This window comes from Toxorhynchites rutilus, chromosome 2 (genome assembly GCF_029784135.1).
Source record: "Toxorhynchites rutilus septentrionalis strain SRP chromosome 2, ASM2978413v1, whole genome shotgun sequence".
Taxonomy (NCBI): Eukaryota; Metazoa; Arthropoda; class Insecta; order Diptera; family Culicidae; genus Toxorhynchites; species Toxorhynchites rutilus.
In genome coordinates, this window is record NC_073745.1 from 192,225,574 (window position 1) to 192,286,521 (window position 60,948).

Sequence of the window (60,948 nt, forward strand, 5' to 3'; positions counted from 1 at the left end):
TATGAGGTTTGATTATTAGACCCAAAACATATTATTTAGGACCACAACTTCATCAATATAACAGGTTAGGCTCAACATATAACGCTTCGAAGTTGGTGGACTTAGAGAGTTTCTCAAAAAAACCAGAAATCAGTGGTTTTGAAGTGATTCAATTCAATTTTATGTACTTTTAATGTTCATAATGCTCATACCAAGTAAGAATGAGGCTGTTTTCAAGTTATTAAGGGAGGGAGGAGTAAGGGGGATTAGATAAGTATTATTTGTTTGATTATTAACACATAAGGAATACAAAAATACGATATGGTGGGAGATCGAGGATATTTTAAAATACTTTTTGCGTTACGTAATACATATATGAGAAGTACATAGTACTACGGAACATTGCCTATCAATCAGCATAGTGTTCTTTGTGCACTTCAACCAGCGTTGCCAATGTTCCAGTTTAAACCGGATTCTTCCAGTTTTTTTTCCTCGATCCAGTCAAACAGTTAAATCCTGAAATCATCTAGTTTTTTCAAATATTGTCCAGTTTTATCCAGTTTTTTTTATGGTTGCTTCATTTTACCAAGTTTTTGTAAAATAAATTCACGATACATAAAAATTATCCCTCCCTCACCCTTCCTATTTCTTAACCGATTCTGTTTTTTGATATTTTTAGTTCGATCAATCCAATGTGTATTTACCTTGGATCGATCGTTCATGTCTCACACGCTCTCAGTGTTATTTTTCTCCTGCTTATACTACGGTTAGCGCGCAGTGCGTGTGGTGTCTACCCAAGCAACAACGTGCTACAATGTCTTTGAGTTTATATAAATAGTATATGTTCTAGGTCCTCCAAAACATTCATAAGCTGAGACCAATTGACCGACTATTTCAACCACGACTGGTGCAATGTTCATAACTTACCCAAAATAGTTCATAGAGCCCACGTGATATGCTGGCTTTCAGTTTATATAATATAAACATCAGCTGTTATAGGTCCTCCAAATCATTCTAAAGTTCAGAAAATCAATCAGGGTGTTCCATTTGTGTTTGTGTTCCATTTACTTTACTTGATATTAATATGAAAACCGAGTAATCATCCTTCCATTTACATCCGTTTACATAGGTACCATTCGACGAAATGGAAATCCGACTATCTTCGAACAACATGCGGGAAAGATTATTAAATACAAACATGCGGGGAAAGTAAACTGAATAGGAAAACCTGTACAATTAGTTGGACCGGCTATATATTATATTATTTATCGCATATTTTTGAATCGAAATACAATGGCAACGATGGAAAGTTAACCGTGGGAAACCTGAGAAGGTAACCCAGAGAACTCCTCTGAAATCAATCGTCTCGGCTATATCTTCTGTTTTTCATAGCGTAAACACTTTATAGAACTCCATTCGCGACGGCGGAGAGTTATCTTTCTTCCGGTAAATGTCATAGATAATAACTTACAATCGTTCTCCTTAGGGGCTTGGATCCTCTACTCTGGTTCTCAATAGATTCAAGTTTTTTTTCGGATATGCTACTAAAGGAATCCATCATTCGCCGGCGGAGTTTTTTTAGCAGTGAAGCAGTGAAGATGGTAAAAAAACACAAACACAAAAAAAACAAATGTCTAAACTCGAGAAGGGAAAGAACAGAAGATTAGCTAAGTTTTTAAGCAGTGATCTATAACCAGAAACCGTGTACGTCAATTAATCACATTGTCGAGCAAAAAGTAGGAGATTCTTCAAGTTTTTTCCAAATAAAACCGTATTTTGTAGAGATTCTAGGAGAACAGATCCTCAAACAATGTTTCACAGTAATGTTCGAGTGGTGGGAAACGTTATTTTGATCTGTTCGAATGGTTTATTTTGCTATTTTCTGAACTACATATAAATACTATATGAAGCTTCGAAAGAGATTATATTTCTCAAGCATTGGAATAAGCAATAAATCAAAGCAGAACTTCTTAAAATAAAACGATATCACATGATCCAGTTTTCTTTCAGTTATTTTTAAGAGCAAACTTCCTGTTTTTTGAAAAATATTATTGGCAACCCTGATTTCAACAGTTCTTAATTGAGGGCTAACTATACCTTTCCGAAGCACCCAATCATGCATTGTATGGCAGGGCAAGCACAACGATTCGATTTTTGCTCCAGGACTGTCGAACGAATATCCAACACGAAAAAGACGTCAGGCAGTGGAGAGATTCGAACCATTCCTTTCCTTTTTTTGAATGATTTTTGCCCTTTTTAAAACTTCCGCTTTGTGTTCCGCTGTCCGTCGAACACCACACTTACATTTCGGGATCGTGTACGGGTCGCAATCCGTATCAGATGACATTCCGATTTGATTAAGTTGCGCATGCTTCTTACGACATCGGTAAACAATGAATAGAATTGTATATCTATCGCAGTGCCGCCCATGGTGATATTTGGAAACGTGGACTTATGTGGTTTCTCAAACGAACGAATATATGCAAACCCGATTTGAGGTGGTTCGTAGAACTTTTTTTGAAATTTTGATAGTCGATGTAGGTACCCTCAAGGACTCAAAAACTGCAAAAAAATCAATTTTGACAAAAATGGCATTTATGGGGTTTCTCAAACAAACGATTCAATTTTGTTTTGTGTGGGATCGAATAATTCAATTTACTTTAAAGTAATCAGTCACTGAAACTGTGCATTTTTGATAGTGTGACCAATTTGTATGTTTGTTGAAAATTAAATTAAACGCCTCTAAACCCCAAACATTAGTGGCGTTGAATTTGAGGCATGATTAACAAATATGTTGATGCACCGCAGAAGGTTTCAAGAAAGTTCACGAAGCAGTTCATCTCTTAATAAAGGGGTGGTTTTAGATACAATTGATTGAACAAATACTGAACAAATACTACATGAGTTGAGTCCCGGGATTTTTCAACAGATCTTCTTCTTCTTGAATGGCGTTAACGTTCCCCGTGGAACTTTTGCCGTCTCAATGTATGCATTAACTAGCGTCATTTATTAATACTTAGTTGAGATTTCTTAAGACAGATGGCACCACTAAAATTAACAAGATTCATTTCGAGAGATTTATCTGTCACTAGCTTATGTTTTGACGTTTCGTTTATTTGTTTCCAAACTACAGTTATTTAAGTGACCTACCTACCTAATCATTGGTATATAAACTGAAAAAAGAGGAATATTGTATTTTGATCAAACATTATTTTTCGGTGAGAAAACAACAATAAATGCAGTGGTTGACCAAATGTTATTCCACTTCTGCTCCTTCGAGAACAACAGTTTATCGGTGGTTTGGTAAATTTATTTGGGCCGTACAAGCACCGCAGATGCACTTCGCTCTGGAAGGCTAAAAGTGGCTACGAATCCAGAAGTCATGAAACAAGTGCATCGTTTTGAACGGTCGTAAAGTGAAGTTACGTGAGTTAGCTGAGGCCGTAGGGATTTCAAAAGAACGAGTGGAATACATTTTACACGATATTTTGGACATTAGAAACCTACCTCATGATGGGTTTGGCTACCCCAACATCCGGTTTGGCGTTGTTGAAGCGTAATCAAGTGGACTTCTTTCGACGTTCTGTAACAATGGATGAAACGTGGATCCATTACCACATTCCTGAGTCCAATAGGCAGTCCGCAGAGTGACACTGAGGCATATTTCGAAGACTTAGACGTTTCGTACTACAGAAAGGGAATCGAAATGTTGGAAACTCGCTATACCAAGTGTATTGCCCTCGAAGCAAACTGTGTTGAGTAATAAATACAACTTTTCCTAAAAAACGATTTGTTTTCATTAAAAATCCCAGGACTTTTCAGTCTATGTAGTATATTGGAAAATAGTAGTGTAGGTGCAATACGAAATGTATACACTTGTGTATAGTTTATCTTGTTTTATATCCGACTCGATACACGGAAAACCCACTTCGACGAGATCACCGATCGACCTTTCGGTTTCTGCACAAGCGTCCAGGTGTTATTCCGCTTGAGCGAATTCAGCTCGTCCTCTTCGGCATCTTCAGCACTGCCGCCTTCAGCTTCTTCAGCATCGTTTTCTTGCCCTGCGGGTCTTTCATCCTCTACGAAGCTCTTGAACTCGCTGTCAGATGTCTCTTCTACCGCAACCTCGAGTTCACCGTCACCATCCGCAACTTCTTCTTTGGTTTCAGAAACTCAAACAAATCGATCCGGCCTACCAACTTTCGACGAATCTTTGCCTTCAACAAAAACCACGTCATGCGCTACCACGATCTGCTGCTTCGCCGGGTTTCATACTCTGTATCCGTTGTTGCTGTACCCCAAAAAGATGCCGCTCCAAGTTTCCAGATCCAGCTTCCGTTTCAATTCATCCGGGACATGAACGAAGACTTTAAAGACTTTAAACACTCGTACATTGGATACATTCGACTTCCGGGATTCCCAACGCTCAAACGGAGTTTGCTTCGTATCTATTGCGTTCGTAGGACTACGATTTGTGAGATAGGCTGTCGTCAGCACAGCCTGCTCCCGAAACCGCTTGTCAATGTTTGGCCTTCCAACATCGCTCTCACCTTCTCGACGAGCGTCCGATTTAGTCGCTCGCTCAGTCCGTTCTGTTGTGGAATGTACGGGACGGTCCATTCGACTTGAACCCCTTACTACGACAGAATTTCAGGAACCGCTTGTTATTATATTCTGTCTCGTTATCGCATCTCAGGCGGGAGATTTTCTGACCAAACTTCGCTGTGACCCAGGCCTCGTACTCTTCGAAATACTCCACCAGCTGGTCCTTGGTCTACATCAGGTAGACGGCCGTGAAGTGGCTCCAGTCGTCTGTGAAGGTGAAGAAATACCTCACTCCAAACAGCCCAACCGGTGTCACAGGCCCACAGACGTCCGTGTGCACGAGCTCCAGTACACGCGCCGATCGCTTGGCAACAGGCGTGGAGAACGGTTGTCTCGTTTGCTTACTTACGACACACGATTCACATACAATAACGTCCCGATTGTCACTTGTGGAGTCCATGTTTATTCCCGACACCATTGCTTCAGACTGTTCTCGTTCAGGTGGCCGAAACGTCGGCGCCACAACTCTGAGTTCTTCCTGAACCGACCACATGACAATAAAGCATCACTAACTTTCTTGTTCGAGTTGAAGTCCAGTTCATACAGTTACTCACGTCGAATCGCATTCGCGACGATTTCGGAACTGTGGTACACTTTCGCTTTTCTAGACTTGAACACAACACGCATTCCAACCTTCTCCACCTTCTTTACGGAAAATAGGTTACACCTCAATTTGGGAACAAAGAGAGCGCCTTCGATTGTAAACTGATATTTTCATCGTTCACCACCGATATAATGTTCACATTACCGGCGTGTTTCGCCACAATTGTCTCCCCGTCCTTCGCCACTGCAATCTCAATTGGCTTATTCAATCGATGCAGCTCGCTGAACAATGCCTTGCCCCGTACGAGATGATCCGTCGCGCCGGAATCAATGTACCATCGAGTACGGCAGAACCAAGTCGCCGCAGACATCGACGAAACAAACTCTATTTCCTTCATTCGCCTCGGCTACATTTGTCTTCGACTTCGGGTGTCCCTTCGAATCCTTCTGCTTCTTCCTATCCGGACAATCAGCTTGCTTGTGACCATCCTTCTTGCAGTGAAAACAGATCAACTTTTTCTTCTTCAACTGCTTCGTTCCGCTGAATACGGCTTCTCCGCTCAGCGAAGGTGACAATTCCATACCTTGCCGCTTCGTTTTCTCATCTAGCAAGCGACATTTGACGAATTCGAGTATCAGGTTTTCTTCCGGCATCGTTTCGAGCGCCGTCACTACTCCGTCGTACGCAGTGCCAAACGTCAGTAGAAGATGGCAAACTACGTCCAGATTGTCCAGATCTGCACGCGCCGAACGATTCTCACGTACTAGCTTATCGAAACGAAGAAAATGTTGCTGTATGCTTCCCTGTGCTCCCGTGGCCGAGTGGTTAGCGTCATAACTAACATGCCGGGTGTTCGGGTTCGATTCCCGTTCTGGTTGGGGGAATTTTTCGTCAAAGACATTTCCTCCGACTTGCACTGTGATCACGCGTATTCTAGAGCTTGCCATTCAGAATGCATTCAAGGCGTGTTATTTGGCATAGAAATCTCAACTAAGTACTAATAAAAAATGACGCAAGTAATACTACGCTGAGACGGCGAAGTTCCTCTAGGAACGTTAGTGCCATTGAAGAAGAAGAATGCTTCCCTTTTCGAATCGCAGTTGCAGCATCTCCCGCTTCAAATGCATCCTGCTCGCGATGCTGTGGCGCTCGAATACGCGGTGTAAAGCACCCTAGATGTCCTTAGGAAACTTCTTCCCCTGGATATATTCGAGCTCCATGTCGTGGATCCTAGAAACCAACAGCGATTTGCACCTGCGATATTTCTTAATGCGCTTTTCCAGTTTCCTAGCCTTCGCAGTTTTCTCCTCATTCGAGTCGCCCTTCTTCACAATCAGCTCCTCCACCGCCTCGGCATACGTCTCGACACACTCTACGAGCTCTTGCTTTTCCAAGAGTATCTGCATCCAGGCAGCGAAGTTCGAGCCATCGAACAATGGCAACAACACACGATCGAATATTTCCTCATCCATTCCGAAAACGCAAAAACGGCACTTCCGACTACTTTTCTGACACAGCGCGACCTGGGCCCATAACCTGAAGTGGTTTCGGATAGGCCAGGAGGAAATGAATATGAGAAATTCGCGATTTACTTCGAAAAGAATTTATTCTATGAAAAACGTGTTTCTACACTTTTATCTGTTTGTTTATACCAAGGTGTTTATATAAATGTATAACAGGTGAAGCAACATCATCACTTCATTAAGAAGGGGATTACGGTTTGTGGAGCGGGGGTTGTTTGTTTTGTTATTGCTATGATACACCATTTTCGCATTTTCACATGCGAGAGTAGTGGATGAACTAGATGAGAATGAAATTCAACAAAATCATCCCTTCTTTCTCACATAAATTCGCGAAAGCCGAACATAGTAGGTATCGTTTGAATAAGCGTCGTAGCAGTTTGTATAGAGCCGCCGGCAGCTGTTTGTAAACAATACCGACAGCAATTCCAATATGGCTGAAAGTGCATTTCATATGATTGTTTCACCTGGTATATATAGAGGCGCCTTGGTTTATACTAATAATTTGACATTTACGTAGAGACGTAGAAATGTGGGGGCAACCCGAGATGGAAAATGAAAGGTGGGAAGATTTTTAAATCTGTGACGTGACAGATTTTGTTTATGCATGTTACTTTTCTTATAATAGTCCACTACATAGGAAAAGTGTTGTTATTACAAGTAAAAATAAGCAGATGAAATGAACGAACAATTTTTTTTTCTTAAAAATAATGTTAGCGTTCAAAATCATAAAAGCCCAACTGACAATCTAGCAGAAACTGAAATTTCAGTATTATTGAGGTATTCTAAACATAATTTCAATTCAATTTTTCTTCTCGTTCGTCGACCAAAAACGTAAATGAACAAAGTCAGAGTCGCATTATCTTTTGTTCCTTTAACGGAGAAACATTCAACAGTGGATGGGAAAAAAGGTTGCAAGTTTTTTCATGAAAATTCACTTGAAAAATAAATTTAATTGACTCCATATAAACTAGATTGAGACGAAAAGTTTTCCGCTTGTGTCTTAGTTTTAGACGAATGAAGTGTTCAACACCCTAATTGTGAAAAAAGTAATTACAATTGCTGACAAGAGAAAAACTTCCATGCTCTAAACTTGCTCTAAAATCCAAACGTAGTAGACATTAGAATACTATTTCTGATATAAGAAGAAATCAAAGAAAAAAATAAACATTTTAGTTTGTGACATGTTCTGTTTTTTTTTATAATGCGAAAAATATATTTTGGAAATATGTAATTAGTTTCTATATATCCTCTTTCAAATTTATTCGCTGACACACTCAATGTTGTAACATTTGAGTAACTGACTGGTATGCCTGAGAGGTGAACTTCCAATCTTCCAGGCTACTAATACAATCAAAGTTTAACACAACCAAAACTCGTGAATCTTCCCACCTTCTATTCTTCATCTCGGGGGCAACCATTCGCGTTGACGGCATTGAGTTTCGTATTACGAAATGGGGTAATAGACATGACAATATCGGTTTGCAGAAGAAATGAACATACTTTTAAAATAAAAAATATGAATGAAAATTATTTTTCCGAAATCAAATTAGTACTCTATATAAATGAAAATCACTTTCGTTTGCAAGTAGTGAAAAAATATCGTATAAAAATTGTGTCTAAAGATGATTTCATGTTATAATGGTAAGTTTTGGTGAGAATATCTGAAAATTCATAGAAAATAGTTTAAATTAGGGTCAGAACAACGTACTTCTAGAAGATAAATAACGCCAAGAAAAAAATTTCATACAAATTTTAGTAATTTAAAACTGCCTGGCTGACTAATCTCATAGAGAAGAGTTGGCCTCATACAAACTGATGTATCCAGATGTCGACACCATTCCACCGTCAACGCGAATGGGTACTGAGGTTACACTCTTAACAGAAAGCCACCGCTCAACCATGTAAACTCGATGCATTCCTATTGAATGCATTACGAGATCAGTTCGTAGCAGGTATCCGTGATCAAAGTCTGCGGAAGAAGCTACTTACGGAGCTGGATCTAACTTTCGACAGAACGTGTAGTTCGAAGTTGGGAAGGAGCCTTGCATCAAAACAGGGAGATGTCGTATCAGTTACCCCAAACGCTCGGAACGGTCAAGAAGGCATCAGAGGACAAGCACCAAATGGAAACCGAGACAATGAATGAAGGGAATCAGTTGAGCATTCTGGAACAGTCAAGCTGCAAATTCCCAGTCGGATCTTTAAATAAAATAGATTCTCCAGAATTTGTGTCGTTGAAATGCAATGTTGGTCGTTCATTCCGTTTCAGCAGTGCATCGCTGGCGTTGATTCGGTCTAAAAGATTTGATGTGCCTCACACTGGTCACGGGTGTCTCTTATTCGAATACGTTGCCAAATATGATAACCGCGTTCAACACATGAAACAGCGTTATTTCTACAAAATAGAACGAATTGCGTAACACAGTCCCAAATATTTTAAAAATAGTTGAGTATTTACCTCTTTTTACTGGAAATCCCAATGGAAGCTGCATAGTGAAAAAATCTCTCAGTTTAGCCACATGCGGATTGATCATTGTGGATCAAAATTGGTAGTACTTGTTCTTTAAATTTGATAAGAAATTCTACACTTAGCCACATGTTAGCTTAGAACCGCTGTACATTGGATGTGATTATTTTTGATTTTCCACTATCTTCCCTTAGAGTTCGATATCGGAAAAATACTTCTTCGCGGTGGAATCTGTCGGGAGCAATACGTTCAACGAGATCGTAGTATTCTGCAGTGGACTGTTGTTTTCCGATCCTATGTTGATGTTGTTGTCCGAGGGGAACATGCCAGTAGGAGAAATTGACTCGGTTTGGCGCTAGGCTTTAGACGATTTTTTTCTGCCATGTCAACGATGGATTTAGATCTGTATCGGAGTTGTTACTCCTGGACGCCGAGCCGGAAGTCAGCAGCACCTGATCATCGTTTTCATCTTGTGACAGCGGACCATCAAATCTGCTGGAAGAAACCCCTTGTAATTAATAATATTCCGAACATCTTTCACATATCTAACTACGAAATATGTCTAAAATAGCCAAGGTTCGTAGCGTTGTTGACCGGTTTCGAAATCGGCACCAAATCGTCTTCATTATTGTCACAAATGACCGCCTTCACCAATGGATCTTTACCTTTGTCTACTTCCTTCCTTTGGCGGATTGCTTGATTGCCGATAGAATGCTCCAGTCGCGCTTCTAATGATTGCCTCCGCGCTGACAAGACGATGTTTCTGCTTGATGTGAAATTCGAGCGGAGGCAGCATATACCGACCCAGCAACGTAACGCCTGGAAGCAAATTTACCACGAAAACTAACTCTTCCATCATCCTCAGACGCGGATTTTCTGTTGCTGAGCTCCGTGAAGTCATGATTTGTGGAGGAAATTGTGTGGCAAATAGGGCACATATCGCTTTCCCTCCGATCCTTGGATGGAAGGATTAGTGGGCTGCTGTCGGTGATTATGATGGTGATGGTTTTCGCTGAGCGCCGTCGCTAAGTACTGCTGTAGAATTAATGTTGTCGTGACGATGTGTTTGAAATTGTGAAACTTTCGCCGTAGCATATCGTATATATATGACTGGAAGAACACCGACAATCTGCGCTCATCCGAGTCGATGTTGTCCGAATCGGAGCTGGTAATCTTTTGACGTAGAACTACGTCTTTCATTAAGGGTGCCAAATCAGAAAACAAGTCACGTTTTTATGAAATAAAGTTAACGTTGATGACTATTTTTGCCGCGAACGGATTTTGGCGATTCACATACTAAACGAATCGGAAATTCCGTTAGATTTGTTTAATATGCTATACATTAGAATCCCCTGGTTTGTAAATGGTAAAAATTCATGAAAACTTGAGGCGTTTCCATTTTCCCATACATTTGTTCTGTCCATTTGTGTGCTTTCCCGACCAGACCTGTCAATAACGAGCAACTTATCGACGACCAACGGAGGGAAAATCGTAGGATTCAAAGTCCCCATGAACAAAGAAGAAGAATGAAGGGGAATACTTGCCTAGAGTATAAACAGTGGATCTCGCTGAGGCAAACTTTCATCCCGCACTCTCATCTGATGGGAAACTGTCACTATTTGCAGATGACACTGCCATCAATTACAAGGGCAGAAGTATCACAGAACTAAGATCTAAGCTTCAAAAAGGGTTAGACGCTTTGTCTGGATATTTCAATAATTGGAAAATATGCATAAATGCAGCAAAGACACAAGTCATATTGTTTCCCCACAAGAACACTCCAAAGCTTGTTCCTCCTCAAAATACGACAGTCAGTCTTAATGGCAATAGTATTGAATGGTCTTCAGAAGTAGTGTATTTGGGTTTAACTTTCGATCGAAAGCTTACCTTCAGAGCACACATTGACAAAACAGACACAAGATGCAACATTTTAATCAGGTCATTGTATCCCATGATCAATAGATACTCTCGATCATCTCTAACGAATGAACTTGCTGTATACAAACAAATAATATTTCCAGTTATCGCATATGCGATGTCCATTTGGGAGTGCTGTGCTCCAACTCACAAATTAAAACTTCAACGCATACAAAACAAAATTCTTCGTATGATTCTAAACTCTCCACCCAGAACGCGAAATTCGGAGATACATCAGCTGGCCGGTATTAAAACCTTGGATGAAATTATCAATAGTAATTGTATGAAATTTGAACAGAGTTGCGCTCTCTCAATACACGGAATAATACAAAATCTGTATGATTATGCTACCTATATATTTATTTCCAGTTAGATAAGTAGTTTAAGTTGGGACAATGTAAATAATTTGGGGAGGGTATCTTATAAGTTAGATTTAGCTAAAAAAAGAAGGTAACAAAAAAAAACTAGAAAAGTTTAGGCATGATTTTACAATAGGAATATAAAACAATCGGATAATGTGTATGATACAAATCATTACAAAACTTGACATTGCAACTTAAAGATGTAGAACCCTAGGTTGATCACTTGATATGTAGTACTATATTATAATGTAAACCAAATTAAGAAATAAAAAGAATTTAAGTGAAAAAAAAGGCAAATTTTCATTCGGCATCGGACTGTTGAGCAATCCAGTTCACTTTGCTTTCGCTGCGCTTCGTTCTAAGATTGGACCCCACCAGTGGTAATCCAACTTGGATATCGTCGTTTGGTTTTTCTGTCCGTTTTTCGCTTTATTCGTATCGTGTGTTTTTCTTTCCGCGTCATAAATTGGACGCTTCGCGTAGTGTATGATGAGCAAGAAGAAGAGGAGGGCAGGCTCGAGCCCTGCAAAAAACGAACGCATTTCCAGGGGCAATAATATTTCGAGGCAAGCGTCATCCAATGATGCACGCGATGTTGGTGCAATGAAAAGCGCTCGCACTGAACCGAACCTTCGCGAGTGTGACACCGCATCGCACAACAGCGAAGTAGGCGATTTCGGCGCGTCGGTCGAAAATGTAAACGCCGTTACCCAGGCAGCAACCAAAATCAAGCTCCCCCCGCTGGTGGTGAAGGCGGTCGTTCTTGACAAACTCATCAGCGAATTCACATCGATGGGTGTTACAGCAGAGTACAAGCTGTGTGGCATAATTCAGTCTTTTTCCAAGCAGTTAACATTGTTTGTTTTCCGTCATCATAAGGTTGTGCGTCAAAAAAATATTTGGGGAATACCAAGCATCTTGAATGTCTTACTGGAATGTTATAAGTTATTTGGGTTCGCGTGCCAGTTGCAAAAGTGCCTTCAGCTAGGATTGCATTAGCGCTATGAAGCATTGCTACTGTTTTCGAGGTTGTTATTAACAAAAAGAGTTTATTTCGCTTGTTTAGTCACCGAGAAAGTAAATGTCGTTCTGGAATTTTGTATGTGGTTTCGCTTGCCAATAGCAAAACTTCCTCCACTAAGGGTGATAGCTGCGCTTCTCTCGAGCATGAGAAAGAAATACAACTTTTTTCGAGGTCAGTAATATTAACAGAAGCGTTTCTTTTATATTCCTAGTAGTTTCAAGCCACCAATGTATGACTCTTTATGCATGCTATGGCGAACGCTTGTTTGGCGCTTGGTTTACGTTGTACGAACGATGCCTATAGGTGCGATTCCTTTAAGGCAATACTAAATAACATGTAGCATGATATTTGATACTTGCAAGTGTTGTCATTGTTGTTGTTTCCATGCGGTGTCAAAGATATATTGATGTAGTTATGAGATGTGGAATAATGGTGCTGGTGCAACATGTATATAATCGAGTCTAGCCGAGTCTATGTCAATTGCGAAAAAGGCAAAAAAAAAGAAAAGCGTTCGAGGTAAATTTTCATTGCATTGACATGAAATAAATTGCGGCTTACGATCAGCTAGTGTATTGTTTTGCGAGGGCAAGAATGAATCATCAATCAATTATGTCAACAAATTCTGCAATGAAAAAACCATTTCAGAGATTATTCTACTAAGCAGTTGTTTCTAAAATTTCACAGCATTATAGAATAATATCCGAAGGTATGAATAAGCGACTTATATAGAATAACAGCGTAGTTCTACGTCAACAATGCGGTCGTATCTTGGACACAACCTCCTATAATTTTTTTAGCTGTTGATTGCTCAGCGTGAAACGGTTGTTGTTGGTTTCCTCGCTGCTGACGGTACGATTGGCCCAACTGATATACATCGTTTCCTGGAACAACGAATCGATCGTGAGGCAGCTCAGAACCACAAAAGTGAGGGTGTATGTTTATTTTACGCACTGAAAAGCAAGATCCGGTGGTGATTATTCATTTTATTTCAATTTAGATTCATTTCAGCCATTGAATGTCATCAGTATATGGTAAGAAAGTTGGAGTTTTGTATATTTACGATGGTTTCAACACACGATTTGACCAAAGTCATAGATAATCTTCGAAAATGTTAGGTTTGATAATGCATACCGGTTATTGATACTATGGATAATTGCGATGAAATCGATATCATATCAAATTGGCTGATATCATTGATTATATAGGGGTCGATACGAGAAAGATTAGCAGTATTTTTAGCGCAAAACACCCTATTCATCGTTTACTTAGTTGAAAAAAATTAAAGTTACAATACTCAAATTTTCTAGAAAAATCAGAATTTATCTTCAAATTTCCCGGTTTCATGTATTCTTTCCACGCTGAAAAGGTTAGAAAATCATCATTTTACAATGTGCTATGTATATTACGAGGAATGGCTTGTTATAAGTATTGTAACTTGATTTTTTTTCGACTAAGTAAACGATGAATAGGGTGTTTTGCGCTAAAAATACTGCAAATCCTTCGCGTATCGGCCTCTACATAATCAATTATATCAGTCAATTTGATATGATATCGATTTCATCGCAATTATCCTTAGGCCGATTACATATTATCCGGTTTCTGCAAGACCGGTTTGAAACCCAAATGGCAAATTTCGACCGTACCAACCTCCTCACGGCGCCGTGATGTAGCCGTCTACTGCGACTACAATGTCCGGTGACCGGACAAGCATTATTCGCGATGACAGTAGTATAGTATCGACGTCTGGTGGAGACATCAGTTTGGGAAAGCAAATCATCCTCTATAAGATTATTAGACCTTAAAACATTTTTAAGTTACTCAATTTTGACGTAGGACTACGTCTTTCATTTCTATACCGGGGTGTAAAATCAAAGTTTCGAAAACGAAAGCGTTACGCCGGAGACCGAGATTTTGAGCGTTAATAGCTCCTAAACAACTGAACGAAATGGTATGATAAACACTTCATTTGAAAGATAAAATGTCTACGCGTTATATACTTGTTACTTTTTGATCCAAAAACTTGTTTCAATAGTCTTAAAATTGCTTTCAAAACAGGCTATTGAAATCACCAATCGGTATATAAGCGAGCGGCGCTCGGAAATCCACTCAGTTCTAATTGAACAGCGATTGGAGCATGTTGTCGCTGTTGCGGTGAAGCTCTTTATTTATCATGAAAGCGCGGATGAACGGTGTCACCAAGAGCCTGTTTGTGCACCCTAGGCCAGAAGGGAATCTATCAGGAGGAGAGTGATGCCACAAACGGTTCCCTGGGAAGACATCGCTACACACACATACACGCGCGGCTATTAACAGGTGGTTATCGAGTTGGCATTAACCACTGGTGGGCTTCCAGTATCGAGGAAAATGTGGAAATATCTAATCGTTACTGAAAATAATCTGCCAGTTCCTTTGGGAATTTTCAAAATATATTCATGTGAAAGAGTTTAATTGAATGTTTTCTATCCATGTTACACTGTGACCAAATATGTTTCAATCAAGTGATATTAACAGGTGATTATCGAGTTGGCATTAACCACTGGTGGGCTTCCAGTATCGAGGAAAATGTGGAAATATCTAATCGTTACTGAAAATAATCTGCCAGTTCCTTTGGGAATTTTCAAAATATATTCATGTGAAAGAGTTTAATTGAATGTTTTCTATCCATGTAACACTGTGACCAAATACATTTGGTTTTGTGGTTTTTCAATCAATCGCAATTAACAGGATAGCTTCAGAAGATTATTCTTCCCCATCAGTAGGATATTTCCGTATCCAATATTGTATGCGCCCGCAATCGATTATTGCTCAGTTGTCGAAAGTTCCGAGCTCAGAGAGTTCATTCCCCTCTAGTTTGCCTTCCAAATTGCCATCGTAAACCACACCTTCTCTCGATTCAATCACACACAAAAAGCATACTTAAGCGATATTCTGGTGGTGAGACACATTCATTTTTCGTGTGGACATCGACAAGACAACATCGTTGCCTAACGTGCTGGAGGAGGTGGACGGCGAAGGATCGACACATACACGCGCAGAACTCTTTCCGTTAGGATGCCATTCAGCATCGAGAAAGTTCCGGAAAGATCTAATCATTGCTGGAAAATAATCTGCCAGTTCCTTTGGGCATTTTCAAAATATATTCATGTGAAAGAGTTTAATTGAATGTTTTCTATCCATGTTACACTGTGACCAAATATGTTTCAATCAAGTGATATTAACAGGTGATTATCGAGTTGGCATTAACCACTGGTGGGCTTCCAGTATCGAGGAAAATGTAAAATATCTAATCGTTACTGAAAATAATCTGCCAGTTCCTTTGGGCATTTTCAAAATATATTCATGTGAAAGAGTTTAATTGAATGTTTTCTATCCATGTAACACTGTGACCAAATATGTTTCAATCAAGTGCTATTAACAGGTGGTTATCGAGTTGGCATTAACCACTGGTGGGCTTCCAGTATCGAGGAAAATGTGGAAATATCTAATCGTTACTGAAAATAATCTGCCAGTTCCTTTGGGAATTTTCAAAATATATTCATGTGAAAGAGTTTAATTGAATGTTTTCTATCCATGTAACACTGTGACCAAATACATTTGGTTTTGTGGTTTTTCAATCAATCGCAATTAACAGGATAGCTTCAAAAGATTATTCTTCCCCATCAGTAGGATATTTCCGTATCCAATATTGTATGCGCCCGCAATCGATTATTGCTCAGTCGTCGAAAGTTCCGAGCTCAGAGAGTTCATTCCCCTCTAGTTTGCCTTCCAAATTGCCATCGTAAACCACACCTTCTCTCGATTCAATCACACACAAAAAGCATACTTAAGCGATATTCTGGTGGTGAGACACATTCATTTTTCGTGTGGACATCGACAAGACAACATCGTTGCCTAACGTGCTGGAGGAGGTGGACGGCGAAGGATCGACACATACACGCGCAGAACTCTTTCCGTTAGGATGCCATTCAGCATCGAGAAAGTTCCGGAAAGATCTAATCATTGCTGGAAAATAATCTGCCAGTTCCTCTGGGAATTTAAAAATACATTCATGTGAAAGAGTTTATTTGAATGTTTTCTATCCATGTTACACTGTGACCAAATATGTTTCAATCAAGTGATATTAACAGGTGATTATCGAGTTGGCATTAACCACTGGTGGGCTTCCAGTATCGAGGAAAATGTAAAATATCTAATCGTTACTGAAAATAATCTGCTAGTTCCTTTGGGCATTTTCAAAATATATTCATGTGAAAGAGTTTAATTGAATGTTTTCTATCCATGTAACACTGTGACCAAATATGTTTCAATCAAGTGCTATTAACAGGTGGTTATCGAGTTGGCATTAACCACTGGTGGGCTTCCAGTATCGAGGAAAATGTGGAAATATCTAATCGTTACTGAAAATAATCTGCCAGTTCCTTTGGGAATTTTCAAAATATATTCATGTGAAAGAGTTGATTTGAATGTTTTCTATCCATGTAACACTGTGAACAAATACATTTGGTTTTGTGGTTTTTCAATCAATCGCAATTAACAGGATAGCTTCAGAAGATTATTCTTCCCCATCAGTAGGATATTTCCGTATCCAATATTGTATGCGCCCGCAATCGATTATTACTTAGTCGCCGAAAGTTCCGAGCTCAGAGAGTTCATTCCCCTCTAGTTTGCCTTCCAAATTGCCATCGTAAACCACACCTTCTCTCGATTCAATCACACACAAAAAGCATACTTAAGCGATATTCTGGTGGTGAGACACATTCATTTTTCGTGAGGACATCGACAAGACAACATCGTTGCCTAACGTGCTGGAGGAGGTGGACGGCGAAGGATCGACACATACACGCGCAGAACTCTTTCCGTTAGGATGTCATTCAGCATCGAGAAAGTTCCGGAAAGATCTAATCATTGCTGGAAAATAATCTGCCAGTTCCTCTGGGAATTTATAAATGCATTCATGTGAAAGAGTTTATTTGAATGTTTTCTATCCATGTAACACTGTGACCAAATACATTTGGTTTTGTGATTTTCCAATCAATCGCAATTAACAGGATAGCTTCTGATTATTCTTCCCCATCAGTAGGATATTTCCGTATCCAATATTGTATGCGCCCGCAATCGATTATTGCTCAGTCGTCGAAAGTTCCGAGCTCAGAGAGTTCATTCCCCTCTAGTTTGCCTTCCAAATTGCCATCGTAAACCACGCCTTCTCTCGATTCAATCACGCACAAAAAGCATACTCAAGCGATATTCTGATGGTGAGACGCATTCATTTTTCGTGAGCACATCGACAAGACAACATTGTTGCTGAGAGTGCTGGACAGCGAAGGATCGAGATCTCCCCTGAAACGCAAGCAGTTTGTTTGAGACTGTGAGGGAGCACAGAGAAGCCGATCCTTCAGGAGAAGAGAAGGTGACTATCGAAGCAGCCGCTACACACACACATACACGCACGGAATTCTTTTCATTTGGATGAATGGCATCGAGAAAGATCCGGAAAATAATCGACCAGTTCCTCTGGGAATTGAAAAATACATTCATGTGAAAGAGTTTATTTGAATGTTTTCTATCCATGTAACACTGTGACCAAATATGTTTCAATCAAGTGCTATTAACAGATCGTTATCGAGTTAGCATTAACCACTGGTGGGCTTCCAGTATCGAGGAAAATGTGGAAATATCTAATCGTTACTGAAAATAATCAGCCAGTTCCTCTGGGAATTTAAAATTACATTCATGTGAAAGAGTTTATTTTAATGTTTTCTATCCATGTAACACTGTGACCAAATATGTTTCAATCAAGTGCTATTAACAGGTGGTTATCGAATTAGCATTAACCACTGGTGGGCTTCCAGTATCGAGAAAAATGTGGAAATATCTAATCGTTGCTGGAAAATAATCTGCCAGTTCCCCTTGGAATTGAAAATTACATTCAAGCGAAAGAGTTTATTTTATTGTTTTCTATCCATAAAATATCCATATAATACATTTGGGTTTGTGATTTGTCACTCAAGTACAGTTAGCAGGAAAGCTTCTGAAGATAATTCTTCAGAACAAGGTTTTTCGTATCCTATATTGGATGCATAAATCCTTATGCCTCCAACGTAACGCTCTCGTTTTCGAAGTCCCCCAAATATTCATTTATTCATTCATTCAGAATGGATTTAGATTCTGCTTCAAACAAATGATCTCTAAATCAACGATAGTCCTACGTCACCCTTGCGGTTATACCATAGATATAACCCACTTCCTGTTTTTTAATGAAAATTTTTACTTCATGTTATTGTATTACTTCAAACACGAAGTACTGACTTTTACTTAACCATTTTTGTATAATTTTCTTGATATTTTCACTAAAACTCATCATTATAATATAAAATCGTTATTAAACACAATTCTTGTTCAGGGGGTTTTCCCTACTTGCAAAATAACGTGTTACTTTATTACGTAAAGAACATATTTCATCAGAAAATAATAATTTTCATTCATAATTTTTATTTTGTATATGAGTTTACTGCACCTGAAAATCTATTGTAACTATCATTTCCCAAAAAGCGGCGCACGAAGCTCTATGCCATCAACATGAATTGACAGTTGTTTGTCATGTCTGTTGGTGTTAGTACAATTCAAAATTTTTCGTCTCATGTAATAGTATGTGTGCACTATTGGTCACAGGTGCACGATGTCATCAATGAGTATATTGCCATGAACTGTGTTATGAACGGTGTGTGGTGTCTTTCGACAAGCAGATCGAGTTATTTAATTAACCTCTATTTTTTGTTCACAGGCAACATCCCTTATTTGAAATTATTACTGAACGAGATCGAGGAGGTTAAACAAATCTCCAACTGGTTCATCGAGGGGCGGATTTTGAGCGACTTTATCGAGCTGAATAAGAAGATTAGTTTTTGTTAATTTGAACACAATAAAAATAATTCTCTCGTCTAATATTCTTTGGGTATTCCAGTTTGACCTGACCCGGGACGCGATCGACGACGAGACCGAGGCACTCAAGCTCAAACTGTCCGATATGTGCTCTGTGATCAAAACTGTTCTCATGCCCGACGCCAAAGCATCGGTTCTGTCAGAACGAAATTCCAGCTCATCTGATTCGGTCATTCTTTGCCCCGGATCCGCGTATTGATAGCTGTGATGCGAATTGGGCTCGAACAACTGCCCCTGTCCCAGGATTACGTGTTGAGCGCGTTCTTGGACGAGGATCAGCGGAAGCGGCAATGGAATAGTGTTTGAACGAATTATGTTATTTTAATCGTAAATTTTTTTACTGTAATAATGAAATAAAAAAACACTATAATGAATGGATGTGCATACATTCTCTTGTAAGTAAATTTCTAAATAATCACAGGAAGTGAACACATTATACATATAAATAAATTGTGCCTCTAGCTTGTTACGGAATGTTATTATTATTGGTTCATCAAATTGCACTTTTATCTAACCGTGTTTCTGAGACTGTTGAAAAAATATGTGGCAACAGAGCGTGTGAAATAAATCTTGCTATTCGTGTATGCTTGGAAAGTAAACCGCAACTGGACTAAAGTTAGTTTTTGTAAACGTATTCTGAAGTGGGACGGAAGTATTCACGATAGGTACGGTAAGAACGCCGTTATGATGCAGGGTGTGCGTAATGTCCTTGAGGCCTGGTCTCACTTTGATCATGCTCATGGTGTGCTACACTCCAACATTCGGCCTTATGTGCTCTCCAAGGAACATACATATGAGAACGCTCGTGGTTGCCGCAGCAGCTGTGGGTTCAAGATTTTCCGTCTGCAGTCAGCTGCATGTAACCGGAATATTTGAAGCAATGTTTACCTGCCAAATCCACATATAAATAAATGCATGTATGTGTTTGTGAGAGATGTACGGTTTTGTGTCGTGCGAGATCTCTTTCACATTGTTGTCCGGTTTTCCGTCCAAACCCAGCGGCGCTTCTTGAAACCGGTCCGACAGAAACCGTATAATGTGTAATCGCCCTTAGTATCAATAACCGGTATGCATTATCAAACTTAAAATTTTCGAAGATTATCTATGACTTTGATCAAATCGTGTGTTGAAACCATCGTAAATATACAAAACTCCAGCTTTCTTACCATATACTGACGACATTCAATGGCTGAAATTAGAGATGTGCCATCCGCTCATGAGCTGTTCCGAAGAATCGACTCTTTGAAGTGAGTTGACGCGGAACAGCTCGCAAAAAAAATCAAACAGCTCTTCAGCTCACTTTGATGATGATGAAGGAGAGAAAAGAGCTGTAGAATTGAAGAGAGTGTGTGAGCTGTAAGATTCAAATGAACTGACCGTCTCTCGCTCTTCGTGTTAAGACATCAGTTTAGTTTCATTTGTCCCTCGTCTTTTCAACTGTTATATTCGCGTTGACGGCATTGAGCTTTGTTTACCAGTTTAGGGGGCGCCAAAAATAATAATTGGCTCTCAGGCAGAATGAACACGTTTTTAAAATTCAAATTATTAATGAAAATTAACTTCTGTGTATCAAATGAGTATTCTATTTCAATGAAAAACACTTTGTTTGCAGGCGGTGCAAAAATCTCATAAGATTTTTTTTTTTGAAGAAAACTTTCTATTGTAATGTAAAGCCTCAGTAAAAATGTCGGAAATGTTGTACTCGCCGAGTCTTTTGTAAATAATAGTCTGGAATACGTGTTTCAAGTAATTAATAATATGGTGTGAAAAATTTCATTTGAATTTTAACATTTTCAAACTGGCTTCGTGGCTATCGAGTTTGGGACCCAAATTGAAAGTCGGCACTGACAACTGAGCTGAAGAGCTGTTCATAAAGAACAGCTCATTTAGATGAGCTGATATGATCAGAGCTGTTCATCATGATGAGCTGATTTGCACACCTCTAGCTGAAATGAATCTAAATTGAAATAAAATGAATAATCACCTCCGAATCTTGCTTTTTAGTGCGTAACATAGACAAACACCCTCACTTTTGTGGTTCTGAGCTCTAATGTAGATGTCGCATGAGCTGTTTCAGCTTTGCGTAAATTCGTCAATTGGCGATCTAACGCAAAACGTAAACGATCGGTGAGACATCTGGATTTTGTTTTTGAACTAAGAAAATGATGCTAATGTAACCTAAAACTTAAAAACAAATCACGTATATTTTACTTCCGGGTTTTCCAAGGTAGTTCTCACATGCAGGAATCGTACATTTTTCTACTTGTGTTTGATTGTGCTCTCGAATTTCCTTCTTTAATTCAACCATTGTCAACATTTTTATAGTTTTCACTACTGAAAGAGGTAAATAAATAACATGTTATATATAAAATTGCGCAGAATTAAATTTCTTACAAGCTAATCGCAATCAAATAATCTTTTATGATTATAACATTGTAATTTATGGAAAGAAGTACAAACCTTCCATAAGCTCACATGGCAAAATTTAAAACCATCATCACTTTCACCGCAGCGCCGCCTAGGTGTAGATTTGTACGTTAGATCGCCAATGCCACTCAGACGAATTTCAAACTAAAAAAACAAACATCATTATTTACTCGCTGCGTCATCTGGTTGTAAATATAAGGGTGCTCATACACTGTTTGACCGAAGCCAAATATTTGACTCTTTTTGACAGATAAATTTTGTCCAACGTGTACTGATCAAATATATTCTACACAAAACACGACAAGCAAATATTAAATTATTGGATGCCTAAAATATTTTTTCAGTCTGTTCTTCGAACCTGTCGGTATATGGTTAGGTTACCTTGAATATTTCAGTTGATTTTTTCCTTGTTCGGTGTTTGATATTGTTTACTACTGTTGGAAATTGAAGAGTGGCAAACAAAATAGTGTTTGTACAAATATCAAATCAAACCTTATCTGTCAAAAAATATCAAATATTTGACCTCCGGGCAAACAGTGTACGGCCACCTTAACGTGAATAATTCAATTTTGCGTCAGAAAGTGTCTCCATCTGGTTGTAAGATAATAAGTGTTGGTTTTCAGTGCCGGGTACGTGTGCAGCTGACAGTTTATGAGACAGCGCCGATCCTGTGGTGAGAATGAAAACACAATTTTCAAAGTTTTATCCGTCAAGTCGAGATTTGCTTTTGCCACATCGGGCAAGCCCATTTTGATCATTGCCTTTTTTGGATTGATCGTGATACATTAAAAATTAAATATATCCAGTTTGAGTTTTTTGTTACAGATCATAGTCCTAAAATTTGTTGATTGTTATATTTTGATTGTAGGTATCAGTGTGTTTAGTGACTAAGTTTTAGCCCTAAGTTAAGCCCAATGAGTAATCGTGAAGTTTAGGAGATAATGAACCTGCTGGTGCGTCTATACGTGAAGGAATTTTCTGATGTTTCTCTTTTCCTCGGCGGCGGCGGCAGCGACGTACATTGTATTATTCCCATGATGTCCGAGATACCGACGAACGTGTTAGAACGACGGAACTAAACACGGCACGGTGTGTTCGAGTGAGATATTTTGAAGAAAAGAAAGGGGTATTGAAAATAAGTGCAGAGGCCTGACACATTATTGAATGAATTTGACACACCTAGAATGCAGTGTGTTTCACCATATCTCCGATGACTGCGAAACAAAGTGAACATATAAACAAACCATCCGTATTGTGCATTTTTCTAACTTCTTAAATAGTTCCGTGCTTGGCTTTTGTTGTTATCGTGCACAATGACGATATGTATATTTTTATTATGTCGTTTTCTAACTAAAATCCATGTTTGTATGTTAATTTGCTAAATTTTTGAACACAATGTAAACATTGAAGATCACTATTCGAATTGTTATGTCCATCATAGTTGCTATTACGCTACGCTACGTTTAATTATGAATAATACTACGGAGGAATTAATGTTCTTATCACATAATTTACCAATTTACTAAGAAGTGGTCCTGTGAAACTTATATGGGCCTATCTCTTTACCAGACGCTATGAACATATCTTCATCATTGAAACATTTAGGTTTTCTTGTCATTTGATTAATTTTTGTTAGCCGTACAATGAAGTTTATGCCCAAATAGTCATTCAAAAAGTGTTTAACGAAAATCGTCGCATCCGAGCTCCGCAAGTGCGCTGAGCTTGGAAACGATACAGTAATAAACGGACGAAGAAAAAGGCAAGTTGAACGTGTATATTAGGAACAGTGTGTGATGTTTTACGGTGGCGGTGTAAATCGGCACATTGAAAAAAAGGCCTGACGAAGGTCCCACTATGAGTAGTAAAATCTCGGCCGTTCGAAAATGACGTGTTTATTAGTAGTGTGAACTAAATTTTAGTTAGGCCATCGAGGACCTGATAGTAGGAGAAATAGTGCGCAAAATTCGCCCGTTTCGTGTTCAGATCAATACAAGTTCGCAAAACGTGAGTCAATAGAAAGCCGGTATACCGGGCTTCGTTTGCACAAATGATATAATAGGTGCAGTCTCTCATATTTGCACATACACTTTAATCGTTTTGCTGTGAACTTAAATCGCTATTAAAATTGCGCGTAACCGGAATGCTGAATTGAAGTGTCAGCAATGTTGTTCAATATTTTAAACGAAAGTTAAAATGATAGCAAATTTTGGATGTGCACCAACACTTGAATATTTCCCGAACGATGAGCGCGAAGTAGGTCAAATGTGTGCCTGAATATAATAGTGGAGAGTTAAAATAGAATGAAAAAAATCAAAATTTATGCGTTCTACTAAACCTCTTACCGTGAAAAGCAAATTTAGAATATAACAGTTTACAATCGTCCATATATGGTTTCCAGTGCCACGGTGAAATTTCCTTTTTGCTATTCCTAGCTGTTACGGCCGGCATAGACAGTGATAATTGATTGCGAAAACATTCTACCCCATAGAATCAAAAAAATCAGCCATCTGAAATAGTACCTTCGAGGAGCGCAATCCTAAATTTTTATTCGAACTTACTGAAATCGTAGGTGACCGCATGTGATGTGAAAGAGAATACACCGAAGAAATGAATGAGTGCAATAATATAATTGGCAGTAATTATTGTTCTATTTCCGAGTTTCCAAGAAACGACCGAACAATCTAAGGTATTGATAAAATTTATATTGTGATTCATCATCAGGTACCTGACTACAATCACACCAACCCTTCTCCTCTAGAACATCAAAAAACCTTCCTTGGGAGCCTAGTACTGGAACCATGCAAACACAATCTACCACAGCTCATTTCGTTCAGCGACAAACATTGAATCAAAGTGTTTGTAAAACAAATCACATTTTTTCAGGACACACATTACATGTAAGATGAGATATCTGTCATTGTCCGCTTGGAATTGACAAAACTCCAGAAACCTCTTGAATTCCTATGCAAGTTTGTCTGGCCACGAAACACGTATGATTTGTAGAGAGTAGTGTTAAGGCTGCCGTATGCATTGCTAGCAAGTTGAAGGTTATGTTTAGTTTCAACAGTCCGTTGAATGCACAATTCGCATTGGCAGAAGTATTTGTCGCGCTGTAGGACGCAAAGGAAAGGGGTGCTTGAACCAGGAGACAACGGAGGAGTGGAGTATTCGTTACGGACCGTGTCGGCATGTCATTAATGTCCTGTCCAAGGGCACATCAATTGAAGCTACTAAGAAACTCGGATCAAAAACATAATCAGCATGCGATACCCACACAATATAAAGCTGATTGTTATGGCCACAAACCAAAACTGTGTCATCAGAGGACGCACGATCACACAGCTCTCACACTGAGGCCAAATGGAAATAATAAACCCCCACGTCATGATTGCGGTCGGGAGGAATGTATTCTGCGCAAAGTGATATCCTTTTCCCACGCACAAATCTGTTCCAAAGAGCCTCGTTTGAACCGCTTTAGCAGTGAAGCGACTAGCTACTGCGATGATGGCTCTACCAACTGGACTTGGCACTGTTGGGAGGACTACCCAGCGAAAAGCGTTGAACTCAGCTCCAAAAAGCTGCAGGGAGTTGATACTGTCGTTAAGTTCGGTTTCAGTCAATATGATAACATCGTAGTTATAACACAGAGATCAACTATGTTCTTTGGGCCCCATTCCAGAAAACGAGACGAGCAGACGAGCGCTCGTCTCGTTTGTTTTCATATTCCAGAAGCCGAGCTCGACTAAAAACAGACGAGTAGCTCGTCTGGCTCGACGACCGTTTGGCCGCGCTCGCCGATGAATCAGTCGATTCGTCTTGTTTGGTGTGTTTGTTCACCTTGTTGATTGAAAGCATCGGTATTCTTCTGCTCCGCCTTTATCTTCAAAAAATGTTTCACGCATAAACTAGTATTGCATAAGCAATGTATGTTTTCAACTGCACCCATCAAATTCAATTCAGTAATTGCAAGATTTTACAAATTTTCAAATGGGCCTCTTCCAAACAACGCAACCAAATGTAAACATTAAACTCATATCCAGGGATGCTAGATGACTGTTTTGAATATATTAACAAAGCACTAAAAGGGTCTTCACGTATTGAACTAAAATGAGTAATTCAAAACAACTACTTTATTGGAAATGCATATATATAGAGCTAAAACTTTTGATAAATCGTTGATTAGGTGAACAAACATTGCCCCAATAAATCCATAATAACAAATCGTCTGAGTGATGAAACCATATGCTCGAGGAGAAATATCAATGAAACCAAAAGATATATGAAACTTATTCCTTTTTGTTATGTTTTTTTTTAAATTTTGGCACTGAGAAAAGAGTATCGATTGATCAATTTTAAAACTGTTTGATGCTTTTCTCAGGTGTATGACACGATTATCGCTATCTCACTCTACCTACCGTCACCGCCTATCTCACTATCCCTCTGCTGTAAAAGTTCATCATCGACATCACGATGATGGTGTCAGATGGTGGTAAATTGGTAATTCGCGATAACGTCGACGTCTGGTGGTGACTTCAAGTTTGAGTCATAATTTGGGTCCCAAAATCGTTAGTGTAATCTCTACCAGATTAGAAGACACGAAGCCCGTTTTCAAATTTTAAAATTTGAATGAAAATTTTCACATTATGTTATTTAATTATTAGAAACACGTATTTCTGACTTACATTCAACCATATGGCCATACAATTCCAACATTGTTGCTGATTTTTTTTCTTTATAATATAAAGTTGTTTTCATAAACATTTTTCGTATGAGACTTTTTCCCCACCTGCAAACAAAAATGTTTTTCATTTAAACAGAATACTAATTTGATATGGGAAAGCTAATTTTCATTCATAATTTTAATTTTGAAAACGTTCACTCCGACTGAAAATCAGCTGTTCTTTGACGCTCCCCTAAACTAGTAAACGAAGCTCACTGCCGTCAACGCGGATCGCTGTTTTGAAGAAAACAAATACTTCTGACGTGTGAGATTTTTTTTTTTTATCCAAAATATATATTTTATTAAGGCTCATATGGCGTCAGCCTAACGGGGCCGGGAGTTCAATATTTTGACAATGTTTGCTTAGACTATGTTAGTAATATGTAACCGATTACTCGCGGTTGACTCGAGGTTAGTATTACAAGTGTTCTCATAATTGGTATGTCGCAGTCTTCGATGCTCTGTACGTGTGCCCGACACGGGATACTTCCTATTGGGATGCAGCTGACCATTAATCAGCAACGCCCCCCTAGTCTGTATCCCATATCTAGCGTGGTGCGTCTTTCTCGACTCGAAGAATCCAGGATAGAATGGTGGCGCAATCATCAGCTCGTGTAGAGTTGTCATGAGCGGTACAACCTTTGGCTCTTGTTGAATAATCAGTGGACTGCACAACCTTCGGCCCGTGCATCTGTAAAGAGTGTGTGTATGTATTGCCGCGACTAAGTAAAAGTTTATCGATCGGATAGGAGAGATATGAAACGGGGACACAACGAAGGAAACATCATTAAACGTTGACATCGGCGTTTCTGAGGAACAGGTGACGTGTGAGATGTTGGCATCAAAAACATGGAGGGTGCCATACGGCTGGCTTTTCTCAAAACAAAAGAAGACATCTCATCTGACAACACTGATCATACCGAGAAAAACTGACTGAAGTCTATCCAGTCTACCAAATAAAACATTTCAATGAAACTCGTGTACTGGAATGGGATCTTTTGCTCGTCTCGACAGTGACTGAAGCCAAGACGAGGCGAGACGAATTGCTCGTCTCGTTTCCTGGAATAGGGCCCTTTATCAGGTTGCATACGTTTCTTGTGGGGGCAACGACACAACTACTAATGTTGTATGGCCATCTATCTGAAAGTTTCTTTTGTCGTTCGACCGCTTCTATTCAGCAGGCAACGTGGCATGCTTCAAGCTGCGAAAAGTTTATTCTACGTTGTTATTGCGTTATTATTACAAAGATCCTTTTAATGCAACTTAAAATTTCAGTCTTAAAATTCAATTTCAGTAGAGCAATTTCAAATGTAAATAATAGGAAAATAATAAATTTTGCATCTCTCAAGTGTACGTACTTCTCGAACCTCAAATATCCCTGATTTGATGAACTTCAGGCACTCTTTTGATTTTGACATGTAAGTTCAACACATATTATTCAATCGACGTTATCGTAGCAAATTGTTATCAACATTTCGCCAAAAGGTATACATAGAAGTTCAGTGAGCTGAAGACATGAAGGGATATCTCCCAACGCAGTCTTGAATAACCGAATCAAAGTGTTGTGTACATACCGCTTTTGGAGTATGCATACATTCTGGAATGCAAAAACGCAAGCGAGTACAAAAGTACCCGCATCTTGCATATATTTGCAATACCGATGAATACCGATCCCCAGGCCCAATGACTTTGAAATCGGTGTTGGGCTCATTGGTTTTGAAATTTGTGTTACGGAAACACACCGATTCCAGCGATCGTACATCACCCGTTGCGCAATCATAACTCACCCACGCACCCACTGACTGAGGAATGAGCAAACACCACCCAAGCCGATTTACCGGATTACCGAAATTACGATTCGAGATTGTTAGCAGTGCGGCAGTTGGAAGTCTGCAATTTCGTTCGCATACTCTATTGATTTCAGAATAAATACCGTATCGTATTAAGAAGTCACTTCACAACTTCTCATCTGACTGGACGATGCAAGCTTGGGAAACGAGACGAAATTTCCCGAGGGTAAAACGAACGAACCCATAGGAGTCAAAACTCGCCTTGGATGGATGATTTACGGATGATGTACCAAGACATCAAACGGTGGCTGTCACATCAACCATCACAGTGTCCAACTCTGTCCGTGTGAAACCAAATCGGACGATCAGCTGCACGAAGCCATGAAACAATATATTCCACTAGAAAGCTTGGGAATCAGTAAGCCGGACAAACTGTTGCTATTCAACGATGAGCATAGAGTGATCGAGTTGTTACAGAAATTGACCAAGCGTGAATGGGAGATACGAATCCGGTCTGCTTATGCGGTTTGATAACGTTAGTCGATTCTCTCTGAATTCAGTTCTCCTCAAAGGGCCTGATCAAGTGTGCTCTCTCTTATCGATCTGGGTACGGTTTTGCGAACTACGAGCGGTAGTTCTCGCTGACCTCTGGGGAATGTTTCTTCAAATTTTGATGAAATCAGAGGATCAGCACTTCTTGTGCTTTTTTGGAAGGCAAACGCTGCAGGCACAACTCCTAGTACGTACGGTCTGCCATTCGAAGTGTGCTACTCTCCAAGCACCGCTCAGTACATTAAGAAAACCCACGCAAAATAATTCGAGTTGACTTGACGTTAAACGACAAACCAAACGTGATGTTCTGAGGATCTTGATGATTATTTTCGATATGGTAGTGGGTGCCAGCTGCAGCTACTGAATCCAATGCGGATTATGCCACATTCATCAGTCAGCAGAACATTTCCTATACCACTCTTCAAAATACTATGGCCCAATGGCGCTGTAAGGGATCCCTAGGACAATCAGAGATGCCCTAGGTAATCACACGTCCAGAATTGCTGCAGTGATTGTGTACAACTTTTTAACCGAAAATCTATTAGAATCTATTAGAGAAACAAAAGATTTTTTTTACATTCGTTGCCTGTCTTTCAAACTGTACTTTGTCATAAATGACCAAGATGATGCTTCATTTCTTCAGCAACAGTTGCATTTTCGTTGCATGGTGTCACATGAACACGATGGCGCTTATACCATTCATACACCCGTGTTTTCGACTTTGTGGTCATCGAATGTATTCTGCAACATTTTCAACGGATTGGCACAAGAAATTTTATTTGCAACACAAAATTTCACACAATATCTTTGACCAATAGAATTATTCATATGAAAAATCGCCGTGCAACTTGTTCTTAATGACGCTGTAAATAAACTAATGACGGATCACGCTCAAAATTAACAGTAGTACCACATTTAAAAAAGTTTGAAAAACGTTTAGCGAGAGGATTTTAAACTTACAAATTCCCGGTATATATTTGACAGAATATATAACGAACGCATGGCAGCAAGAATATCAAAATCCAGACAACATCGATTATCGCCATATGATTATAGACTGATAAGGATTTTCATCGTCTTCATATGGGAAACAAATAGTATCGAATTTGTTTTCTGACAAATGTTCTATACTCTTTCTAAAAAAAGCCATACACAACGTTCCAAGATAAGAAGCAACTTTACATTAGATATTTAGCGTACGTTATGTACCGCTGTCGTAATCATACATTCTAAAATTGACGACACTGACATCATCGGAGTTCTGTTTAATAACATTTGCGGTCAATGCAATATAGGTGTATATAAAACACTATTTATTGCAACTTTTTTTTTTTGAAGAACTGCTATCACACCGAAAGACACAAATAAGATAAATCGTCCTCTAATTGTTCGATTGGCGGGTTGATGCGTACATCAAACGGTATGTGTGAAACCAATCATAACGGAAAGCAATTTCATTGTTGGTTAATTCACTTTTCCGAATCTGTTTCACATGCGTGTTACTCCTCAGTTATTCAATTTTGCTCGTTCGTTATCTCGAAAATGATGTTTTGATTGTAACCGGGTAACACCATAGGTGTTTAGTGTAAACGAACTGCAATTGTGTCACTGCATTTATTTTATAACTCGATTTTTTCTTCAAATTTTTCAGGTTATAATACTTAGTGTCGAAACAAATTTATTGTGCTTCAAAGAAAAAGAAAACCAAATCACATAAGTGCGCGCTACAAAATTATCAATTGTTCAAATTGAACAGCCTACAGTGATTATTTGTGAAACAAATTTTTTTTTTTTTGAGTGAGAACCGCTACGGAAAATTATCGTTAACAAAATAGGACAACAAAATGTCATTTCGCGTAGTAAGGAGTTCAAAGTTCAGGCACGTCTACGGCCAGGCACTGAAACGTGAACAATGCTACGACAATATCAGAGTCTCCAAAAGTAGCTGGGACTCGACGTTTTGTGCGGTCAATCCAAAATTCCTCGCCATCATAGTGGAGTCGGCTGGCGGTGGTGCCTTCATCGTGCTGCCTCACAACAAGGTAAGATATTTACTTTTCTCTTGTTTCAACTCTTGTGTTTGTTTATTATTTGGAAATTTTTGTTGATTTTATTATTATATTGAGAGAGTAATACTTAGAAACGTTTTCTTAGTGAAAGCATGTCATCTGCTTTCCATTATTTCGACGTAGAATTACGTCTTTCAGTAAAGTGTCAGAAAACAGGTCTCATGAAATAAAGTTAACGCTAATATCTATTTTCTCTACGAACGTTTCGAACTCTGATGATTTGCATACCAATCAAATCGGAAATTCTCTAAGAATTGTTTGATATTCTATACATTAGCGTTTCTCAATCCGCAATTGTATTCACAGTCTCAATCCAGTTAGCGAGCAGACATCATTCATTCCTAATGCTGATATTGCAGACATAAACACACACAGCTCGATGCAAGATAGGAAAGACGCTGGTATACACATAATCCACGAATAAAATGCAGCGTTCGTTCTACGGACAATGAGACGTGAGAGAGGAAGTATTGCGATTTCTACGTTGCCATATCTCGATAGATCGCAGGGATAGTTGCATCAATCGATAGAGAATATTTGTACGCACCTATCACAATGAAACAAAATTATACATTTTTTTATACTAACTATTGAACAGCTGGAAAATGTATCTCAGTTTTTTTTTATTTAAGTCATTTATTTTTACAGGCTCAGTTACATAGGTTTAAAGGAGCCGAACTCTTAGCTATACTTTTATTAGTATATATCAACATGTTTCCTTAAACCTAGGGTTAATAAAGTAGGAAACCGATTACTCGCGGTCGACTCGAGATTAGAAGGGTGACATAGTTTCTTTTGGAAAAGGAGGGGAATGTATCTCAGTTGTGTTGTAAAAATAGCGTGTAATGGAGCGATAATGATGCAACATTTCACGTTGCATCAAATTGAAATATAAATTAGGTGACTAGAGACGTCGGTTAATCGTTCGATTAATACAAATGATCAAATATCTGCAATTTTAATCGAGTAATTTGGTATTGAATAATGAAAAATCAAAATATGAATACATCGAATAGTTATCACAGTAATCGCGATTAATGAAAAAGGGAACCATTTTTTTCAAAAAAATGCAGTGCTAAAATTTGTTTAACCGTCATGGTGTTTTGTCGATATTCATCGAATATGCTAAACCATTATGGTTGAAGCATAAAAATAACTCCCTGGTGGTCAATGATTCTATAAATATACTTCTTTTGAACTAGTAGTTATAGGGACCAAGCAGAAATTTTCAAACTAATCTGCTATTTCAACAACATTCGAAGAACTGGTAATTTTGAACAGAAAAAAATTGTATGTTAGTGCAATAAAAATATTGTGCAACATTTTTATGATGTGCTCTTCTTCAATCGTCTGCAAAAAAAACATGAAATGATAAATTTATCAATACACTGAAATACCATTTTATTCAAAAACCATTATCCTGCGCCATGTTTATTTCAAAATTTTATTTGATGTAACTTTTAGAATGATGACATCATAATATTTATTAGTATAAATGTCTGCTCATTTTGAATCCAAGAAATAAATATTCGCTCGATTAATCGAATACTGAAAGACAATTATTCGAATGAATCGAATATTTAAAAAAGCCCCACGATTAATCAATAATCGAATAAACGAAAAATTTAGACATCTCTATACGTGACTGTGAATAGAGGCGAATACACTGTCTTTCATAATGATAAGACCGCCCATACATTTCAAGTTTCATGGAAGATGTATAATTTTCTGGCTTTTTCTTCTATGGTATGTCAAATGAACTTTTAAAGTATGCGTTTCAACTTAAGAATTACGTTATTTTATTGTAAGACTGATTGTTTAAAATGTTTTTTTTCGGATAATGCATTTTCATAATGATATGACCACGAGCAGTTTTTCCTGAGGTAATGATAAAAAAACTATAGATGGGTTGTACCTAAGAAATAACCGCAAGGTTGACCTAGGACTGCCGTTGGCTTAGTAATCATTTGGGTGTATTGATTAAATTATTGATTAAACTAGTGATTGAATGAAACAATTTCCGAATTCAGTTGCGAACAAACCCCAATTTAGATCAATTCATGCATACGTTCTTCGCTGCAAGTCTGAAGTATGGCATGATGCCTTGTTCATTTCATTCATTTATCGTGGACTTCCAGAATATGTGAGCGGAAGAATTGCTAAACGATCAATGTATTCTACATTTCCCTCTGAAGTTATTGCATCTTCCAAGTGTACGTACTTCTCGAACCGCAAATTTGCTTGATTTGATGAACTTTAGGCACTCAGTGTTGATTTTGACATGTAAGTTGAACGCACATTGTTCAATCGACGTTATCACAATAAATTGTTAGAAACTTTTTGCCAAACGGAACGGAAGAAGCTCCGTGAGCTGAAAACATGAAAGGATATCTTCCCATACAGTCTTGAATAACCGAGCCAAAGCGTTGAAATCCACACACATTCCGGAGTGCAAAACTGCATGCTATTAAAAAAGTATCCGCACCATGCATCTATTTTGCAATGCCGATTTCCCCAAGCTCATTAGTTTTGAAATCTGTGTTAGGAAATATATCTGCAGAAATGCATGCGAGTAAAAAGTACTCGCACCTTGCATTTATTTTGCAATGCCGATTTCCCCAAGCTCATTGCTTTTGAAATCTGTGTTGAGGAAATCCATTTCAGTCTGCAGAAATGCAAGCGTGTACCACAATACCCGTACCTTGCATCTATTTTGCAATACTGATTTTCCTTATTGGTTTTGAAATCTGGGTTGGGGAAACACACAGATTCCAGCGATCGTACATCAACCGCTGCGCAATCATAACTGAATGGATTTCCGAGCGGTCACTCGCTTATATACAGATTCTTGTGATTTCAATAGCCTGTTTGAAAACATTTTAAAGCCATTGAGAATATGAAGAGAATATACAGGCCAGTTCATAAAATCAATCTTTTTAGACCTAAACCACGTCATCGTTTTAGTACTACTTTGAGCATTGTCTTGCTGGAAAATAAGCTTTGCTCTTCGTATTCTGAGAATCATTGGTAGCGGGTAGTAAAGGACGTACATCAACAATTTTTGATCGTTAAATAAACGTTTTAAAGCACGCCAAACCGCCGGAACTAAGGTCGCGTCTGAAGTAGGCGTTCTTTTTTGTTTGTTTACGGAGACATTAAATCTTTCGATTATTTCGTCTCCGACAGTTATATTGATTTTTTTCAAAGAAGTCATTTTTTCGCAGTCAAATTGGTCTCTCGAGATTCGTCTCGTCTGAGATGTCTTTTTGTTTTTGACGGATGAGAATCATTCTTTATTGACTGTTCTTTCGGTGGGATCGAGGTGGTGTTTCTAATTTCGTTAAGATGTGTGAGATGAATATCCCTCCAGGCTACAGGTCCAGCTCAGGCGGGTATCCCATTGATTCCACTCGAAACGAATGGTCATCAGAAGGCACACGGTCTGGTCTATAAGGCGAATGAGGCTAAATATCTCATCCACTATTCTTTTAATAATTAACCCGACCAAGATGCTCTCTCAGGGGGTCTCCGTAGCCACATTGGTTGCGCGTTCGCTTAGTAAGCGATCGATCGTGAGTTCAAAACTCAGGGCCCTCATTGACCATCTTTGTGTTGTTACAGAATAACTACGTCCACGCAACAATCATCAGCGATGGAGATCGATCCACGGTCGAAATAAGATCGATTCATCCATACAACTGCTCTGCTCTGCAAGAAACATCGGGCTGCTGTTCTATAAATAACTCAACAATGTATCAACGACTGTCTCCGCTGTCCAGTCTTAACTGGATAATGGAAGGACAGATAGAAAACTCTTACGCCTAAATGGCTACTGTGTAAATATGTACCATTTCCAATGGTATAGAAGGGAATACTCTAACGCCGAAAAATGGCAACTGTGTAATGTGCTAATTATAGATATGATAAATATGTGACATGTACACGATTAAAATTCGGCTCTGTTACAGCTGAAATGTTAATGAGCCTAAACAAAACAAAAGGGATAAAAAAAAAAAGATGCTCTCTCATGACCTAGTGGTCATTTCCAAAGTATGATTTGGAGAATCTATAACATCTCATAATTATATAAACGCATAGCAAGAAAAGCACGTGGGTAAGAATTATTTTCTCGCTGAACATTTCACCAGTTGTGGCTGAAATAGTAGATCAATTGGTCTGAACTTCAGAATGTTTTGAAGAATCCAGAACATATGATATTTCTTTCGGGAAATTCAGAGTCGGTTCCCAGTAAGTTACCGCAGCAGGGAAGCTTGTCATTTTAGACAAAACACCGACGAATTAGATGAAATGGAAAGAATTCAAATTACAACTCTCCTCGCCTGTCGCAGAAAATTACGATGTTCAACGACGGTATCTCGTTTCTCCAATAAACGCGTTTGACTTACAAAACATAAATTGCATTTTTGATCGTATTGAATACAACAACGTATGTTTCACGATTCAACACAAACGCGTTTGCACTAATCTCGTCCTCCGGCAATCAACGTAGTATTTGCGTTCACTACCCGCATAGGAAGTCCCACACAACTTCGAGACTGACGCGCGATGAGTCAAATCGCCAGCCGCCACACACAACAGTGAGAGTATTTATCGCCAGCTCAGGATTGAAAATAATGTGAAAGGAACACATTCGGCTGCAAAAGTATAAGAACTGCTACCAAAAATAGATCCGTCCGTATATTCGAAAGTCTATTTTTATTCTATCCAAAATTAAGAAATAATGTGTTGATTTAGGTTATAGAACTTTATTCGCGCTTTTTTCAGGTTTTTTTTTCTGTTTGTCTCAACAAGCGCGCCCAGCCGTCAATGCAACGCACGCTTGACACATCAGTTTGAATTTCTTGGATGAAGTTTGATAATGAGAGCTCTTTATGTTTATGTTCCTGATATGCTATAACGATCGAATCATTGACACGCCCATATAATTTTTCTGAGTTCAAAGATTCAAGTTGAAAATATTGTTCAATTTTGTGCATCCCGGAAATTAGAATTGTCATGCGCTATACAAATTATGTGAGAGCATATACAACACTCGTGAGTTTTGCAGAAAATGCAATAGAGAAATAGAATTAAGGGGAACAAATTGCGTCGCTGACCTAATTAATGATAATGCACGCAATACTTTCTTCAAGCAACATTTGCAACAAGCAACAACAACTAAAACATTTGCCAAAACCTACATTTTTGTTCCTGTAGAAGGTTCAATCCAATGGTTTTTTTTCTACATCACAATATGTGATATTTTATCAAAGTAATGTTGTAGATAAGTTTACATATTTAAAAAAATGTAAGGTTTTGTTTTTTGTTAGGTTATGTTATTATGTACTTTACGCACATAGTTGCTTTAAACCATTTGGTAGCTAATAGACTATGCTATCATTTGATGCCAAAACCTTACCATATGCCATCCAAAGTCATGAAAAATTATCGAAGTTGCTGTTCGATTTTTCGTATATTGGCATAAAAACAAAGATACAAGTTGGGTGTCAAAGAACATATTGTAAAACGGTTATGGATGGATTTTCATGGATTTTTGGGACAAAACTAATAATAACACTTTATAAATCACTAACTTTTATGTTTTTCACTTCTAAAATGTTATTTAAATCAACTAATTTAGATGTTTTACAACTATATCCTGTCCTAAATCTTCTCATCTTTCAAATGGAATCAACAAAATAGTTGGAGACTGTATATATCAGGTGTATGACACGATATCTCACTCTACCTACCGTCATCGCATATCTCACTATCCCTCTGATGTAAAAGTTCATCATCGACATCATGATATGTCAGATGGTGGTAAATTGTCTTTAAATTTTAAAATTTGAATGAAATTTTTTACATCATGTTATTTAATTACACCCAGGTTTTTTTACGCGGTTTTTTTTACGCGGTTTTTTTTACGAGGTTTTTTTTACGCGGATTTTCGAATTAACGCGGTTTTTTTTTACGCGGATTTTCCAATTAACGCGGTTTTTTTACGCGGATTTTCCAATTAACGCGGTCACCGCGTAAAAAAAACTGAGCAATATCAAATCTGTCCCTCATGCTTCCTGAGACCATATGACGGAACTTAGTGCTATTGACGGATATTAGTGCCGCACCTATGTGCCAGGTTCGATGCATCTGTAGCGAACACAGATTCAATTTGCCCGCGTTGTTCACCACCGCCTATGCCAGTTTCGATGGGAACGACCACGTCAAGTCGGAGGACAGATTTTGCAACGCAAATTCCTGACAGAACAGAAAGAATTAGACCAGAAGCAGTTAGAGTTGGAACAGAGGCAATTAGCGCTGCAGAGAAAGCATTTCCAGGAGAAATACAAGCTGGGTCGCTAGCTGATGAATCTGCAAGTGCAAGAAGTATCTCGAGATAGCATAAAGCTTGTGCAAGAATGGGTTGATGAGCACACCACTGCGAAGCAGAAATCCTCCGTACGACCTTCGTGTGCAACGAAGTTTCATCCAACCCCACATAACGGCTGGGGGAAGAAAGATTCATGTACATGTATTTAAGTCCGCTCGTCGAGAGCCACACACAATGAAATTCATGCATAGCATCAATCCCATTTAGGAATGAAATAAGCGCGCGGGACGTTTCCTTTTCATTCAACCTCCGAGGAACTAAAAACAACCGAACCCGAAATAACTTTACACACACGAGCCACACACGAACCACATAGAGCAAGAAAGGATTTTCCGGTTTTTTTTCTCGGATTTTCCGATTTTTGCGCGTAAACCTGAGCAACATCACTTCTCTCTCTCAGTTCATATCTCTCCCTTTCAAGCTCCCTCAGAGCGTATGCCGCACCCCATCACGATTCTCAAGAGGATTTTTATGTGACCTTTTTTTCTTTACGGGGAGTTTCCAATTAACGCGGATTTTCCAATTAACACGGTTTTTTTTACGCGGATTTTCGAATTAACGCGGTTTTTTTTACGCGGATTTTCCAATTAACGCGGATTTTCCAATTAACGCAGTTTTTTTACGCGGTTGTTTTTACGAGGTACGTATCCCCCGCGTAAAAAAAACCTGGGTGTACATGAAACACGTATTTCTGACTTTCATTAAACCATATGGCTATACAATTCCAAAAGTGTTGCTGATTTTTTTTTATTATAATATAAAATTGTCTTCATAAACAATTTTCGTATGAGACTTTTCACCACCTGCAAACAAAAATGTTTTTAATTCAAATGGAATGCTAATTTTATATAGAAAAGCTAATTTTCATTCATAATTTAAATTTTGAAAACGTTCATTCCGACTGTCAGACAAATCAGCTATTCGTTGACGCTCCCCTAAACTAGTAAACGAAGCACAGTGCCGCCAACGCGGATCGCTGTTTTGAAGAAAACAAATACTAATGGGAAGTGTGCGAAAACAATCATTTTCTTTACACTGTTTCGCAAAATTGTTGATTTTCGGCAAAATTGTTGATTGTTGATCGAGTTGTGCAAATGTGGCAACCTGGCTACGCAATTCGACATAGATGACATTGAGCTCCGTGTTCTATTTCTGTGGAGTAAAAATGGTAATGGATTTTCGGGTAGAATAAACACGACAAAAATTATAAATGAAAATTAGCTCTACATATGAAATATGTGATCTATGTAAAAAAAAGTAACACATTCTCTGCAAGTGGGGAAAAATCTTGGAGAATTGTGTCTGATGATGATTTTATATTATAGATAAAGTTTTGGTGTAGAACAATTGAATTTGAGTCTAACGAATGCAAAAATTAATTTCGTTCGAATCGTGAAATTTGATCGAGTTTCAAACCAATCGGAATGCGGAATATGAATGACTGATACTATCACCACCATGCGATGAACTGAAACTTTTAACGCCTTACATGGCAGATGAAATATGTACAATACGTTTTCATATAGATTTCACTAATGACACGATCGCAAGCCTAGGCGAATATTATATATATCAACGAAGAAATACTGATAATTCGCAACGCAGACATTAACATTGAGAATGGTTGAATAGTACCATTTTTGCCTCAGCTGGACAAAACATTCAATGCTCATATTAATGTTGAGTTCGCAGTTCGATGTAGTGCAAATCCGAGACAAAGGGAATGTTTCAAATTCATAACATCGATGTGAATACTGCTCGAATGACAACAAAGTGATAATGCGCTACAAAATCTACATGTCAGAAGTTTTCTGGAGTACTGTTCACTAGAAATAATGTATATGACAGAACAACGTTTGCCGGGTCAGCTAGTGCTAATATAAGAAAAATTAAAAATTAAAAAATTCACTTCAAACTTTTCGTTCAGGAATATGGATTGATTTTACTAGCTGGATGACCTGAGATCATGTCCATAAAAAGTGACATTCCCCCCTTCTCATTTCCCTGACGATCCTGCATTAAAATCGTTAGAACCCGTCTGTTACGTGTGCATTACGGTAAAGTGTGGAGTATACGCCTCCACGCCGCGTGGTGGTTTAAAATATAAGGTCAAACATGGAAGATTTTCAAGAACGTGAATATTTCGCCCAAGGAATGTTTGTGGAAATTTATTTCCGAAAGCCGTACACTTGGCTTGAACATGGCCCAAAATGAAGATCACGCCATTCCACCTATATGACGGGGGATGACGGAGATGCTGCTCGTGCGCAAAACTATTAATAGACAGATTAATTCAAAAACGCCGTATCCCTTGGAAGGTCGCATCATCAGGGTGTAGCGCATGTGTCTAGGTTGAAATATGGAATGAAAGTATAGTTTATATTTCGATAGATATACACAGTGGAAATAGTTGGGTATGAAGGATGATTTTCCATTTTAAAATGAAACACACAAGAATTGCAAAACGTGAATGAAGTCTTTATTTGAACCGATAAATTAATGTCTGCCATTATTCTATTTTTGAAGATAATTTCATACAAACGAGCGAATCATTTTGAAATTGTCCATGGGAAAGGTTCAATCTTGCAGCATTTTTTAGATCTGTGTAACCACACAACTAACTTATAGGTCCTAAACTAGAATCATCAAACTTGCCTCTCAATTGGTCCATAGATTGTGCTACGTTGCAAGTAACTCCGTCATGTCGAAGTCACATATTGCTCAGATCCAATGCTTGCATTAGGAACAAAAAAGCTCTCAACCATCGAACGATCCATTGGCAGAATTCGGACCAATAGTCCCGCCGATCCATAAACCACACAAACGGTGCATTTTTTGATGCGTTCTTGTGTTGTTCATGGTGGCTCATAACACCAAATTTTGTTAGTTGAAATGTCCACTAAACCAGCTTCGTTGTTGAACAAGTTTACAAATCAATTTTTTCATGAAGCACGAATTTTAATAATTTAATTATTATTACCATTGTTCGAGTGTATTTTCAACTTTGACAAATGTCACGGATCATGTCACGTAACCCGTCAGGGGTAAATGTTTGAAAAATGAAATTTATTTTAAACGAATGTTTAAAATGTTTAACAGTAGCCTTCGCAGGATAATAAACCAAATAGATTAAAAACAACAACTTATAACTATTACCATTATATAACAAATGTATAAAGAAAAGACGAACACAATTCATTATTTATAGGGACACTAAATCGTCGGCAGAACCAGTTAATCTGGCCGTGCCTCAAGGAAGTGTTCTGGGCCGCTACTTTTCTTGCTTTATATCAATCACATCAAACATGTGTTCCTTAGCATGGGTTCCCTCTCATTGCTCGATTCCGGGGAATGAGAAAGCGGACTCGCTAGCTAAGGTGGGCGCTTCAGAAGGCACACTTTTTGAAAGGCAAATTGCCTATAATGAATTTTTTCACATTCCTCGTCAGGACACACTCGTTAGTTGGCAGCGCATGTGGAGTGAAGATGAGTTCGGTCGTTGGTTACACACGATTATCCCTAAGGTTTCGACGAAAGCTTGGTTTAAGGGATTGAATGTAGGTCGTGATTTCATTCGCGTGATATCTCGGCTTATGTCCAATCACTACAACCTAAACGCGCATCTCTATCGCATTGGGCTCGCAGCAAACAATCTTTGTGATTGTGGCGATGGCTACCACGACATCGAGCATATTGTCTGGTCGTGTATCCGATTCCATGCTGCTCGCTCTCAGCTCTCTAGAGCTCTGAGAGCAAAAGGCAGACAATCGGATATCCCCGTCCGGGATATCTTAGGTAGCCGTGATCCTGATCTTCTGCTTCATCTATACCTGTTCCTCAGAAACGCCGATGTCAACGTTTAATGATGTTTCCTTCGTTGTGTCCCTGTTTCATATCCCTTCTATCCGATCTATAAACTTTTACTTAGTCGCGGCAGTACATACACACACTCTTTACAGATACACGGGCCAAAGGTTGTGCAGTCCACTGATCATTCAACAAGAGCCAAAGGTTGTATCGCTCATGACAACTCTACACGAGCTGATGTTTGCGCCGGCTAGTGACCATTCTATCCTGGATTCCTCGAGTCGAGAAGACGCACCACGCTAGATATGGGGTACAGACTAGGGGGCGTTGCTGATTAATGGTCAGCTGCATCCCAAAAGGAAGTATCCCGTGTCGGGCACAGGTACAGAGCATTGGAGACAGCAACATCACAATTACGAAAACACTTGTAATACTAACCTCGAGCCAACCGCGAGTAATCGGTTACATATTACTAACATAGTTATAAGGCAAACATTGTCGAAATATTGAACTCCCGGCTCCGTCAGGTTGACGCCATATGAGCCTTAATAAAAATATATATTTTGGATAAAAAAAAAAAAAAAAACATGTGTTAAATTAAAGTGGCGCAAACTTATTTGATGATGATATTATAATATCCGTTGTAGCTGAGACATTGCAAGATTGCTACATAAAGATGAACCATGAACTTCAAAATTTGAACGAATGGTTGAAATGGAAAAAAAAATTAAAATAAACACAAATAAAACAAAATACATGGTGGTATCGACACGCAATCTTGAAAACGAAGGTCTTAATATAATTATTGATGGACAAATGGCAGAAAGAGCATCATCGATCAAGTATTTTGGCGTTATTCTTGACGAAACGCTGCATTTCGACGAACATATAAATTATACGATACGAGGAAGTATCTCAAAAATATGGAGTGCTTTGTAGAATTAATCGATTCTCGACCATTGAAAGTAAAATCACGATCTTCAAGGCATTAATCGTTCCACATCTCAATTATTGTGCCTTTGTGCTATTTTTCGCAAATGAGAGGCAAATGCAAAGAATGCAAATTGTGCAAAACAAGGCGATGCGCCTGATACTGAGATGTGATCGACTAACTCCACGGAGATTTATGCTTGAATACCTGCAATGGATGTCAGTGGGACAGCGTATTAAATATTGCACGCTTAAGTTCATATATAAGATGACTAATGGTGTGACACCGAATTATCTACAAAACGCGATAACGTATGGAAGAGATATGCATTGATATAACACAAGACAAGCAAGTGACCTCAGATCCATGAACTTTCGAATTTCGTGTACCCAAAACTAACTTTTTATAATGGTTATATACTATACAATACGCTACTAAATGAAGCAAAGAAAGCAACAAGCCTCCGGATGTTCCTTAGTATTTGTAAAGAGTTTTAGAAGTATGATTTAGTTTTTGAACCAATGTTAACCATTGTTAGTATGTAAGATGACGAAGTTATAACGGACATTTGTGTTTCTTATCTTAAGACTATCATGATGATGATGATGGTATGTTATTTGTTTGTTTAGTCGTGGACTTAAATTTAACTTTAAATGATAGTTTGAGCCCGCGCGCGTTGACACACATAGAGAAGAATGAGATTGAACAGAAGCAAGAGTGGTTTTTGGTTTCGAATAACATAAAAGCATTCCAAGGAGTTTAATGTGAAGACTAGAGTGAAGCTCAAGTTCAAGATCTGAGTTGTGGCAGATCTCATTAGAGATTCGAGTTGATACGATTTACTCCAGGTTGAATGTAGGACCTGAGGTATCGACTGGAATTAGGCTTAGGTTTACTAAGCTATCTGGTCTCGAAAATGATCGCATTGATAGGTCGTTGTCGGGTATCTAGTAAAGCGGGAATTACTTTGTAAATTCAAGACTAATGCCGACATAGGTATTGGGTTCAATTCCCGATCGGTCAAGGATTCTTTCGGGTTGAGAACTTTCTTGTCATGCCTTGGGACAAGTAATGTGCCTGAAGTACCGGCTAGAATTAGGCTTGGGTTTGCTCAGCTGCTAGAGCTCAGCAACGATCGCAATTGCAGGGCGTGGCCGGGGATCTGATAAAGCGGGATTTCCCTTGTAAATTCTTAGCTAATACTAACATAGGTATCGGGTCCAATTCCCGATCGGGCTAGGGTCTTCCCGAGTTGGAAGTTTTTTCGACACGCCATGGAACAAATAATAACTTAAATTATTCTTTCGTTCGGTAATCTATGTCTGCGAGGTAACCAGTGCGTTTTTTTTTACAATTCAATTTGAATACTGGTTATTACCATCAAGATAACTCATCCCGCTCAAACCTTTGCAGGGAAATGAGGTGGGAAAAAAACAAAGTACAACTTCATTTTTGCCGGAGCTCCAAAAAAATGATTTTAAAAAAAGGACGGTAAAAAAATGAATTACTTCAACTAGGAAATTTGTAATATTCGACATTAAAATATCCCAAAAATTAACTTTTTTTATTGTTGAATTGATTTGAAAATTATTAGTAATTGAAATTCTTTTTTATTTGCTCTAGGTTGGACGTATTGCAGCAGATCATGCATTAGTTGGAGGACACAAAGGACCTGTTTTGGACATCGCCTGGTGTCCGCACAATGACAATGTTATCGCCTCCGGATCGGAGGATTGTGTTGTCAAGGTAAGATTAGCACACGAACATAGAATACAGAATGTATGTACTTTCTGGGGTATGAACCTAAGGAATATTTAATAAATTCTAAAAAATATTGTTGACGCAGACAGTTTTTTTTTCTGAGTAGTCAGTTCATTTCAGAAAATTAAACTTCAAACAGTATTCAACAATTTTCTCATTATAGGTGTGGCAAATCCCGGATGGCGGTCTATCACGAACAATGACTGACCCAGTAGTGGATCTGGTATATCACCAGCGGAGAGTTGGTTTGGTGTTATGGCATCCCTCCGCACTTAATGTACTACTTACAGCCGGATCAGATAACTTAATAGTTGTCTGGAATGTTGGAACCGGTGAGGTTCTAGTGCGTATAGAATGTCATCCGGATACGATTTACAGTGCGTGTTGGAACTGGGATGGTTCCCAGCTGGTAACGACATGTAAAGATAAGAAGATTCGCATACTCAATCCACGGACGGGTGAAATACTGAATGAAGCTATCGCACACGAAGGCTCGAAAGCGACACGTGCAATATTTTTACGACACGGACTGATCTTCACTACAGGCTTCAACCGATCCTCGGAGCGACAGTACTCTTTGCGAGCGCCGGACGCCTTAGGAGATCCCATTGTGATGGTAGATTTGGATACATCAAACGGTGTAATGTTCCCCCTGTACGATCCGGACACTAATCTGATTTACTTGTGTGGCAAAGGTGATTCTGTCATCCGCTACTTCGAAGTAACACCGGAACAGCCATTCGTGCATTATATCAATCAGTTCCAGACACCAGACTCGCAGCGAGCTATTGGCATGATTCCGAAGCGCGGTTGTGATGTCAGTACTTGTGAGGTGGCAAGGTTTTACCGGCTCAACAATAGCGGTTTGTGCCAAGTGATCTCAATGACAGTGCCTCGAAAGAGTGAACTCTTCCAGGAAGACCTCTATCCAGATACACTTGCGGACGAAGCGTCGATATCGGCGGAAGATTGGATATCCGGTGTCGATGCCGATCCCCAACTTGTATCCCTCAAAGTAAGTCTCAGAATATCGTTTCTGCGGTTTTTACCACAATACAGACATCGCAAGAAAAGGACTAAGCTAGTTACCATACATATAAGGTTTAGTAAAGAGGAATCCATTATTTTTGCATGAAATTGTAGGGTTTGTGTGAATGATCTGAATCAGGTGAAATATTATTTGCTGTGTTCGATAACTTGCCATTCTAAAGTAAATTCCAATATGCAAACCTCTCGGCTTCTTTAAACTTATGTAACTGAGCCTGTAAAAATAAACGAATTTATTAAAAAAAAGCATAACCTCGTCCCTATTAGCAAAATTAATCGATCGATAATTTATCGACCTGCACGTGGTGCATCTTTTTCATAGAAGTTATCTATTGGAAAATAATGGATTCCTTTTTATTACCACTTATGTTATCATTTCTAGACTACATGCATCCAAAGCAGCTCATTTAATCTTTCTTAAGTCAGCTCTAACTGATTTTCTAACTTTAATGTCTGAGCTTGGATCCTTTTCTGCGCAAACTACACTAGAACAACCTAATTAATGGTAATTAACTGCATCCAATAATACTACAACCGAGTTTTGTATGAATTTTCGCGCATGCTATTGACGACAATATGTGTTATTGTGGCTTGTTGTTTTTGTGTATTTGACTATGTATAGAAGCTGACAAACAGAGACTATTTGATCAACAACTTGGGTTCGATGCTCCTTATTACACGGCTTCAAATGTTATTCTCATAGTGTTAGACAATAAAGAGAAAACAAATGGTTTCTAGAGTTTGTGAGAACACATTGAGCCATCAATAATGTTCTACGAGCTTTTTGTATTATGAGAACTGCAAACAAGCTTGAAGAAAACACCCGTTTATTGCACTAACATGTAAAACTCTACTTTATTCGAAGTATTTTTCATCTATAGATATAATGGAAGTGCGGGTAATACGGACAGTGAGGGTAATATGGGCAGGTGATTGATTTGTATATTTACATTTTGCATTACAGATTTCTGTAAATGAGAACACCTTCTACATGTTATTCTATAATATTTAAACCACCCCATAGCAATGAATACACTTTTGGTGTAAAAGGAAAACAAAAACCGAAAATTGTACTGGTGGGGTAAAACAGACAGTTGCCAGTAGGAGTGAGATGGACTGTGAGAAGTCTGTTTAATCTATTCCTACAGACTGCCCTGCGTCTTCAAACGGAAATCAAATCGCCAAAGATGGACTGTCTAGAAGCTGACTGGAATCAAACGCAAAATAGTTGAGGGTCTATCCGTTTATACTGCAGAAAAGCACAATACCACTTCTAGGTGGATGATTTCGATTTATTCATCATTTAACGAACATTCGTGATGAGTTCAGACCTTGGTTGAATAAATTATTATACCTCTCACGAACGATAAACCTCTACGCTTCGTACATTATAAACCTGTCCATATTACCCACTTCGACAAAAATGTTGTCTGGTCTGTTTTAATTTCAGTAAAACACATTGAAAAACTTTTTTTAACATTCGGTCGATTAAGTCCAAAAACAGTATATTGAATTGCAAGAAACTGCATTCAAGCTTTGGGAAACAGGAGTTTCCAAAAATATAATTGAAATTTATCTTAACATGACCGTATTATCCCTACCTTCCCTACATTTTTTCCCGCCTCTCTGGTCATTTGTGGATGCCATGGCAAAAGAATTGTTCCTCTTCAGAAGCAAACTATTCATCAAGCTATTTTCCCACATTTTCGAAAGAATTGAAGCGCTGCTCAGCAAGTGCGTGTCCAAAGTCAGAAGAAGCCAAGTCCACTGAGTAAGCCAAATGTGAAAGAATTTTCCAACCGAATTACTCAATCGTTTCCTTGGCCGGTTTTGCAGTATGTGAAGGAGCATTATCATGCAATAAAATCACATTGGGCCTGATCACGAACGTCACTTTACGATGAAAAAGAAGTGAATTGTATATAACGTTATTACGGCTCTCACCGTGTGTGTAGAATCCGAAAGAGTTCATCCGTCGTGACAGCTTTGATGAACTCGGTGTTATTATGAATACCACGATACTGTCACGTCACGGGGAAAAACAAGTATATTTGTCACTTGTGTTTTAAATGGTGAAAGCTAGTCACGCGGAATGGAGTAAGTTTAATTTCGGATTCATTTAGCTTTTTTGCTAACATTTTGAATCTTGACTTGCTTTAAGAGAAAGAAAAGATATACAAACAGCAATTTACCCGCTTGGTGGCATTTTTAGAACGAAATCCTGACGTATCCAGAGAACGTAAATTTGTTTATTTGGATTCGATAAATGCGCTATGGGATATAATTGAGGACTAGAAATGTAGCTCCCGTAGACCGATTGAAACATGGCGAAAGGTCTAATTTCGATTGCCCTAAATGAATAGAAATTTTTTGTTTCTATTTTAAGGATAAGACTAACAGAGAGTTGCAACCCCATAAAATGGCAATGGAGGCCACTGGCCCAAAACGATAATTATGATTGATTATGTATAGAATTGATTTGTTCATATTTTGAATATAAAATAATAACTGTAATGTTTTTCGAACATTGCAGAGCTGATTTCTATCATTGCAAAGCTTTTAAATTAATAATTTTTAAATTATTCTCTAGTTCTTTTTCCATAACTCCATCCGTCTAAAGAAAATCTGGATCATTTTCTACTTTTGGCAAATTCCTTGAAACTCATCCGATGTCCCATATGAAAATTATGCTTCTGACCGACGCTACTGATCAGTTTCTGTTTAAATAGTTATATCAAACCTCATGTCCTGTATATCAAATTACACGAGAACGTGAATGATAAGAGGATTAAACTTCAGAATCTCATATGGAAGTAGCTCAAATTATACTGATCATGAGATGGATAAATTCGGGTTTATTCTGAGATATAGAAGATATTATTATTCATCAAATTTGTAGAAACGGTTCTTTAAAAATGATTCTAACGTTGACCTATACTCTCTCTTCTCGCTCTTCTCGCTCTTCAAACGAGTAAGTCAGAGCTGAGTACAAAAGTATGCGAGATGAGATATCGATTATTAAACTCAAGTATTGCTCCTCATCTTAGAACCAGCGTTTGATTCAGCAAACTAACGCGCCAAGCAATTGATTCATGGAATGAGTCCGAATAGTTGGCATTGAAATACCGATTCATCGAGGTATAATCGCAAACTTGTCATTCTAAAACATACGTTCAATTGAATGGAATATTATCTCATACACTTATTAATTTTACCTACATAACGTTCTAACGTCCGAAATTATGCAACCGACATAACTTTTGAACGCCCGAAACTTTGCAGCTGACATGTCTCTTATAAACGGGAATGAACTCTTTCACTTCACGGAGTTTATTTTTACACGTGACAATGATAATAGACACAAAGGGCTTGATCACGAACGTCACTTCACGGTGAAAACGAAGTGAATTGTATACAACCTTATTACGGCTGTCACCGTGTGTGTAGAATCCAGAAGAGTTCATCCGTCGTTACAACTTTGATGAACTAGGTGTTATTATGAATATCACGATACTATCAGGTCACGGAGAAAAGCAGGTATATTTGTCACTTTTGTTTTAGATGGTGAAAGCTAGTCGCGCGGAATAGAGTAAGTTTAATTTCGTATTTATTTAGCTAACATTTTGGATCTTGTCTTGTCTTGTTTAAGAACCAAAAGATAAACAAAAGGCAATTTACCCGCCTGGTGGCATTTTTAGAACGAAATTCTCACGTATCCAGAGGACGTAAATTTGTTTATTTGGATTCGGTAAATGCGCTATGGGATGTAAATAAGGATTAGAAATGTAGTTCCCGTAGGCCCATTGAAACATGGCGGAAGTCTACTTCCGATTGTCATGAGAGAACAGAAATTTTTTGTTTCTATTTTTAGGATTAGACTAAGAGAGAGTTACAACACCATAAAATGGCAATGGAGGCCACTGGCCCAAATGCGATCATGATTGATTATGTATAATATTGATTTGTTGATATTTTGAATATGAAATAATAACTGTAAAGTTTTTCTAACATTGCAAAGCTAGTTTTTTGTAATTCAAACATTCACAAGTGGCGGACCAGACCAGAATCAGGACGATAGTTATAACTTTTTACGTTATAGATATTTTCAACAGTATTGTTTTGACATACTTTGAATGAAAGGATATTAAAAAAGTGATAAGTTTCAAACAAGGAAAAAATGAGTCTATCATTGCAAAGCATTCACAAGATAATGAAATTCTTCTCTGGTTCTTTTTCCATAATTTTGATATCCGTCTAAAGAAAATCTGAATCACTATACGCTTTTGTCAAATCCCTTGAAACCCACCAGATGTTTTCTATGAAGATTATGCTTCTGACCGACGCTGCTGACCAGTTTCTGTTTAAATAATTAAATCAAACCTCATGTCCCGTATATCAAATTACTCGAGAATGGGAAGGATAAGATGATTAAACTTCAGAATCCCATATGGGAGTAGCTCAGATTATAGTGATCGTGAGATGGATAAATTCGGGTTTGTTCTGATATATAGAAGATATTATTATTCATCAAAATTGTAGAAACGGTTCATAAAAATTATTCTAAATATTTTTCATTATTAAAACGAGTAAGACAGAGCTAAGTACAAGAGTATGCGAGATTTCGATTATTAAACATAATAGTCATGTTTTATCTCTAGCGTAGAACTACATTCCCATATGTTCAACAACTGCATTATTCCCGAGCAACCAAGTATTCCTACTCATTTTTGAGCCAGCATTTGATTCAGCAAACTACCTCGAACCTCGATGATGGTATAATCGCAAACTCGTCATTCTAAAACATACGATTAATACAATGGAATATCATCTCATACGCTGTATTAATTTTACCTACATAACGTTCAAACGTCCGAAATTATGCAACCGACAGAACGTTCAAACACCCAACATTATGCAACCAACATGTCTCTTATAAACGGGAATGAACACTTTCACTTCACGGAGTTCATTTTCACACGCTACTGTCCGTGAAAATGATGATAGACACAAAAAGATTAAGTGAAATGTAAGTGACGTGGAAGCGTGCGTGACAGTGATGTTCGTGATCAGGTCCATTATGTTAACTTGTTGGTACTCTGATGAGCGTTTGAGACTTTTTCAATCTTTTTTCAGTTATTCTATGCCAAACCGATATAGTGATTCTCAGATTTTCGTGAAAAGTGATAGATCTGTTCTTCATCGCAAAATCGGGGCCATATTTTTTAATATTTTTTCTTGAAGGCTGAGGTTCAGAGAAGCAATTTTTTTTTTCGTTTTGAGTTATGATTTTTCAAACTTTTTCAAAAAAATATTATTTTTTAATTACTAGGCCGATTCAGATGATCGATGTATCAAATTAAACTTATGTAACTGAGCCCTTAAAAATAAACTAATTTAAATGAAATTCAAAATGCTCGTAAAACAGAATTGCTTCAACCAAAATCAAAAAAATTTGACGCCACAATTTTCAAAGCAGAGAACAGTCTGTCTACGCTTACTTGAGTTGGTGGCATGACAGTAATTGTTCGTGCAACATCCACGATGAGCACAGGAAACGTTGGAATCACTTCATATACTGTCATCTGTCAATAATAAACCTTTCATTCATTCCGATGTTTCACATAGTGCATCCTTGGCCATCGTTATTTGGCTCTCGTTGAGAACAATTCTGCTCCTTTGATCGATGTAAATTGCTGCTAACAATATAGGGTTAGCCAGGAGAGTACTTTCTCTTCTCTCCATGGACCGTACAACACCATCTACAATTGACCTTCTATCTTACAAAGGCGGAAAATCAGACTTCATTCCAACATAAACTTACCATGTATCAGTTCTTAAAGTTGAAGTGTTTTAGTTAGGTTGAAACGGTTGAAACAGCTAGTTCTCCAGATAGTTCGGTTTGTTTTCCCTTCACCTGATTCTCGGTAAGGGAAACATTTTCATTATCCAGACCATTGATGAAATTTCTGAGTTCAATTAGTCGCTGAATTGTGAGATATGTACTTTTTTAGCTATTGGTCTGTGAAATATTTTAGTGGATCAGTTTTCTGCGTCCATTGGATCGGAAAAAGGGGTATAGTCTGGACTTCATCCGCTTCCTCACTTTCCACGTCAGAAGGCCCTGGATCACGCTAGAGTGTGGCCGGCGGAGAAAGAGAAGTTGCATCGATCGTGGCTACAGATATAGATGCGGCGGTGTCTTTTTGAAGTGACATGTCCTGGACGTATCTTTTGTTCGCCTGTGCATGAGGTAAATGGTATATCCCATCTTTTTGGTATGGTGATAACACTTTTCGAAGACAGTTGTCCGTAAGTGGCCCAGATCGAAAAATGTGACCTGTATCGGATTTTCCTTTGGGAAGCGATGATGAGAAGCGTGTGGTTCTTGTGTGCGAGGCATAACCTATACTGACGGGTAGGCCATCGTTTGCGGTAGATGTAGACTGATGATAGTTCCTTCACTAGGATCGAACGTGTATGTCGTTAGATAAACTGAATGTTGTGTAGCTATCGAATAGGGACTATTCGGTTCTGATTGTGTTGGAAACTTGCCGGTGGTGCTTCCAGTTGTCCGATGTCAGCAAGCGCCAAACGAACTTCAGGTTGTCCCAGATCATATCCGGACGCGGCCGGCAAAGGGTTGAAAAGGAGAAAAGATATTGAAATGATTGTATCTACAGAAGTGTCCGTGTTGTCATTGCCATGTCGAATATCTTCGTCGGGTCTGGAGACTGAATCGAAATTATCACCGGAATATTTTTCGGTTGTGTCGAATATTTTCCGGTTGTGTCGAATATTTTCCGGTCTGTGTCACTTAAATACATAGGTACTGATGGTTGGTTCGTAAACTGATGTTTGGGTCCCGATTCCATAAACTACCTTTGATTCCGCAATGTTTCCTGCGTTATACGGGGAATACGGCCGCGTTTTGTTTAGTAAGCCAGACATCCAACTCTTAGCTGAAAACCTACATATAGCCAACAATAACGTCTAGAAAATACGGTCTTATTTGTGTGAAACTTGAAAAATCTCGTATTTATTTATTATTTATATGTTCATAAAATCGTTGATAAAAGATCGTCGCAATACTGCTTGAAAATGTGTTTAATTGAGGTACATGGGGACACGGTTTTTGGTTATAGATTACTGTCTCGAACCTAACCTCAATCGTCTGTTGCTTTTTTTCTTACGTGAATTTTGAAATTTCTATAGTGTTTCTTCTGGCCATCTTTGTTACAATCTTTTTCGCACTCACGAAGATTGCAGATTAAAAAAATCAATGGATCAATGCACGGCGCTTAACCTTACCTTCAGTTTTACGTTTATGTGTTGTTTGTTCCAGCTCCCATTCGTTAACATTGGACATGTGAAACAAAACACATAAAACTGTCAAATTGACGTCTCCGTGCAGTGGTCTATGCAGTGATCTATGCATTAGAATTTTTAATATTTTTCAACAATAGTATACCAATATTGTAATGAGCACATTCAATACCAAAACAATACTGCTCAAAATTACTTTGGCATTGAAATTTTCAAAATTTTGATATGGAAAAGTTATTTCTCTCCATGTTCTTGGTCTTTTTCGTTGATATTTTACTTCTTATATCAGGCCTATCCAAAGAAAATTTGATATCAAGATCAAAATGAGGCATCCTTAAGTATTTCCTCCTGCTCGAGAAAGTATTTTTGAAAAAAATATACACAGTATGCATATTAGCAAAATAAACATTATAGTGCATATGCATTTTTGTCGAGTATTTACCACATTACCTTTTTTATTACGAACTATCTGTCAAATAGGACAGACAAACAGCTATTTAGAATTAAGAAATCCATTGAGTCTACGAAAAATTAATATCCCATCGATGTAAACGGAAGCAAAATTACTTGGGTTTTATATTCATATCAATTAAAGTCAATGGAGCACACGGACTATGTGATCTTAACACTGAGTTAAGTGTTTAACAGAAGAAATATCGATCCATGATAAATACACCTTGGATTCGATCGAACGATAAATTTAAAAAAAACAAAATTGGTCAAGGGATAAGAAGGGTGAGAAAGGGATAATATTTATACATTGTGAATTTATTATACGTGAAGTGGATAAAAATGAAGTACACATATAAAAAAACTGGATAACATTTAAAAAAACTGGAAGATTTAAGGATTTAACTGTTTGACTGAATCGAGAAAAAAAACTGGATGAATCCAATGGAATTAAACTGGAACATTGGCAACGATGCCTATATAATCTCGGGTTGAGAGGCAGAAAAAAAGGTCGTGATAGAAAAAAAAACATCGATATCACCTTTCGAAACTAGTTCGGATAACAGTTTGTTCTTAGACAATGGCAACAATTTTTTTTTCTTGTGTTGTGTTGGTGTCAAGATGTTTCAGCGATATCAACTCTTCCGCAATGGTGGGAGACAAGGTTTGTATAACGTAGCAATTTCCTTCATCTTCAAGGCTGACCGAGATACGACTGCGAAGACTGCCCATTTGCAGTTGATTATCAACTTGGGCTGCCCCCACAAAATAGTCGGGAAGAGATTGATCCTCAGAAGGAGGAGATCGACAGAGAATACTCCACGGACAAATACCGTCATTGTCTTTCATGCTCATATGGCCAAATAATGTAGCCTAGATCCATTTATGTCCACGTACGGGTCAATGTTTGTCTGAGGCCTTTGTAGAACAGGCCTTAACCTTGATGACGCGTCAGACTGAATAATCTAGCGGATTAAGATCAAGACTGTATGGCGGTCACATATCCTTCGCCCAGAACGGCAGATTTCCCGGCAACCACTTCTGAGTGCGGTTCGAGATGTTGCACGGAGCCCCATCTTGTTGAAATACAACATTTGGCTTCGGGCCACCGGGACACTCTCACTGCTATTGAAATGTCTTTTTGTGACATTTGCGCATAGGACCAATCATGAATACGCTGCCACTTCGTCATGGTGCAACTGTCAAACTAAGGAAATGGGATTCTTTTACTCACAGCCTATTGTGATTTGGATTATAGCTTACGTGCATGTAAAGAACATCAAAACATTGTATGCACAGATGAAAGGGTAACCTTATTTGTACGATAGTGCCTACATTATTACGTATACGGTATTGATCATCTAAATTTATAATATCACTTTCAGAATAAGTCCCTTCTGAAACAATACACTTTTTCCAACGAACAATCCAGTCATTGAAACACTTTTTATAATTATTTTAAAAATTCTCTTCAGTTCACGCAGAGAATTCGTGATTATTTCTTCAATGCTGTAAAAAAGGGTCCCACGAAGCGGTGATTTGAACGTGGGATAAAAGCTTGATTGTTCAAACATGTCTTCAGCCACTTGATCACGATGAAAATTTTGAAGAAAATTGAGCTCTTTTTGCATTAGTTGTGCTGCGGCTTTTCTCATAGTGCAATTCCAAATGAAATCGAACTAAAAATGCATATTTTAAAAACTTGTATTTTTTATTCAAACGAAAGTTTGTATTCCGTTTGGGTTGGAGGAAAAGTGAGTTTTCCACAGCATTTGGGATTTTTTTGACTCAAGTGCAACTCTTGAAAAGGGCGTATCGATTTTAGTAAGAGAAATCTTTGATAATTTACATCTCAAAAACCGTACCGAAATAGTGTCTTAGAAAGAGTTATAGAGTATTGATTTTAAAACGTGAAAAAAATATACACTGAGAAAAAAATAGTTTTTTTTATTTACATAAAAAACGTTAATTTGCAATATCTAAAATACATATTTAATTTTTTTTTATTTTTCATATAAAATAGAAGTCATGTAGAAAATTTAAAAAATCAGTCTAAGATGGTGAAACTATTTTTGGAATTCTTGTATATTAACAATCATTTTTAGCCACAAATTATGAATCCTAATGTCTCGAGACTGGCGAGAGCAGTCAACGAGTACAGACGTGGTGTTTGGTCGCTCCGATCCTTTTTCTTTTTTTCCTAGAAGCGTCGGTAGTGTGATGCCAAAAAAAGGACTGTAATTTTGTGAAAAGTTTGAAGCGCTCGTTTGAAAGTGTATTTTCAGCTTTGTGAGTTTGAAGAAATGAACGCTTTAGAAACAGATCACTGAAACGCTAAACCTGGATCCGTTCGTTTGTTGACCTTTGTTTAAATTTTCAAATTTAATGCACCGAAGTGCTAGATTGTATGTGTGTATAGTGCTGAGCAGTTTTCCGAGCGAAAATCGGAGCAGGAGCGGAGAGCGGAGAATGAGAATCAGCTTTACGGCAGTGAAGATGGATTCTACAAAGCTAAGCATCTATTATTTTCTCTCTCTTTCTCTTAAATTATGCTTGAGTTCTTCATGAGCTCAGTTACGTGTCGTTATTATTTTTTTTTCATCGTGCGGATGTGTATGTCGAAATGATGCCCCTACGATCCAGAATTCCAGACGTTAAATAACGAATCACGATAAATAAAATCCGAATCGTTTGTTTTTTGGTTTTCACGAGTTTTATTTAGCTTAATTAATTGATATATTTTAATATTACGTTGCTATAGGATATTGATAGGATATCAAAATTTATTCATCCAGTTGATCAGCTAACATTGTCATTTAATTGAATGCACGGCTCGTCTTCTCGGAAGATCTAGATATTTTTCCGCTGTTTTCAAAGCGTAATATATCATGGATGCTTCTTCGCACGATCGCCAGCGTTAGTTTAATATCGAGATTTGTACCGAATATACTTGATCAAGGAAGTTATATGGTGATCTACATTATCATTACAGGCGTTTTTATTATTATTTTTACGTGTTTTTGAGATATCGTGAAGAATAGCAGTTCTCCCGGTTGTCTTGCTAGGTTGGTAAGTTGGGGAAGTTGTCTCGGTTACCTTCTCAGGTTTCCTAAAGATAACTCTCCGTTGTCGTGATTGAAGTTTTACGAAGCGTACACGTGATAAATAACGGAACATATCGCCGAGCCGATTGGTTTTATACGAGCTCTCGGTTACTTTCTCAGGTTTCCCAAATATAGCTCTCCGTCGTTGTGTAGAGCCCAGCGTTGGTCCCTAGGGGAGATTTTGATGCGCGCTGATTGGAGGGCGCAGCAGGAAAAAGTCGGGGTTAACGTGTTAAAATCTAATTACTAAAAATTAATAAAAAACAAAAATAATCAAAATTCTAAAAATCTAAGAATAAAAAATTTAAATCTGAAAACTTAAAAATTTTAATATTTAAAAATTCTAAAATTTAAAAATTTTCAAATTTTAAATTTTAGAATCACATCACTTACCGCAGTGAATCCTGATTTTTAACCATTCCCACTAACAACTATTCCTTCCATGATAAACGCTAGGGAACCACGCTATAGAGGCGACCCTTCTGGCCTTCGGGCGGCGAATATCATACTAACATTCCTTCCCTTCCCCTGGTGACTGTAAGGACGTGGCCGGCGTCGTTTTTGACCGTTTAAAGCTCGAATCACCGAAAATTGCACAACGAGAATGATTTGCTAGTCCCAAGCGTCATTCTGTGTGTTCTTTGTGCAATTTGGTTGGTTCAGGTCAATCACGGAGAGCAACTACGAATTGTACAGTCTATCCAAGCTCAAGCTCAAGCTCAAATTATGAATCCTAATGTCTCCTTCTAAATGCAACCATGTTCGAGATATTTAAAAAAATATTTCTAATTCATTGTCTTTTTTATAGTAAATGGGCTCTTTTAATATGTTTAACGTGTTATACCGCCATGTTCATGAAAATTTATGAATTTGCTTCTAATTTGCAATAACTTTTCCAAATACATCATTATGGTAAAACCTTATGTTTAGGAGTTACGTTGAAAACCATTATCGTTACGTTTTGTTTTAACCCACATGTCTTCAAATGTTTTTCAACGTAACTCCTAAACATATATATTTTCACCATAATGAATCGGAAAATATCATGTATACCATGTATTTGGAAAAGTTGTTGAAAATTATAAGCAAATTCATAAAATTTCATGAACATGGCGGTATAACACGACAAACATATTAGAAGAGCCTGTTTACTATAAAAAAGACAAATAAATTAATATTAAATAATTAAATAATATAAAAATAAATTTTTAAAATACCTTGTAAAAAAGCTTTATATCACTGAGTATTAGCTCACTATTTATTCTTCATTTCATGACATAAAACATCTCGTGACCATGATAGAATCATAATTCTTCCGGATAGAACACTGGAATGCTAATTTGTTGGTAACCGGAACGCAACTAGAGAAAATATACGCATTCATAACAATAAAACATTGATACATAAGTCAATCATATTATTGTTGAGCATGCCGCACATTCTAGTTCATGAATTTTGCTGAATCAGTAACGTCTCTAGAGCATGCATATAACCCCAGTGCACTAATACGTTTGTGAAAATCCAAATACAATACATAACTAAATAACAGCGCAGACCAGTCAGAAGTTCACACAATTCAAGCCCAAGTTACACATATTTAGTTTCTAAGGCACTCTTGTAGTATTATTAATGCAAGGACATGGTATGAAACCGCTCAATAGGACCGTGTTTTTGTTGAAAAGGGTGGCTACGTCTCGCAAGCGCAGAGCACTCAACTAACGGTGACGAAGAAGTCGAATGTATTAGATAAGATGCCCCCACGTGGACCAAAGAGCTCTCCGATGGCGGGAGCAGCAGCAACTTCTCCTGCTGTTTCGGTTGCAACGAACGGTTCCGCGGCTAACGGAACGAGCCCATCGACAGCGCAAGCAATCAATGCATTAAGTCAGCAGTCTCCGGTGATAGTTAGCGGAGTATCGGTAAGCATCATGTCATTCGTGTTGTTGAAATCTAAAACCTATCTTCTCTATCAACAATAGGAACAAGCATTGGCGGAACTGAAATCTAAATTCGAGGACGAATTCAGGAAACTAAAAGCCATCATTGTGAAGCATGAGAACCGTATCCGCTCTCTAGAGGCCACCATCAAGGTAATGGCGGATCGAGGCTTAACCGAAACCGACGGACCATTGCTCAACACCTCCACGCCCTCTCCCACCATTGTCGCGGGTAATCAATCAGCGTCTACTCAGGACGATCATCACGGAGACGGTAGTGGCCATTACACCAATGCCAATCTAGCGCCCGATGAGGTGTAGATTCTCGCCTTATGAACATAAAACCAGAACAAAACAAGGAACTGTCATACTCATGCAGTGTATTAGAAAAAAAAGAAACGAAATCATATATTTTTGATTATTGTATGTCAACTGTGCGACTAGTGGACGGTTACGTACACCAAAGTGTAAAAAAAATGCGAGCGCTCAAAAAAGTTTTTTTAATAATATAAAAAATTTAAATTGTGAACAGAAAAATATTTATTTGTAAACAATTTTATGTCGAAAAATGCAAGAGATGTTATCTTCGCAAAATTTATCTATTGTGAAGAAAGTTAAAAATGCCTTGTTGCTTTAAGCTAAACAACATACTTAAGATAGCAAAGAAAACCTATATTTAATTAAGTCATACTTTGTAAATTTGATATCAGAAACAGAAAAGAATGAAATTTATTAGAATTATTTTTTACTATAATGTGGTTGTTAGTTCACGAAGAATATCACATCCTATGCTGCTTTGTACATTTCTAGGAAAATGATATGATATTTCTTCTATTATATTCTATGCTTCTATGCTATTCTATTAAGCAGAAGAACAATATTTTCTTCTAGTAGAACTACGATAGGTTCGCAAAGTTTCGGAGATCTCCGTAGCCTGCGCGTGTGTTTACCAAGCGAACGACCGTGGCCAAGCCTCCATTGATTGATGTTTTTTTTTCAAGGCCAGAGGCGAATAAACTTTATAGTTTGAAGCTTGTATAATAGGAAAAATCAATCAATCTGTTCGCGACCAACAGCGCGAATATTGAGCAAGACAATAGATTCCCTTCTCCATCACTAACCATATCCCCATCTATATCACAATCCCATTCAAAATGCAATGTTTGGTGTACGACACAAAGGCAGACAGCATCATATTTCGACTCACAGCATAAAATTAAACGCATCCAAAAACATACATACACATATTCCCATTCCAAATCCAACCTTTAATTGTTTAGCAAGGGTTTTTATTCTCTATATAAGTTTAATCTAAATGATCTTCCTCAAGACCAAAGTGCCATTTCATCCCGTTTCCTAAGCTATCAACATCGAGGCCTCCTTCAGCCGAAGGACTCACCACACACAATCAATCAATTTTCAATGTTTATTCTAAGTTCGTCTCTAATGGCTGTATGCAGCAAGTAGGGGAAATGGGGGGAATTTGGCAAATCACCTAATATTTTCAAACCAATACGTTCTAAATAAAAAATGTCACATTGTATGATGAGCTACACTTGTTTTCTCACAATCAATAATGTTTAATCATTATATCAAGCTTCAAATTACCAAATATATAATAAAATAAAAAAGATGATTTTTGGACATTAAAATTTGATGCGGGGTGATTTGGACCAGTGTGTGTTTCATCGAAACATACGGTACATACGGTTCAACAATAAAAGGAGATGACATAAAAAATCCATGTTGAGCCTTACCTTTTGAGATAAAGAGGTGGTCCAAATCACCCTGTGTTACCCTAGCAGTAGCCAACCTTCAGCTACAATATTGGGCCCTACTAAAAAATTGACTCAATAAGAATGTTGCATTTGCAAATTTGGTTGATACCGAGTAAAAGTTATCGGTGCAATTGTCATTATTTTTTGAATTGTTCGGTTTACTTGCATATCTTCAGAGAATTGATTTGTTTTGATTTGTCTCCCTGATATTTTTATTTTGGGAAACATTTCAGAAACGCTTAATAATTGGGGAAAAAGAAATGTCGCATATTGTTTATATATGGTAACACTTAAACATATCTTATGTTGTACTTATCGCATCGGGTCATACTATACGGCTATTTAAAGACGACAATTTTTGCTACAAGTGTCGTTTTGACACTGTTGTGATTGTCCTTTTCAGTCTCAAGTTATAGCGCGTCAAAAAAGGAGTCCACCAAGCAAGAAATTCGCTATATTTTACGTTTTTACTACCTGCGAGGTAAAACTGTAACGAAGGCGGTCGAAAAAAATCGTGTAGTTTATGAACCTGATACTGTAACGATTCGCATAGCACAGCGTTGGTTTGATCGATTTCGTTCTGGTGTAGTAGCTGTCGCAGATACACTCCGTACTGGTAGGCCAATCGTCGTGGAAACCGATAAAATCGTTGAAATCATCCAAGTAGACCGGCATGTTAGCACTCGCTCGATTGGCCAGGAACTTGGTATAGACCATAAAACCGTTTGGAACCATTAGCAGAAGATTGGATTCCAAAAAAAGCTGGATGTATGGGTGCCACACGAGTTGACGCAAAAAAATCTTTTAGACCGAATCAACACCTGCGATGCACTGCTGAAACGGAATTAACTCGATCCATTTTTGAAGAAGATGGTGACTGGTGATGAAAAGTGGATCACGTACGACAACCTAAAGCGAAAAAATTCGTGGTCGAAGTGCGGTGAGCCGGCCCAAACCATCGCCAAGTCCGGATTGACGGCCAGTAATGTTTTGCTGTGTGTTTGGTGGGATTGGAAGGGAATCATCAACTATGAGCTGCTCAACTATGGCCAGACCCTCAACTCGGTTCTCTACTGTGAGCAGCTTGGCCGTTTGAAACAGGCGATTGACCAGAAGCGGCCAGAAATGATCAATAGGAATGGTGTTGTTTTCCACCAGGACAACGCTCAGCCTCACACATCTTTGATGACCCGCCAGAAGCTACGGGAGCTCGGATGGGATGTCCTATTGCACCCACCGTATAGTTCAGACCTGGCTCCAACTGATTATTATCTCTTCCGGTCCATGCAAAACGCTCTTGGTGATACTAAGTTGGCCTCAAAAGAGGCTTGCGAAAACTGGCTGTCTATGTTATTTGCAAATAAGGAGGGGGGGTTTTTTAAGTTGGGGATAATGAAGTTGCCTTCTAAATGGCAACAAGTTTACGAACAAAACGGCGCATATCTGACTTAAATTTGATAATTTAAAGTATGTTAAATAAAGCGTCAAATCTCGA

The 60,948-nt window shown here is 38.2% G+C and overlaps 1 protein-coding gene across 5 annotated transcripts; it reads left to right on the top strand.

The window, feature by feature from the left end:
• Nucleotides 1-22,501: 22,501 nt before the first annotated feature.
• LOC129765168 (coronin-6) lies at nucleotides 22,502-58,429 on the top strand. Of its 5 annotated transcripts, none has more exons than XM_055765084.1 (6): nucleotides 22,502-22,657; nucleotides 30,507-30,897; nucleotides 43,677-43,799; nucleotides 43,978-44,829; nucleotides 57,400-57,657; nucleotides 57,718-58,429. In XM_055765084.1, exons 2-6 carry the CDS (start codon nucleotides 30,700-30,702, stop codon nucleotides 57,994-57,996), a joined length of 1,710 nt encoding a protein of 569 aa, XP_055621059.1. In that variant the 5' UTR covers nucleotides 22,502-22,657; nucleotides 30,507-30,699; the 3' UTR covers nucleotides 57,997-58,429. The 5 variants fall into 5 exon arrangements, with proteins under 5 accessions (XP_055621059.1, XP_055621060.1, XP_055621062.1 ...); XM_055765085.1 differs by lacking the exon at nucleotides 22,502-22,657 and adding an exon at nucleotides 22,787-22,882; XM_055765087.1 differs by lacking the exon at nucleotides 22,502-22,657 and adding an exon at nucleotides 23,604-23,797 and having other exon boundaries at nucleotides 57,421-57,657.
• The last annotated feature ends 2,519 nt before the right edge of the window (nucleotides 58,430-60,948 follow it).

What these genes read in the sequence shown, in the direction of transcription:
- LOC129765168 (XM_055765084.1), top strand. Translation starts at nt 30,700, where the DNA reads ATGTCATTTCGCGTAGTAAGGAGTTCAAAGTTCAGGCACGTCTACGGC. An exon ending in CCCAACTTGTATCCCTCAAA is followed by an intron (nt 44,830 to 57,399) that starts GTAAGTCTCAGA and finishes ACCGCTCAATAG; the next exon opens with GACCGTGTTTTTGTTGAAAA. An exon ending in TGATAGTTAGCGGAGTATCG is followed by an intron (nt 57,658 to 57,717) that starts GTAAGCATCATG and finishes TATCAACAATAG; the next exon opens with GAACAAGCATTGGCGGAACT.